The following is a 72,089-nucleotide window of genomic DNA, read 5'->3' as shown; positions in this document are numbered from 1 at the left end:
CGCTTCTGATTTTTCTCCTGTGTAATTCAAGGATAATAATGCAGTACAGACATTCCTTGTTTAACAATGGTAATTGAAATCGGCAATTCTGACACTAAGCAGCAGAAACGTAAAACAAAACTACGATGACCTGTCATAAGTCCTCCTTGTTCAGCAATATTGTAACTTCTAATGATTGCTGAATAAATGGTCATTCAATGAGGATTACCTATAGGTAGTCCTTGACTTACAACAGTTAGTGATTGTTCAAAATTACAATGGCACTGAAAAAAAGTGACCAATAACTGCTTTTCACACTTACAACTTTACAGTATCTCCTTGCATATTCAAGGGAATACTGAATATGCAAGGGAAACAAAATTCAGACACTTGGCAACTAACTCACATTAGTTAGCTCAGGCTGGTAAGGCCTGTTATTAAGAACACAAAGCCTGCAATTACTGCAGGTTCGAGCCCGGCCCAAGGTTGACTCAGCTTTCCATCCTTTATAAGGTAGGTAAAATGAGGACCCAGATTGTTGGGGGGGCAATAAGTTGACTTTGTAAAAATATACAAATAGAATGAGACTATTGCCTTATACACTGTAAGCCGCCCTGAGTCTTCGGAGAAGGGCGGGGTATAAATGTAAACAAAAAAAAAAATGATGGCTGCAGTGTCCTGGGGTCATGTGATCACCCAGAGTCACTTAATAACTATGTTATGAACTTAACAACTGTGGCAACTCATTTCTAAAGATCTAAGTGCCAGAGCCCACTGTAACATCATTGTCAAAAAAGCATTAAGAGTTGTTAACCTAATCTTGTGTAGCTTCTTTTCTGGTAATATTGTACTACTAACTAGAGCATACAAAACATTTGCTAGACCAATTCTTGAATACAGCTCATCTGTCTGGAACCTGCAATCCATATCAGACATAAATACAATTGAGAGAGTCCAGAGATATTTCACAAGAAAAGCCCTCCATTCTTCTGCTCTCAATAAAATACCTTATTCCACCAGACTCCAAATTTTGGGCTTAGACAATTTAGAACAATGCAGACTTCAATCTGACCTAAGCATAGTACTTAAAATTATCTACCACAATATCTACCTGTCAATGACTACTTCAGCTTCAACCACAACAATACACAAGCTAATAATAGATACAAACTCAAGGTAAACTGCTCCAAACTTGATTGCAGAAAATATGACTTCAGTAACAGAGTGGTCAATGGTTGGAATGCACTACCTGACTCTATTGTTTCTTCCCCAAACCTCCAAAACTTTAAGCTTAAACTGTCTACTGTTGACCTCACCCAGTGGTGGGATTCAAATAATTTAACAACCAGTTCTCTGCCCCAATGATTTCTTCCAACAATCAGTTCACCAAACTGCTCAGAAAGTTAACAAACGGTTCTCCTGAAGTGGTGCGAAGTGGCTGAATCCCACCACTGACCTCACCCCATTCCTAAGAGATCTGTAAGGGATGTGCATAAGTACACCTGCGTGCCTACCATCCCTGGCCTAATATTCCTTTTTACTTTCTCTTTTCATGTAGCCAAATTATGTTTATACTTTTACCTGTTATCTTATATATGATTGACAAAATAAATAAATGAATGAATGAATAAAAATATATAAAAAAGAAAGATTATAACATGGGACAAAACTCACTTAACAACTGTCTTACTTAGCAACAGAAATTTTGGGCTAAACTGTTGTTGTAAGTCAGGGGCTACCTGTCTAAGGTAGTTTGCTGAATGGAAAGATGAAAGCTAATTCTTGTTGCCAAGGCTGGGAAGAAGACGACAGATGACTTCAATGGTGAACATATTGCTGTTGTTCAAGCTGGGGTAGAACATGATCTGGACAGTGGTGAAATTCTCCATTCCCACCCGACTCTGGGGCCAGCCAGAGGTGGTATTTGCCAGTTCTCTGAACTACTCAAAATTGCCGCTACCAGTTCTTCAGAACCTATCAGAACCTGCTGGATTTCACCCCTGGTTCAATGTTATACAGCCTTGGTGGCACAGTGGTTAGAATGCAGGCTGCTGACTATCAGCATCCTGAAATTTGGCACTGCGAATCTCACCAGGCTCAAGGTTGACTCAGTCTTCCATCCTTCCGAGGTCATTAAAATGAGGACCCAGATTATTGGGAGCAATATGCTGATTCTGTAAACCACTTAGAGAGGGCTGCAAAGCACTGTGATGCATTATATAAATTTAAGTGCTATTGCTAGTGCTACACTGAAAAAAATGACATGATTATTTTTCATATCTACAACTGTTACAGCCTCCCCGTGTTAATGTGATCAAAAGGCAGATAATGGTTGCAGTGACCTGGGGTCATGTAATCATTTTTTTTTGGACCTTCTGACAGGCAAAGTTAATGGGGAAGCCAGATTTATTTAACAACTATGTTGTTAATTTAACAACTGCAGTGATTCACTTAACAGCTGCAAGAAAGATTGTAAAATGGGGCAAAATTCACTAAACAATTGTCTTGCTTAGCAGCAGAAATTTGGAGCCTGATTGTGGTCATAAATCAAGGGCTACTTGTACAATGGTTAAGGACTTGAGTTAGTGCTTAACCATTGTACCCAGGTTGATGATGAAACCCAGTTTCAAGCCTTGAAAAATCATTGTCAAACACTGGATTCATATGCTGGATCAGTCCTACACTGTCTCAATTTAGAACTGTTGTTGGAAAAATTGGATTAGGGAATTCCATGTACAGCACGCCACTGCCAGCATCTTTAGAATATGTGGGGTTGATATATAATGGACTGGAAGAAGAATGTACTTTCTTGTTTCTGGAAGGGGAGTTAAGGTTTTAGAGAGAGGAGTGACTATGGATTATGACTTATGTTGTATTTTAATTTATGATTGTTAACTTTATACCCTGTACTTTGTTCTGGGAAGTCTCATGGGGGGAGGGAGGGGAAGGGAGGGGGGTGGAAGATGAAGGATTATTAATGTACAGGAATGATTGAAGATATGTAATTTAAAAAAATAGAAATAATTTGAAATGAAATCAAGGCTGCTCAGCTGCGATTTCAGAAGGGAATGGAAAGGGATAGAGGAGTAGAGAGAGTGAAGGAAGAAAGTAGGTAGGAAAAGAGAGAGGTAGAAGAGGGGAAAAGGAGAAGAAAAAGAAAGGGGAAAGAGAGAGGGTTAGAAAGGGTGGAAGAAGAGAGGAGTGGGGAAGGAGGACAGGAAGTAGAAAAGTGAAGGAGAGGAAGGATGGAGAAAGTAGAAGAAGGTAGAGAAGGGAAGAGGAAAGGTTGTGTTAAGGAAGGAGGTGGTAGCTGAGCAGGCCCAAATAAGTAATAAATGAAAGTTAATGATTAATGTGGAATAAGAGACTGTACATTGAATATGTTGTTGAAAAATGGAAATAAAACTTAAAACAAACAAAGAAAGAAAGAAACAGAATATGTGGGTTACAAGCAGGGGTGAAATGCTCCCGGATCAGACTGGATCGCGTGATCCGGTAGCAATCATGGCCAGTGGTTCGGCGATCTGGTAGCAATATTATACTGATATTGATTGTTTCCTGATTGCTTATTTGTACCCTATGACTATCATTAAGTATTGCATCTTAGAATTCTTGATGAACACATCTTTTCTTTATGTACACTGAGAGCATATGTACCCAAATTCCTTGTGTGTCCAATCACACTTGGCCAATAAAAAAGTCTATTCTATTCTATTCTATTCTATTCTATTCTATTCTATTCTATTCTATTCTATTCTATTGTGGAGCATAGCTCCGCCCACCCTCCCGGGTGTCATTACTTCCTGGTTTTAACCAAAAAGTAATGTGTTTTTTACTTCTGAAGGTCTGTGCGCGCATATGATGCGCACACACGAGCAAAGCGAGCATACACAGGTGGGACGTGCACTACTGATCCGGTAAGGAAAGTAAGTAGATTTCACCCCTGGTTACAAGTCCAAGTAATTAAACCTGATAGGTGACTCATTTTGGATCTCCTGTTCAAGAAAGTTAAATGGTACCAATAAAGGAGAATATTTTTAGCTCTGGGTTCAAATGAGGAGTCCTTGATGCTTACTGAGCTTGGTTGTTTTCTTGCAGATGTTTCATTTCCCAAACGAGATAACATTTACCTAGTTTGGGTAATAAAATATCTGCAAGAAAACAACCAAGCTCAGAGAGCACTAAGTATCAAGTGTAAGAAATCAGGAGCCATGATAGAATTCAAAAAGCACTATGAGTTTATTAAGCGCTATGAGTTTATTCCATGGTAGCTATGCATACTAATTTGATCTATTAATGGTCAAGGCAAATTGGTGCCAGCTAAGAATCAATTGACTTCTAGAAGGGCTGAACTTACATCTCTTATGGAGGTATAAAGACTCCAAACTGATGTGTTTGACTCCACTTTTGGGATTGGCCTTTTCTTCTCCTATATCCTCAAAGTTAAATGGGCAGAGTTTATGTTGTTGTTATTTATAAACTGCCAAATAAGAGCTGGGGTGTTCTGGATGAGCTACAAAGTTATTTAAAATGTAGAAAGTTTCTAACGCATTTAAAATTTACTTAATAGTAATATTTATGAGTCACATTTAAACAATCCCAGAGCATGAATTCAATTCAATTAGGAGTAAAAACTTAATTAAAATACTTAATTTAAAAAAAACTGTTCCAATAGGGATCAAAATGAATGCATTAGGGAAAACTCTAAAATATATACTTAAACCTGTAAATCCCTTAAGGGTTTATGAGGACAAGACATTAATACTATTCAGGTGAAAATACTGAGCTGTAACCATTAATCAAATGGAAGAGATTCATATTAACCTGATGTCTAACATTTATATAAGCCTAATTTAACGGGGAAGTTCCTGAATGGAGAATTCCATCACTGTAGTTAAAAGGAATGTTTTCTTCAAGTCATGGTCCATTTCTGGGGACTTGATAGACACATGTATGTCATTTCACATACATGTATGTATGTAGTTTCAGGGGCTCCTACAAAGAAGAGGGGTCAAACTATTTCCCAAAGCACCTGAAGGCAGGGCAAGAAACAATGGATGGAAACTAACCATGGAGAGAAACAACTTAGAATTAAGGGAACACTTCCAGACAGTTAGAACAATTAATCAGTGGAATGACTTGCCTTCAGAAGTTGTGGATGCTTCATCACTGGAGGCTTTTAAAAAGAGACTGGACAGCCATTTGTTTGAAATTGTATAGGACCGTGATGGTGAATTTATAGCATGCCCACACCTTTGGCACGCAGCGCCCTCTCTGTGGGCACGTGAGCCGTCTCCCCAGCTCAGCTCCACCGTGCATGCTTGTGCACCTCCCCCCAGCCAGTTGGTCTTCGGATCTCTTCCGCACATGAACATGGGGTGGGATGCATGCGGGGGGGGGGGCACACATGCATGCACAGGGAGCGGGCTGCACATGCATGCGCAGAGTGTGGGGTTCATTCACAGGGTGCGGGCACATGCATGGGGCAGAGTGCATGCATGGGGCATGTACATGTGCAGAAGGTATGTTATATGTGTGGTGGCCATACGCACAATGCATTTTTGGGGTTCAGGCGCATGCGTGCATACATGTGCATGCTTTGGGCACTCAGTCTGGAAAAGGTTAGCTATCACTGGTATAGGGTCTCCTGCTTGTGCAGGGGTAGGACTAGGAGACCTCCAAGGTTCCTTCTAACTCTATAATTCTATGTTTCCTTGGTAGCAATTAAATCAATGTTTGTGGGATTAATTTTTCTTTTCCAGTTTCAGATTACAGGTAATCCTCGATTTATGATCACAATTGGGACCTAGTTTCTATTACTAAGTAAGGCAGTTGTTAAGTGAATCACACACGTTTTTATGATTTTGCCCACCCTTATTAAGTGAATCACTGCAATTATTAAGTAAATCACAAGGTCAGTAAGCAAAATCCCATTGACTTTGGTGTTGGAAGTCATCTGGAAAGGTAGCAAATGGTGATTATGTGACCCCAGTATGCTGTAGCTGTTGTAAATAAATGCCAGTTACCAAACACCTGCCTTTTTTATCCCATAATTGTCGGGATTCTGTGATGGTTATTAATGTGAGGATCATTATAAGTCACTTTTTTTTCCAGTGCTGTTGTAACTTCAGTCACTAAATGATTGTAAATCAAGGATAACCTGTATGGGGTTAACACATTCTGTCATAATATTGGGAAGAATATTTGTACTTGATGGTTTTATCAGAAATGGCCATGAAGACTCTTTAATGTTTGATTAAATAATAGCTAGTGTTCGAGAAGTACAGGAAAAACCATTTGCTAATAAGCCATTGATGTATGCTAAATACCTGTACAAAAATACTGTCCCATACATTGTTGGATGCAAAATGCCAGCACAACTGAATGAATAGAATTGTAACTATTACACTGATAGCATCTCAATTTCTAATTAAGTGCTAATTACCCTCTAAGCTTTTTGACTTTTGCTGTTCCATTCCAAGTATGAAGTTTTATGCTTTTAATGTTCTTTTATTATCTGTTTTCTTAATCTCCTTGAAGAAACCTGTATTGAGTCTCAGACACTGGTTACTGTTTTTATTTAAATACATTTTTGTGGGCTTTTTAAAATGCAGATTCTTTGCCTCAGAAAGGTGAAATGATTGGAAATTAGTCATTGCTAGTGGCTCTGGTTCATCCCATTGAGGAGAATTTATAATCATTTTAATCCTCTGGAAGAAAATAAAGATAATGAAAGGAAAAAATTAAATTTCCTTTAATAACAGAAAGACCTCAAAGCACAAAGAAAATGGACCAAGAAGAGGGGAAAGGCAGGTGAAATTTATTTCTTAATAAGTACAAAGTGATGCCTTGTGCATACTAATGATAATAGTTAAGCACAGTGGAGGGGAGAAAGAAAGAGAGTGAGAGAGAGTTATCTGAGATATTATTGATAAAAATAGTATAAAAAAGATTTATTCCTGCTCAGTCTGGCTCTGGACCTGAGATAGTTGTTGACTTCAATGTCATAAGTGACAGGTATAAGAAAACAATTTGCTGTATTGCTTAGCCTGGAGAAGAAAAGATTAAAAGGAGTCTTCATACTAGATTTCAGATTTCTGAAGGGCTGTCAGACTAAGACACAACAACCAGATATACTGGAGAAGAAGATGTCAGCTGCAAAATTATAGAGAATTGGTGGGACTGACTATTCTCTGAAAGAGTGCTTTCTCAAGTGGAAGAAAGGCTGGCTTGCAGCCTAAAAGTGTTGCTGTAATAATATTTTATTATTATTACATTATTTATTTATTTATTTATTTATTTATTTATTTATTTATTTATTTATTTATTATTTATATTTTTATACCGCCCTTCTCCCGAAGGACTCAGGGTGGTGTACAGCCAGATTAAAACAATACAATATACAATTTTAAAACAACAAATTAAAATAACATATTCTATAATGGCCGAAAAATTTAAAAACCATCAAATTTGACCCAATAAAACAGAATACCCCAATTTAAAATTATTAAAATTCAAAAAATTCAAAATTTAAAAATTAAGAATTAAGCCAGTCCTGCTTGGATGAACAAGTACGTTTTCAATTCACGGCGAAAGGTCTGTTGGTCAGGTAATTGACACAAAACAGGGGGAAGTTCGTTCCAGAGGGTAGGTGCTCCTACAGAGAAGGCCCTTCCCCTGGGGGCCGCCAGCCGGCATTGCTTGGCGGATGGCACCCTGAGAAGACCCTCTCTGTGTGAGCATACGGGTCGGTGGGAGGCATAGGGTAACAGCAGGTGGTCCCGTAAGTACCCGGGCCCTAAGCCATGGAGCGCTTTAAAGGTGGTAACCAACACCTTGAAGCGGCCCCGAAAGACCACAGGTAGCCAGTGCAAACTGCGCAGGAGCGGTGTTACCTGGGAGCAATGTGTGGCTCCCTCAATCACCCGCGCAGCTGTATTCTGGACTAACTGGAGCCTCCGAGTGCACTTCAGGGGTAGCCCCATGTAGAGAGCATTGCAATAATCCAGACGAGAAGTGACTAGAGCGTGAGTGACTGTGCATAAGGCATCCCGCAACTGGCGAACCAGGCGAACCTGGTAAAAAGCTCTCCTGGAGACGGCCGCCAGATGGTCTTCAAACGACAGCCATCCATCCAGGAGAACACCCAAGTGGCGCACCCTTTCTGTTGGGGCCAATGACTTGCCCCCAACAGTCAGCCGCTGTTGCAGCTGACTGTACCGGAGTGCCGGCATCCACAGCCACTCCGTCTTGGATGGATTGAGCCTGAGTCTGTTTCTCCCCATCCAGACCCGTAAGGCTTCCAGGCACCGGGACAGCACTTCGACAGCTTCATTGGGGTGGCCTGGGGTGGAAAAGTACAACTGAGTGTCATCAGCGTACAGCTGGTAACTCACCCCAAAGCCACTGATGATCTCACCCAACGGCTTCATATAGATGTTGTACAGGAGAGGCGAGAGAATCGACCCCTGAGGTACCCCACAAGTGAGGTGCCTCGTGGTCGATCTCTGCCCTCCTGTCAACACAGTCTGCGACCAGTCGGAGAGATAGGAGGAGAACCACCGATAAACGGTGCCCCCCACTCCCAAACTCTCCAACCGGTGCAGCAGGATACCATGGTCGATGGTATCAAAAGCCGCTGAGAGATCTAACAGGACCAGGGCAGAGGAACAACCCCTATCCCTGGCCCTCCAGAGGTCATCCACCAACGCGACCAAAGCTGTCTCCGTGCTATATCCGGACCGGAAGCCGAACTGGAACGGGTCTAGATAGACAGCTTCATCCAGGTACCGGGATGCCACCACACTCTCTACAACCTTCACCAAAAAGCGAAGGTTGGAGACTGGATGATAATTACCCAAAATAGCTGGGTCCAGGGAAGGCTTCTTGAGGAGGGGTCTCACCACCGCCTCTTTCAAGGCGGCGGGGAAAACCCCTTCCAACAATGAAGCATTTATAATTTCCTGGAGCCAGCCTCGTGTCACCTCCTGAGTGGCCAGCACCAGCCAGGAGGGACACGGGTCCAGTAAACATGTAGTGGCATGTAACCTCCCCAGTAACCTGTCCACGTCCTCGAGAGCCACAGACTCAAACTCATCCCAAACAACATCAACAAGACACGTTTCCGTCATCTCATCTGGATCATCGCAATTTTGGTCCAAACTATCCCGAAGCTGAGTGATTTTATCGTATAGATAACTACTAAACTACTCGGCACGTCCCTGCAAGAGATCATCCCGCCCCTCCTGATGTAGGAGAGAACGGGTCACCCGAAACAGGGTGGCCGGGCGGTTATCTGCCGACGCAATGAGGGTGGAAACGTAGAAACGCTTCGCCTCCCTCAGTGTCACTAGGTAGGTCTTTGAAAAAGACCTAACTAGTGTCCGATCAGCCTCGGAATGGCTGGACCTCCAGGTACTCTCTAGGCATCTTCTCTGGCGTTTCATCTCTCTCAGCTCCTCAGAGAACCAAGGAGCCAATTGAGATCTGCGCCGGGTCAGAGGCCGCAAAGGCACGACACGGTCCAAAGCCCCAGCCTGTTCCCAGGCCGCAACTAGTTCTTCGGTCATGCAGTGGGCAAGATCTTCAGGAAACGGCCCAAGCTCTGTCAGAAACCTCTCGGGGTCCATCCTACCTGTATTATTATTTTTTTATAAATAACTCAAAGCAGTGAAAATACCTAATACTTCTTCCGCCTCCTATTTTGCTAAAAACTGTGCTGTATGTTGGGCCAGGAAGAAGTGACTGTGAGAGGGATCTTGGAGTCTTAGCAGACAACCAGATAAATATGAGCCAGCAGTATGCAGTGGCAGCCAAAAGAGCCAGTGCAATCCTAAATTGCATTAACAGAGGGATACAATCAAGCTCAGATAACCTATAAGGTCCCTTCCAACTCTGTTAATCTGTGATTGACAAAGTCCAATCCTCTTTCATGAGTAAAGTGGTATTAAAACTCACAGTCGTCTGATGATTGGCCCAAAGTCACCCAACTGGCTTTCATGCCTAGAACTCAAAAACTCTTGGTTTCTAATATGGTACCTTAAATACTAGGCCAAACTGATGGTGGATATGCATGCTTATTTGGGGCTTAGAATTCTTATTCATTTCCCCTCTACCAACCCATAATAGAGACAGTTGATGAGATGAATTTCTGGTCAAATGGATAGTCAGCAAAGTAATCAGTTCAGACCATATATTCAGTAGCTACCACATGTCTTGCCCTGATTATGTTCTCGTGCATTGTTATATCAAAACATTTCTGTAAGTGGGCATCAGGCAATATTGATGCAGTGTGACAAATGACTACGGTAGAGTCATGGGTACTAGCTATCCTGCACCTTGCAAGTTAATAGATCAACTTTAAGGTGCTAACTTGGATGTTTATTCAATGCCAGAGCTGAAAAATGATCCATCAGTCAAGGTGATAAGTCTCAGTTTTGCAGGACTGGATGGGGTGAGGACATTTTCTTCAACTTCTCAAGTGACAGCATGTTTATTTATTTATTTATTTATTTGTCACAACATCATACAAAAAGATTATATAGTATATACACATATAAACATATATAGGAAGAAGAAAAGAAAAACAATAGGACAGGAACGGTAGGCACGTTTGTGCGCTTATGCACGCCTTATGGTCCTCTTAGGAATGGGGTGAGGACATTTTCTTCAACTTCTCAAGTGACAGCATGTCATATAGACTGTCCCCAAGAGAATCCCTCAACCTATCATTTCTGTTTAGATTTTCCCTTTTGAAAAATCCAAGACATAATTTTACCCAGATAAATGCAAGGCAACAGTGAGCCCAGCACAAAACTTGATTCAAATTAACCAAATAATCAAACACAAAGGGAAATGTATTATTCCTCGGAGGCCAAATCCTGCGTAGTACTGAATAACCCAAGTTCAAACCAACGTCAGCAATATTTCATGGTCCCTGGCAATGCGGAGTGGCCCTAGAGGGCTTCAGCATATTGCTAAATATACTATCTCATATCTTTCCCTACCCAATTTAATTAAATCTCTTATTTCATTTCCAACATAGCAAAGCCAGAAAAACCTGAATCTTTCCTGAATATTAAACAAATGCTCAAACAAGTACTGGATGCAAAATAGACCCATTAAAGGCATGCAGTCATCCAGCACACTGCAGTACATAATGGTTTCCTTGACTTAACCTGGTTACCAAATTAACTCACAATATATTAAATACATGTTTTAAAAACAAAACAAAACAAAATGAGCTGCCTTCACACAACATATTATAACCACCCAAAAGCAAACTAAAGTTAAAAGTAATGAAGTTTAGTATGCTGCATGACTAAGGTGACTAAGAATTTCTAGGCACTTAAAAGAAGGATGTTGTTTTAGTACAGATATTTAGAAGATAATATTTTAGCTCGGGGTTGACCTATGGGGCTCTTGGAGCTCTCTGGGCTTAGTTGTTTTCTTTGCAGATGCTCTATTATCCTACTAAGTAACATCATTAGCGCATAGTTGATGTTATCCAGTTGGGTAATGAAATGTCTACAGGGAAGCTCAGAGAGAACACAGGAGCTCTCTGGGCTTAGTTGTTTTCTTTGCAGATGCTCTATTATCCTACTAAGTAACATCATTAGCGCATAGTTGATGTTATCCAGTTGGGTAATGAAATGTCTACAGGAAGGACATTACAATAGATGATTCTGTGAGTTAAACTTAGGTCTTGTCAAGGCGACGGAGTTCCAAGTTTTCTAAGCCTAGGATTTCAAGTCTGGTGGGATAAGGTATTTTGTTGTTTTCAGAGGAATGGAGAACTCTTCTTGTAAAATATTTCTGGACACGTTCAATTGTATTGATGTCAGAGATGTGGTGAGGGTTCCAAACAGGTGAGCTGTATTCTAGAATTGGTCTAGCAAATGTTTTATATGCTCTGGTTAGTAGTGTGGTGTTTTGGAAAAGAAGCTGCATAAAATTAGGTTTACAACTCTTAGAGCTTTTTGCTATGTAGTTGCAGTGGGCTTTGGCACTTAGATCATTTGACATGAAAACTCCAAGGTCTTTAACGGATGGGGTCGTCTGTAAGGTAATGTCCATCTAGTATGTACTTAGTTTTAGAGTTCTTTTTCCTATATGTAAGACTGAGCATTTGCTGGTTGAAATTTGGAGCTGCCAATTTTTAGACCAAGCGGTTAGATGGTCAAGGTCGTTTTGAATGATAGAAGTGTTGTCTGTGGTGTTAAATAGTTTGACATCGTCAGCAAAGAGAACACAATTACTTGAGATATGGTCACAAAGATCATTAATGTATAGAATAAAGAGTGTTGGTCCAAGGACGCTGCCTTGAGGAACGCCACTTTTGACAGGAACAGGATTTGATAAAGCATTGCCAATTTTGACCACTTGTTGTCTGTTAGACAGAAAAGCAGATATCCATTTGTGGAGGGGTCCTGAGATGCCATAGGATGTTAGTTTAAGGAGAAGTTTATCGTGTACTACTGAGTCAAAAGCTTTGCAGAAGTCATATTTTCTGCAATCTAGATTAAAGCGGTTTACATTAAGTTTAAATCTATTGGTTGCCCTTGTATTATTGCAATTAAAGCTGAAGTAGTCTTTGACAGGAAGGACATTACAATAGATGATTCTGTTGCAGAAGTCATATTTTCTGCAATCTAGATTAAAGCGGTTTACATTAAGTTTAAATCTATTGGTTGCCCTTGTATTATTGCAATTAAAGCTGAAGTAGTCTTTGACAGGAAGGACATTACAATAGATGATTCTGTTGCAGAAGTCATATTGTTTGTTGGAGAGTAGGTTGTTAGTTTCTAAGTGTGAGGTAATGGATTGATTGATGATAGATTCCATGACTTTGCAGGTGGCCGCAAAGGGAGATCGGTCTGTAGTTTTCGACTAAGCTGGGGTCTCCTTTTTGAAGATGGGGATGACTGTGGCTAGTGACCAAAGTTTGGGAAGAGAACTGGTAGTGAAAGCTTTATCAAAGATAATACTTAGGGGTTCAGCTATATTAATGGAAAGTTTTTTTAAGAAATATGCACATAGACCATCAGGTCCAATAGAAAGCGATGGTTTTAAGTTGTGAAGAGCTTTACCAACGTTGTCTTCTGTGAAATCTATATGAGTTAAATCATCATAGTCATTGCTGGTTCGTTTGTGGAATGTTGGATATGTGTTATCGGAGTTAACAAAAACTGAGCCAAAGAAAATGTTGAAGAGGTTTGCTTTGACTGTTTCGTCATTGCATTCTTTGTTGTTAGAATCTTTTAGTGGTGGGATGGATCTTGAATCTTTAAGTTTACTGTTGACAAAATTATAAAAGGCACGATTGGAATTTGTGCGTAGAAGGTTTTCTTCTTGCTTGGTGTGGTAATTTGTGCATTCAGTTTTAATTTGGTTGCATATGTTTCTGTAACGGTTTCTGAAGTTTGTAACATAGCCTTTTTTGTTTCTTTTCAGAGGATTTTTTTGATTGAAGCTTTTTATTGATATGGGTAGTTTGTTTTTTTTTTTGGTAAGTCAGTGAAATGGCAGAATTGGAATACTCAGAACTATAGGGCAAGCTTCAGATATGCCTGCTTAAATGTCACTCTTGGAATGTACAGTGGTAAACTTGAGGATACAGTATGTTGTAAATAACCAACAACAGTGGAAGAATGCTGTTTATGAATTTTAGGAAAAAATCACTTCTGAGGAAAAGAAGAAAGGTGGAGTTTATCATGTGGTGGGCAAACAATAGCAACAATGACAAGAAGATAATATTTTAGCTCGGGGTTGACCTATGGGGCTCTTGGAGCTCTCTGGGCTTAGTTGTTTTCTTTGCAGATGCTCTATTATCCTACTAAGTAACATCATTAGCGCATAGTTGATGTTATCCAGTTGGGTAATGAAATGTCTACAGGGAAGCTCAGAGAGAACACAGGAGCTCTCTGAGCTTTTTGGTCAATAGGCACACTGGAAAATTTGAGACTGGGTCATGAGTGCTTGCAGAAAAAAAAAACTCCCATGGAGTCTTTCCTATTCAAGATGTCCCCATGGTTACCATGGCAGCAGTCACAAAACATAAACCTACCAGAAGCTGAACTGATAACATTGCTCCCTGCCATTTCTTCTCGAGTCCTCCGCCTTCATATCTTACTTATTTCTTCTGCTTACATACTTTGCTAGGCCCATGAATTACTTTCAAGCCCTTGAGCTGAAGACAAGCATCATGTCTGTTTTCCAGTTCCTATGGAGTTTGTGTTTGATATAAGGATAACAAAGACATGACTTCCATAAATAATGATTAAGTTGAATGATGGGTCCTGTCCTCTTCGCAATAAATCTTATTTAACCTCTATTATGGCTGTTAATGATTATTACTTTTTTTTTGGTAAGTCAGTGAAATGGCAGAATTGGAATACTCAGAACTATAGGGCAAGCTTCAGATATGCCTGCTTAAATGTCACTCTTGGAATACAGATACAGTATGTTGAGGATACAGTATGTTGTAAATAACCAACAACAGTGGAAGAATGCTATTTATGAATTTTAGGAAAAAATCACTTCTGAGGAAAAGAAGAAAGGTGGAGTTTATCATGTGGTGTGCAAACAATAGCAACAATGACAAGAAGATAATATTGATGGCTCTCATTAAGTAAATGCTTGGGAGTCATCATAATTAGGCATACCCTACCATTAAATCCACCCATCCATCAATTTTTCCTTACTCCACCCACTTAGAAATTCCACCTCTGTAATTTGCTCCATTGATCTCTACCACATGCCTAAGAGACAGAGGAATGCATTATTTCATCTGTTTGGGCTCGTATATCTGATTAGGTAGAGGTTGCTGAATGCACAATGTAGCCTGGTTGATGCAGGAAAAGGCTTGGACTTGTGCATACTTTCCATCTTTCCATCTTTGCAAGTCCTTGTTTCACCATCCTGCTCAATGACCATTTGGTAGCAGCTGTTTGGACACTTTCTTAGAAGCAGCCAAGATTAATCTCATACATCTCAAGTGCTAGTTCAGTGGGATGAAAGATTTTGATGTCAAAGGGTCACAGCAGTTAACGTCATCAATTGAATAAGGAACTGTGGGTCCTGAAAGATTTTTTTAAAATTATTTCTATTTTGTTAATGGGGGCTAGAGATTTTTCATTTCAAGCCTCATAGGATTATATTTATTTACACTGTATTTATTTTCCACAAAATGAAATTGGCCATCGATGAAAATAAGATGGGATTGAAGACTGGAAATTTGGAAAAGGCATAATCTGGATCTGTGATTCAAGAACTGAAGGCAAACTGAATTGATGTGGGCGGCTATGAAATTTGAATTCTAATTCTGAGCCATTCAACGGTAGAACATAATAAGGAAATTCACTGAGATCATAGACAGGTGATGGCTAATCTTTTCTGGACCAAGTGCCCAAAGCGTGTCCGCCTGTGCCTGCATATGTACATGCACACCCAAACATCCAAAATGCAATGCGCGTGTGGCCCCTGTGCATGCATCCTGCCCCCCTGTACATGCCCCATCCGCCATGCATGAACAGCAGAGACCCGAAGACCAGCTGCTGATGGAAGGCACGTGTGCATGCACAGCAGAGCTGAACTGGGGCGACAGCTCGGTGGCATCAGAGAGGGCGCTGGGTTCCACTTCTGATATGCGTTCCATAGGTTTGCCTTCATGGTCATAAACTATCAAATCACTTGCAACAGCTGCTCCTGGTCTGTTGTGACTCGTCCTCCCTCCTCTCCTCAGCCGGGTCCCTACCATCTCCAACCGGGCCTATTATCAGACTCCGAGTCTGATAATGAAGGTGAACGGCCTGTCATGCCTCCAGCCCCCGGCCCTGGCCCCGTGCCCGGAGAGGATGCCAGGAGTGAACAAACAAGCCCGATAAATCTCACTCATATAGTGTGTGTTCCTTTGGCTCAGCCATCAGAGCAGGAAAACAGCCAGGTATTGGAATTGCTCAGGCCTACTCCTTCTGACCCCTCCCTTTCCCAGAAGCTGCCAGCAGATCCAGCTGAAGACAATTCAGAGTAGGAGGACCCTCGCTTCTGGAGATCTGAGAGGCGACGCCAGCAGAAGGAAGGGAGGGGCAGGCTTGGATAAATGCTGAGTCATGGAGCCACACCCCACAGTCTATATAAAGGACCTGCTTTTGGCATTCCAATCTTGAATCAAGCAAAGTCTTATCGAGTTTGCTGATACCGGACCCTATCACTGAAGTCACAACTTGGACTCCTGCCTGCCCTGAGAAACCTCGGAGGAACTTGGCAAGCTGCAGAGGCTTCGTTGCCGAATTGGTTACGGACTTCCTTGACTGGTTCGTCGGAGTGGGGGGTGGGACATGACATGGTCTCTTTTTTTGCTACATGTTTTGCCTCCTTCTCCCCCTTATTCAGAATAGAATAAAAAGAACAGGAATGGTTGATCTTGAGACAGCCTAGACAAGTTGTCATTGCAATGATATCTTTAGGGTTCCTGCAGTAATTTTACAAAAGCTTCTTGTATTTCTTTTAAGGCAGAGATAGCAGGCATGAGGAACAACAAGACCAGCAGCTCCCACATTTTTCTACAAACAACCTACATAGGAGTTGTGTTAAACCAATAGAGGAAGAATCCCCTCTTAATTTAAACCATTGGGGAAAAAACATTTAAACTTAGAATGCTTTTTTTTATGCTTATTTTTCTCAACTGTCAGATTTTAGCATGGGATTAAAAATGGCTAGTATCTTGGCTTTTTTTTTTAATGTGATGCCCGGTTACATTTGTTCACTGGGTTTCCTGGAATGTCAAAACAATTGGCACAGCTGGTCATCCCAAGATGGTGGCTTGCTGCTAATTAGTAGAAGTAGCAGAAATTTACTGGCACACTGATACACAGATGTTGGCAAGACATATAAAAAAAGACTGGCAAAGAACAAATGGCATTCATAACTTCCTCACTCCATTCTTCTTCCTTGAAAATGTATTAACTATTAGATACAGCACCTTTTATCTGCACTAGTAACTTACAGCATCTCCTAGAGTCATCCATGCATTGTTGTATCAAAATGACTTTAATGAGGATAAGCTTTATAGCACATTAATGATGATTGAATGATGGCTATGAAGATACTATCAGTTGCTTGTAGGAAATGGCCTAAGTGTTAGCTTACTTCTTTTCATTCATTGCCAAGAGAGTTTAACATGTTTCAATCATGCACAATTTAAAAGTATTGATTTGACACAAGAGGACATGCCAGACTTGCTGGCCTTGTGTTCACATTCAGAATGATAAGAGCTTTGAGCTCCCACTTGTGTTGGCAGGTTCAGCTTGGAAGTATAACAATCCATGAGTGCAAAGCAAAGCAGATTTAAGAATCTCACACTATAAGGAAGTTGAAATCTGAAAACAGAACCCAGAGCCCAAAACATGTGTCCCAGAATTGTAACAAAACACATGTCTGGCCTAGGGGATGAAACCAGTTTTAGTCTTTAGACACTTTAGACATGAAAACTGACTGGGTGACTTGGTTAATCATCAGGAGACTGGGAATTCTAGTCTTACCTTAGGCATAAAATCCAGCTGAGTGATTCTCTAAAAGTTTACCTTGGTTGCTTTATAACTTTAATCAATTGGATTCATAATTGCCAAATATTATTTTCTGTGATCTCATGACTATCTTCCCCAGCTTCTGTGTTATCTCAGGAAAGGGTGTAGCTGTTTGAAGTTGATCCAGTTACTTGCACCCTCAAAACATTTTCTTAAAATTAAGTCTGAAGCATTCATACCACTACTATTTATGATAAGCCATCTACCTTTATTGGAAAGTCTGTACTGGATTTCCACATAAAATACTCTTGAAGAGGTATTTCTTCAAAGTAGTCACTTTGAATTTTACATGTATTTGCTTTAGAAATAATCCTACATAGACCCCCCCTAATAATAAGTTCTAGTGAGTTTAATTTCTTCTCTGCTAAGTGGATATAACATCACCTTCCTGTCTATTTACATAAGTGGATTTAACTTCACATAATGAATCTGTGAGAAATTACTTCAACAAAATATTTGCTCCATCACATCCAAAGTACAGCTTTAAAACCATAAATCTGTTGAGATTCATTAATTTAAGAAAAAATGCTCAGTACTTTGCTTCTTTTAATGAATTTTTAAATTTAAATTCAGATGAATCTGAATGCTAGCATAAAATGTAATCTATTTTAACTCATGTAGTTCACTGAAGCTGGAAATCTTTGATTAATTTGCTTCAACTTCCCTTAATTCATTTAGTTTTCTTGTTTGTTAAATGAAAGTGAATGGAACCCCCTTGAATGGTTCTGTGAAAGAGGCAAATTAAATGAAACCCAGCAAAACATACTTACCAGATTGCTAAATACCGATCAGCAAATTATAAATGTACCAAGAAGGAGAGAAGTGAAAAACAAGTTGTAAAGTACATTGCAAGATTTTTATCACAATTTGCCATGGAGAGAGAATGGAGAAATCCATTTTCAAAACAGTAATATTGCAAAAGCTGAAATTCTTTTTCTTTTTTCTTTTTTTTTTCAATGTAACGAATAAAAAGCCTCATAAAGCACCTGCAAACTTTTATCAAAAACTCTGAAAAATGATGCTTGAGAGATATGGAACTCTCATCATGTACTTGATTGACTTGGAGCATTCATTCCTTCATTGTCCAAAGCAACAGCATAACTTGAACATTTTCTTTTAAAATTCAAGTTGTAAATTGTGCTCCCTTTAAATGACATCTGCTCATTAGCAACACAATCACACTACTTTCAGGCAAGAGTTTGGATGACTCAGGGATCTAATCATGCTGTGCTATCAATACATTTGTCTAGCTTCTCCAAAGTATCCTCCTTTCTCTCAACAGATGAGGTCTATCTTATATGTATTAAGAGTACTTCACAAGAAACAAAACCAGCTCCACATAATAATAGAAATGTTGTTCAGATTCAGTTGGAGAAATGAGACTCAGGAACTTCTTGATTTCTTGAATAAATAAAAGAGAGAGAGAGAGAGAGAAATCCTTTTTCTGTTTTCTCATTTTGTTCCCCAGACCTTCATATCTCCTTGGATCAAAAATGGTAGAGGGACAGTTTATTTGTAATTGTAATTTTTTTTTTGGTTCCCAGACCACTCATATGACCTTCTTTCCTCAACACAAGATACTATTTATTTCCCCAAAGTAGCTTTGTTTAGTTTTTCCCAGTATAGCTTTGGAAACCTATCACTTTGGATTTCCTTCACCCATTTGAACCCCTTTTGTTATTAACCCCAGGGAAAAATACCTTGCTACTGTGATGCTGGACTATACTTTTTTTCCCAAGCATTCTCTGATTGAATGACCTCCCCCACTTCCCAAGTTTAAAAAATTCAAGTGAATGCAAAGAAATCCGATGCAACCTGCGGTCTCAATTTCTGAAGCAGTTTTCTTGAGATGCTGAGGATAAAAATGATAAAAATGAAATGAAACCTCAGAAATCTATGATATGATCTTATGATATCCATTACCTTATTTATAGGCATGAAATGGAAGAATATGTTCACTTTCCTAATGAAGGAAAATTTCTATTAATTGTAGAGATGATGCGTAACACCATTGTTATTTGAGTAGTTTAGTGACATATTTCTCTTTCATATTAAGAAGTTAGATGTTTAGAAGTCATTCTGAGTTAGTTCTGTTTGTTTTCTACTTTTGCTTGCTAGGCAGAGGAGAAAGTGAATGAGGGTAAATCTTAACATAGCATCAAAGGGTCTTACAATCTCCTGACCATACCAGCACAATGAAATCATGATGTGATGGCCACATTGGCTGCCAGTTCAGATGAAGATGACAAGCTGGAACTGAAACACTCAGATCAGGGTGTTATGGACCCCCAGGAGCCCCTGGCTGAGAAGGATGCAGTCGAGTAGTGGGTTGCTCCTGATTCTTCTCTCTATAGAACCGGTAGTAAAACCGTCGGGAGGCTACGCCTACCCACCCTGAAATCATCAAGCAGCTTCTGCACAAATACAGAAGCGTGAGCACGCATGCGCGCTCCCATTGAGAACTGATAGTAAAGTTAAGTAGAACCCACCCCGATGCAGTCTTTGGCCTGTTTGGCATGGGAGGAGGAATAGTTGCTCAGATGGACATCTACCTGCAGAAGCAGAAGAAAGGGAAGCTTGTCAGCCACTGGGTAGCACACTGGAGCAGCAACAGCAACCCCAATAATGAACAGTTGCTGGATATGCAGAGTGGAGTGAAGAGGAGATGTTGAAGCTCCTCACAAGGAAGCAGTCCCCTCCTAATGAGAAACAGCAGGCTCGGGATGATTTAACCAGGTGCAAGGGTTTGTCAGAGGCAACTATTGGCTTCTCTACCACAGTACCTTCGGCTTTGTAGACTTTGGACCTGACTTTGTGGACTTCAGACTTTGCTTTTGCTCCATGGGTGTCAGACTTGCTCTTGTGGACTTCAGACCTTGCTCTTGGGAACTGTGCTTTCGCACTTTGCTGTCTTGCAATGTGGTTGGGGAGTTTTGGAAAACTGCTTTATATACATATAGTTTTGCAAAAAAATACACTACGCTCACAACTTTCCCCATTTGCATGACTCAGAACATATGGTGCCAAAAAAACTGTAGGGTTGTTATTATTAGGGGGCAATTTCTTCATAGAACCTAGTTTTGGGTATTGCAGAAATTGGCATTAGGTTATCTCTGCTGTCATTATTAAGGAGCTCCTGGCAGCTTGTAAGAGATTTGGGTATTATCTTGCTTGATGTGGGTGCTTTTAATGTTTTGCTTTCAACTCTGTTTGCTTGAACTAACAATAAAACTTAATATCTCTTTATTCACCAGTGTCCTTATTGTCTCTGGATCCAAAAAGATTCAATTGCCTGGGTACCTGATCAGTGCCCTGACACTTGGCAAAACAAGTGAAGGTGAAAAGTACTATTTTGTACTTTTTTAAAAGAAACAGCAGCTGGGAGATAAAAGTATGGATTGATAAGCTGCTTATAGAAAAGGTAGCAAAGACATTTCTATAAAAAGTTCATATAATAATGTTTTTCCTGTCTTAAAATTGTTCACTATGGATTGAGTCTAAACTCACATCAATTGACTGACGGCCAGTTCTCTGATATTTTAGACTTTTGATAATATACAATACACAGTAATTCACCGTTAAATTTCTCCAAACTAGTTCTGAGTCAAAAAGGACTCATGGATTTTCCTCCCCCTCTGCTCACTCTCATTCATTTTGAGAAAAAAGAATATTTGAGAATTTCTTTGTAACTCCTACAAGTAAGAAGAAGAAAAAAGTTCAGACTACTTTTCATAGGTAGAGCGTGGTGATCTTGTGATTATTCATCACAAGGTGACCAAGAAACATTCGAAAATGTTCCATTTTTCCAATGATTTGCAGCCTCTTTGGTGCCCACATTTCCGTTAAATGTGCAAGATTTGAAGTGCAGCACCATACCTTATCTTGCTTCAGATGCTGCTGGAAAGAATATTTACAGTTTTTTTCCCTCCTTTATTTTCACAGTTCTTTAGAATTGTGCAGCAAATGTCCAAATGAACTCAGAGACTCTAACACAAACTTGTAGTTTTAAATAAATGAATAGATTTAACATTTATATTTATAGCAGACAAGGTAGTCAGGAACACAGGAACATCATAAGGTAAAAATCTCCAGGGCATACAGAAGAAAGAAAGAAAAAAAGCAGGAAAAAGGGAAACTCCCCCTTTACATCCACAGCAACCAATCACAGCATAGATCAGGGATGTCAAACTGGTAGCCTCTGATGTGTCTCATACAGGCCACGCCCACTCCAACTCCGCAAAGGGAAAAACATCACAATACATCACGTGACAGCAACATGACACGGCGAGTTTGACACCCGTGGTTAGATTGCCTCATGCAGGAGCCAGCACTCTACAACCAACCAATTACAACTGTGTATTCTGTCCCATTACACACTTTACTATTCTAGCTACTAAATTTAACATCCTAACAACTATACAACACTTCCTAAATTAATTTTTTGAGATTTTTGAACTGAATGGATTGTATGGATTTTAATATGCAGGTGGTCCTTGACTTAGCCACAATTAGGATAAGAATTTCAATTGCTAATCATAGAATAGAATAGAATAGAATAGAATAGAATAGAATAGAATAGAATAGAATAGAATAGAATAGAATAGAATAGAATAGAATAGAATAGAATAGAATAGAATTTTATTGGCCAAGTGTGATTGGACACACAAGGAATTTGTCTTGGTGCATATGCTCTCAGTAAAAGAAAAGATACCTTCATCAAGGTACAACATTTACAACACAATTGATGGTCAATATATCAATATAAATCATAAGGATTGCCAGCAACAAGTTATAGTCATACAGGGCCGGGCTACTTGTGGGACCGTCTGCTGCCACCGACTGCCTCCCACCGACCCGTATGCTCTCACAGGGAGGGTCTCCTTAGGGTGCCGTCTGCCAGGCAGTGCCGACTGGCGACGCCCAGGGGAATGGCCTTCTCTGTGGGGGCTCCCACCCTCTGGAATGAGCTTCCCCCAGGACTTCGTCAACTTCCGGACTTTCGAACCTTCCGTCGCGAGCTTAAAACACATCTATTTATTTGTGCAGGACTGGATTAGAATTTTAATTTTAAATTTAATTTTAATGAGGTTTTACTGTTTTAATTGTAATTTTAAATTTTTGGCCTATTTAAATAAGTTTCTTAATTAGTTTTTATCTTGTATTATATTTGTATTTTTATCGGGATGTAAACCGCCCTAAGTCCTTCGGGAGGTAGGGCGGTATAAAAATTTGATTAAATAAATAAATAAATAAATAAATAAATAAATAAATAAATAAGTGGAAAGAGATTGGTGATGGGAACTATGAGACGATTAATAGTAGTGCAGATTCAGTAAATAGTCTGACAGTGTTGAGGGAATTATTTGTTTAGCAGAGTGATGGCCTTCGGGAAAAAACTGTTCTTGTGTCTAGTTGTTCTGGTGTGCAGTGCTCTATAGCGTCGTTTTGAGGGTAGGAGTTGAAACAGTTTATGTCCAGGATGCGAGGGATCTGCAAATATTTTCACGGCCCTCTTCTTGATTCGTGCAGTATACAGGTCCTCAATGGAAGGCAGGTTGGTAGCAATTTTTTTTCTGCAGTTCTAATTATCCTCTGAAGTCTGTGTTTTTCTTGTTGGGTTGCAGAACCGAACCAGACAGTTATAGAGGTGCAAATGACAGACTCAATAATTCCTCTGTAGAACTGGATCAGCAGCTCCTTGGGCAGTTTGAGCTTACTGAGTTGGCGCAGAAAGAACATTCTTTGTTGTCCTTTTTTAATGATGTTTTGATGTTAGCTGTCCATTTGAGATCTTGCGATATGATAGAACCTAGAAATTTGAAGGTTTCTACTGTTGATACTGTGTTGTCAAGTATTGTGAGAGGTGGAAGTATGGAAGGGTTTCTCCTAAAGTCTACCACCATTTCTACGGTTTTGAGTGTGTTCAGTTCCAGATTGTTTTGGTTGCACCACAAGGCTAGTTGTTCGACCTCTCGTCTATATGCGGATTCGTCATTGTCTCGAATGAGACCAATCACTGTTGTGTCATCTGCGAACTTCAGTAGCTTAACAGATGGATCATTGGAGATGCAGTCATTGGTATACAGAGAGAAGAGAAGTGGGGAGAGCACACAGCCTTGGGGGGGCCCTGTGCTAATTGTACAGGTATTTGATGTGATCTTGCTTAGCTTCACCTGCTGCTTCCTGTTTGTTAGGAAGCTTGTGATCCACTTACAAGTCTGTTCCGGTACCTGTAGCTGGTTTAGCTTAGTTAGAAGAATGTCTGGAATGATGGTATTGAATGCTGAACTAAAGTCTACAAAAAGGACCCTTGCATAGGTCTTTGGAGACTCAAGATGTTGTAGGATGTAGTGCAGAGCCATATTAACAGCATCATCTGTTGATCTATTTGCTCGGTATGCAAATTGCAAGGGGTCTAACAGCAGATCCGTGATGGTTTTCAGGTAGGAAAGCACTAGCCTTTCAAAGGTTTTCATGACTACAGATGTTAAAGCAACTGGTCTGTAGTCATTCAGTTCCTTGATGGTGGGCTTCTTCGGCACTGGGATGATGGTAGAGCGTTTGAAGCAAGAAGGAACATAACACATCTCTAGTGATTTATTGAAAATATGGTGAAGATGGGGGCCAATTGGTCAGCACAGACTTTTAAGCCTGTCTGGGCCTGGAGCTTTTTCTGGCTTTTGTCTGTGAAATAGGTCCTGCACTTCTTTTTCTGTGATCACTAGGGGTTGTGAACCCAATGAAATGGGGTCAGTTGTAGGAGGCTTGGCTGTTGTTGGTGTGTCTGAGATGGGGGTTGTGGAGATAGGTGGCTGTAGTTTCCTTTCAAACCTGCAGTAAAACTCATTCAGGTCATCTGCCAGTTGTTGATTGCCTTCAGCCTGGAAAGGAGGTTTGCCATAGCCGGTGATATTTTTAAGAGTTTTCCACATGTTTGCTGGTTCATTTGCTGAAAACTGATTCTTTAGCTTTTCAGAGTATCTGAAGCATGACCGAAGCATGACAAAGTAGATGACCGTTATTAAGTCAGTTGGGCCTGATTTCACTACTTTTTTTTCAGCAGTTGTTAAGTGAATTATTACAGTTGTTAAGTGAATTGTGTGGTCACTAAGTGAATGTGACTTCCCTCATTGGCACTGTCAGAAGTCAGCTGGAAAGATGACAAATGGCAATCATATGGCACTGGGCCACTGCAACTGTCACAAATACTAAATCACATAACTGCCATAAATGTGAGGACTGGTCATAAATCACTTTCTTCTATACTGTTGTAACTTTGAACAGTCACTAAAGGAATGGTTGTAAATCAAGGATCACCTGTATTGCAAGCTTGTATGTGATCTTTACCAGCAATGTATTAGATATAAACATTCTCCTTAAAGGTTTTACTCAGAAGCAAGTCACACATTAGTTTTAAGGAAACTAATTTGCTGTAAATCAAACATGGGGAAATGATAATTTCACAATACATAATTATCCAGGTCATCAAGAATTAATGATGGGAGGATGGGAAAAAGTGGTTCAGCAGTATTAGAAATTTTCAGATTCCCTATCTTGCTACTGGTAATGCAGCTTTGGGGGTTTGGAAATGTTTGGAGTGATTGTTATTGCATCTTGTTGTGTACAATATAGCAAAATGGGAGCTATTCTGCGCAATTTTAATTCTACATCATGACTATTTTTGGTTGTGGGTAATATAGATGCCTTCATGCAGATATACATTAGAAGAAAGGGGGAGTGATTGGTAGCTGCTTGAGTAACCTGCTATATTTGAGGTTATTATAGAACACTGATTATACACGCTGAACCATGTATTTTGAAGAGTTGAATGGAAAGATTACAGTTTTATGGGTTTATTGATTTTGGAGCTGGCAATATGTAATAGTTCAATGCATTAAATGAGGATCAAAAAGTGAGCCCTAAGATTTTCTCCTCCATCATCTACAAAAGCTATAATCCCAGCTGTGTTGTAGTTCCTTACAAATGAAAATTGTTCTTATATAGGACAACATGCACCAAGATTATTATATGCTCAAAAGTGGAAACACTAACCACAACAGGAGAACAGTTGAGTGAAGAAAAAGGAAATGGCTAAATTGACTTTCTTGATTATAGCAAAAGATAGTATCTAAATTTAAGTCTGAGATTGGAAACTTCTTATAGACTTTTTGCATGAAACAGAAAAAAAATATGACTTGTGGTATGTAGTTTTGATAATTAGACAAAATTAGGTAATACAAAAAAAGTGAGAATTTTGGAATCAGTAGAGTAAGTGATAACTTTTATATCATACTTGTATTTGCTGACAAGGAAATTAGAAGATCCTTTTTTGCTTTTACCTTTTCTTTCTACACTTCTATTTTTTTCTGTCTTTTTCTTTAGTCTCTATTGGTATTGGTTAGTTTTTATATGCAGCTTATAACATTTAATAAAATTTGTACAAAAACAATTCAATCAACAACAATAAAGATAGTTTCTGGGAAGCATTTAAAGAACTCTAGAGGATACATTTAGAGAACTTTAGCTTTCATTCTCAGATTTCAACTTCCTTAAAGAGAGAGAGATTTTTAATTATGCTTTTGCTTGGACTCAGGAACGGTTATATTTCTATGCTGATTCTGACAACACAAATGGCAGAAGGTTCATAGCTAGTATTCATAGCTAATGTGGCCTAGAAAATAAGTCACTCTCTCTTCTTTGTGACATCCCTTCAAGTATTAAAAGACAGTTTAATACTGTCTTTTAATGCCTTAATAGATCTCCCCCCCCCAACCCTTTTAGAATAGAATTTTAGAATAAAATTTTTATTGGCCAAGTGTGATTGGACACACAAGGAATTTGTTTTGGTGCATATGCTCTCAGTGTACATAAAAGAAAAGAAAAAGCAAAAAAAAAATACCTTCATCAAAGGTACAACATTTACAACACAAATGATGGTCACAGGTTGCAATTTAACCCTTAATGATAGCAACAAAAAGTTACAGTCATACAGTCATAAGTGGAAAGAGATTGGTGATGAAAATGATGAGAAGATTAACAGTAGTGCAGATTTAGTAAATAGTTTGACAGTGTTGAGGGAATTATTTGTTTAGCAAAGTGATGGCCTTCGGGGAAAAACTGTTCTTGTGTCTAGTTGTTCTGATGTGCAATGCTCTATAGCGTCCATAGTTAGACCAGGAGTGTCAAACTTTATTTCACTGAGGGCCGCATCAGGGTTGTGTTTGACCTTGGGGGGCTGGGATGGGCATGGCCAGGGTGGGCATGGGCAGCTCGATGTCACTCATGTCAGGGGCACCTGTGGTGGCCTGAATGCTCTGCCAGAAAAAAACAGGACCCCAAGCTTTGTTTTCGGCTGAGGCAGCCTCCTGCAATCCTCTGCCAGCAAAAATGGAGCTCTGGAAGGCTGCATTTTCACTGGCAGAGGCACCACAGTGGTCCTTCACTGTTTCCAGGGTGGCTCTGTGAGCCAGATCTAAGCACCCCATGGGCTGGATACAGCCCCCAGGCCTTGAGTTTGACACCCCTGGGTTAGACATACCTAGCTTCCTCAACTGTTGGTCCTACGATTTAGTGTGCAGAGAAGAGCAACGAAGATGATTAGAAGTTCAACATTTATTTATCATGGTAACCAGAACTGAATGTGGTATTACAAGTGGGGTCTCACCAATGCAGAGTAAAGTAGTACTATCTCTTATTATATCAGGGACACGATGGCTCAGGGGCTAGGATGTTGAGCTTGTTGATCGAAAGGTCCGCAGCTCGGCGGTTCAAATCCCTAGTGCTGCCGTGTAACGGGGTGAGCTCCCATTACTTGTCCCAGCTTCTGCCAACCTAGCAGTTTCGAAAGCATGTAAAAATGCAAGTAGAAAAAATAGGAACCACCTTTGGTGGGAAGGTAACAGCGTTCCATGCACCTTTGGTGTTGAGTCATGCTGGCCACATGACCATGGAGACCTCTTCGGACAGCGCTGGCTCTTTGGCTTTGAAACGGAGATGAGCACCGCCCCCTAGAGTCGGCAACGACTAGCACATATGTGCGAGGAAAACCTTTACCTTTATCTCTTATTATTGCCTTGATGCTATCCCTTGGTTTATTTTAGACTCCTGATTTAATAATATGATGAGATTGGCTCCATACAGATGTTACGTAAGTGCAGAGGAGCCTTCCCTTCTGCTAGGCAGACACACATGCATAGATACAGGTAGCCCTCAACTTATGATCATAATTGTGTCTAGCAATTATGGTTGTAAATTGTGATGGTCATATAGCGGGTTATCACATGACTGACCCAATTTTATTATTATCTCTTTTTTTTTTTGGCAGTGGTCGTTAAGTGAACATGACAGTTATTAAGCAAACTCATTGTTTGCTATTGGCCCGTTTTTCTTACAAACTGACCCATAGCAGTTGGGAATTAAATGGTGTTTTTCAGCAAAAACATAAATCACAGACACATGACTGAGGGATGCTGCAATTGGCCATAAATGTGGGCTGGTAGTCAAGTGTCCAAAATGTGTTCACACGACTATGGAGTAGGATAAGGTAGAACTTCAAAACCAGGTCATAACTTTTTTGGGGGTGGGTGAGATCTATCATAACTTCAAGTGCTTGCTAAGCAACCAATCATAAGTCAAGCACTGCCTATAGATGGCATCCTATGATGCCATTGATTTTAGAGTCCAATCTTGTTTGCAATTCTGTGATGAACAGATATATTCAAAATACTTATCTGAGAATATATTCAGCCCAAAGATATCTGGTTGTCTCCAGAAGGCAAGACAAGAGATAATGGATGGAAATTAATCAAGGAGAGAAACAACCTAGAACTAAGGAGAAACCTCCTAACAGTAAAAATAATTAACCAGTGGAACAACTTGAATTCAGAAGTTGTGGGTGCTCTACCACTGGGGGCTTTTAGGAAGAGACTGAACAGCAAATTGTTTGGAATGGTATAAGGGCTCCTGCTTGAGAAAGGGGTTGGACTAGAAGATCTCCAAGATCCCTTCTAATTCTATTATTCTATACATTCTGTAATTCTATATTACCTAGCCTCAGGACAGCTGAATTGTCCTATCTTTCTTATGTATCTGAACATTCGCTTACTTCTATGTTTATTTTCAGATTTTCAAGGCTGATACATTGATGATGCACTGAGATTTCCCACTCTGCCAAAACTTGTGTTCATTACATGTAGCTAAAGCATCAAATTACTCTAGGTGATAATGTACAGTGTTGAAATACAAGAGGTTTATAATGTTCTGCTAATAAGATTAAGTGAAAGAAATCAAAGTCAATTTATGTTCATTGGTTTGGGGAATAACAACATTTGTGTCAAGATGCACAGTAATCATCTAAACATGAGAATAATTCCCCTTAATTAAACAACAAGAAACAATAGCCAATAGTGCACAATTGTAGAAAATCAACATTAATGTAAATAAAAATTAAACCTAGTTCTCAAAAATCTAGAAGCCAGGAAACTTATTTTGCACTCACTGAACCAATTAACAAGCATAATACATCTGTTTTACAGGAAGCTAAACAAACATAGTAAATGGGAATGTTTTCCAAATCTTCATTCTTTGCCGCTACAGAAATATATTAGATAGTTTGAAATCAGATGGATCATCTCCTCTGATTTTTGTCCCAGTTTCAAGCACATGAATTAGTTGGGCATTCCTTTTTTATGTCTGGGCCGTCAATTACTTAAGCAACCTGTGGCTGAAAGGCTACATTACACATACACACAGACACGTATAGACAGACACAGGCAGAATATTGAATTTACAGGTAGTCCTTGATTTGCAATCATTCATTTAGTGACCATCCGAAGTTATAATGGAAATAGTCTTATGGTCATTTTTCACACTTATGGTCATTTTTCACACTTATGACCATTGCAGCATCCCCATGGTCATGTGATCAAAATTCAGAGTGTTGGCAACCGATTCATATTATTGACAGTTGCAGCATCTCACGGTCATGTACATCTGCAGCCTTCTGACAAGCAGAATCAATGGAGAAACCAGATTCATTCAAACAATCATGTTATTAATTTAACATTCAGGGATTCACTTAACAACTGTTGCAAAAAAGGTTATAAGATGGTGCAAAACACACAACAATTATCTTATTTAGCAACATAAATTTTGGACTTAATTGTGGTTGTAAGTCAAGGACTACCTGTACAATGCCAGATCATAATTTATAATAACATCCTGAATTTCAGAACTCTGTTTCTAGGGCATGAGGGGAAGAAAGTTGAAAACTGAAAGATGATGAATAAAACAACAGAACAGAATAGAACAGAATAACAGAGTTGGAAGGGACCTTGGAGGCCTTCTAGTCCAACCCCCTGCTTAGGCAGGAAAATCTACACCACTTCAGACAAATGGTTATTCAACATCATCTTACAAACTTCTAGTATTGGAGCATTCACAACTTCTGGAGGCAAGTTGTTCCACTCATTAATTGTTCTAATTATCAGGAAAGTTCTCTTTAGTTCTAGGTTGCTTCTCTCCTTGATTCATTTCCATCCAATGCTTCTTGTCCTGCCCTTGGGTGCTTTGGAGAATAGCTTGACACCCTCTTCTTCGTGGCAGCCCCACAGATATTGGAAAACTGCTATCATGTCTCCCCTAGTCCTTCTTTTCATTCAGCTAGATGTACCCAGTTCCTGCAACCATTCTTCATATGTTTCAGTCTCCAGTCCCCTAATCATCTTTGTTGCTCTTCTCTGCACTCTTTCTAGAAGAAGAAAAACTAAGTTATTCAAAGAGCTTCCACTTGCTAAATTCATTCCAAAATGAAGAAGATGGGGTGGGTAGGATGAGAAAGGGCTACATAATTACAATAAATGGGCATAAGTTTAAAAATGAGCAGATCAGAACAGGCTCAATGTTCATCTGTCTACTTGGGGGCTTCAGGGAGGATTTATTGCCCAGCAAATTAAGAAAAAAAAATGCTAGATTAGGCCATCTGCTGCTAAGCTTCTTCAAAATTAAGAAAATAAAGACCCAATCTCTGTTACCTTTTACAGTTTAGGGCAGTGTTTCTCAACCTCAGGAATTTTAAGATGTGTGGACTTCAACTGAAGTTTGAAATCCTCATATCTTACAGTTCTTAAGTTTGAGAAAAACTGACTTTAGTACGTCAGTAATGTTGCCTTAAATTGCTGCTTCTGTGAGCTTTTTCTGACACAAATGTCAGTTGGACTTTATTCCAATTAGCACTAGTCATCTTGCTGCAGACCCGATAGGGGTGAAAGACCCAATTCTCTAGAAGCAGACTTCATGGTGAAATTCTATTAAATCCTCATATTAAAGTTGTCATTGCTGCTAGATTGCACTTATTATCAAGCAGTAATCTCTCCCAGAGATCTCCAATACTGCCTTGTCATGCCTATTCTTTCAATGGGGCAAAATATAAAATATATCAGGCACTGCCATTACTCATCTCATTTAGGTCCAATCTAGCACAAAAGGAATGCTGTATATATTACTTGGAGCAGTATCTTTAAAATGGGAAAAGACAAACTTTAAGGTGTGTGGCCTTCAACTTCCAGAAGTCTCCAACCATCATGGGACTTGAAGGCTAGACAATTTAGTTGCCAAATTTGAAAAAACATCGGCTTAATGGAAGAGTTTTCAAACTTTTTCAGACCATAGAACCTGTAACCCATCTATCCTTTACTGTTTCCATGCAAACAAGCAACAAAAACAACAATCAACAATATCAAGTTCCTGGCACTCCTAATCAATTAGCAAAAGTCTAATGATAAAAAAATTGGGGTGTCCCTAAGTAATCTCTTCCTCCCAATATAATTTCTTTTTAAACACCATTTTAAACACTCTGGTTTTTAGCTCCTGACAGGAAGATGAGTATAGTTCTAAATTATTATCACTATAACAGATTAGTCCCATCTAGCCCATTAAGTGTTTGGGTGGCTTGAAATCAAGAGGGTACTTGGGTTTTCCCAGGTGCCCATGTAACTTGGTTAGTTTTGCATGATAGACATCATAACTTGAAGAAGCACATTTTCTTGATCCAATCAAAGCAATTAAAAAAAGAATGGGTTTTATTTTCTTCCATTTTTATTTTTATCTTTTGCTGAAGAGGTTGTTAATACCTTGGAACAGAGTAAGATTTCCCAAAGTAATCAATACCTACCTTTAGGCTGATGGGACTATCCAAGGAGCTAATAAATGGCTGGGAGTGAAAAAGAAGTCAATAAATCTGTGGTGGTTGATAAATTATAAGGCCGGGTGGTGTCAATTAATCTTTTGCGGGCTCTATAGAGTTCTATGCCAGTCCCTAGTCTTGAAGCAAAGGTGAGACAGTTAATTGGATAGTCAGATGCCATCATTAGCAGCCTTGAGATGTTATTATGATTATGATTCTATGTGTTATAATTCCAATAGACATTGGAACTATTGGAAACTTAATTCAAGTCCTAATCAAAGACCATGGGATGCAGTGGCTCAGTGGCTAAGATGCTGAGCTTGTCGATTGAAAGGTTGGCAGTTTAGTGATTTGAATCCCTAGTGCCACATAATGGAGTGAGCTCCCATTACTTGTCCCAGCTTCTGCCAATCTAGCAGTTCAAAAGAAGGTAAAATGCAAGTTAAAAAATAGGGACCAACTTTGGGGGGAAGGTAACAGCGTTCCATGTGCCTTTGGCATTTAGTCATGCTGGCCACATGACCACAGAGACATCTTCAGACAGTGCTGGCTTTGAAACAGAGATGAGTACCGCCCCCTAGAGTTGGGAACAACTAGGACATATGTGCAAGGTGGACCTTTACCTTAATCAAAGACCTAAAAATTATAGAATAACATTTAAGAAGTTCAGCAGTTCTAAGCATGATAAATTGTGTTTTTTTGTAAAATTAGGAGGTTTGGATTTAAAAACGTCAATATTTTTGGCTATCAAGGCAGTCCTTTAGATATTGGCCAGAGTCCAATCACCATTGGATTTATTTTGGTGTTCCTCTTCAGTCTGTAAGTCCCAATATTTTGTATTTTATTCCAATTATGGTTCAGCTAGTCAGATATTTAGATTGGGATTTTTATCCACCTATCAAGTCTTTCCCAAGGACCTGGGGTAAGGAGATGTTATTGTTTGATGGTATTAAAGATTGTCCCAGGATGCAAATTCTTCATTTTGCTGTTGTTATTGTATAATATAATCATTTTCATATAATAACCATTTGGAGTCAGGGAACATTATAAAACTTTGTGAAGAGGTCAATAAACTGAAAAGTTTGAAGACCTTTAGAATAGAGGAAGTTACCTCCTGTATCAAGTCAATGGTCCATCTTGCTCAATAATATGGTCTGGGAATGTATCTCAGAGTTTCCAGGCAGAAACTCCCCCAGTCTTGTTCTAGAAATGTAAGAGTGAGCCTATGATTAGTAAGGTCATTAGCAAAGCTGATTGGCAGCCCAGAAAAAAAAATTCTCAGGTTTATGCAATATTTTTAGACAGATTGTCATGTTCTTCTTGGAAATTGTAATGGGTTTTGCTCTGCATCTTATCCCTGTTGCTTCACTGAAATTGATGGTTTGACTCTTTAAAAGGTAGATTGAAAAGCATTAAATTATGCCTTGTTTTACAATGCCCATATTTTGCTACTATATAGTAGAAAAATGACCAATTTTGGACATTTTGATCTTTTGTGAATATTGATATTATTGTTTGTTTAGCTTATATAGGTTTGCTTGTCCTCAGCAAGCCCTAAATATCCCTAAAATTCCTAAACTATGCTGCTGCTGCTGCTGTTGTTGTTGTTGTTGTTGTTGTTGTTGTTATTATTATTATTATTATTATTATTATTATTATTTCACAAAATGACAGTATACACAGCAAATGAGATAACTGCTGGATTTCGTATCACAGATCACTAGTAGAACATTATTATTATTATTATTATTATTATTATTATTATTATTATTATTATCATCATCATCATCATCATCATCATCATCATCATCATCATCATCATCATCATCATCAAAGTCATCATCATGATCATCATGTTTAGAAACCAAGAGGTATAACTCTATTGCTTGATAAGGTGACTTAATAAATTTATACTAATGTTCCAAATATTTCCTAAATATTGTCTTTTTACAGTCACAAGCTGTGTAAGCATTGCCATTTTAGAAATAAAAATAAAAATCTAGTAATACAATGCATAATGATAATTCCCAGGAATGAATTTTAGTCCTTCCTTCCTTCCTTCCTTCCTTCCTTCCTTCCTTCCTTCCTTCCTTCCTTCCTTCCTTCCTTCTTTCCTTCCCAGTTCAGGATAACATTAGTATCTTCTTCTTTTTTTCCTTTTCAGGCATGTAAAAAATAATAAAGCTAATGTGTTAATTGAGGAAATGTAATCCTACTATTTTGAGAGTAATTAAAATATATTGCCAAGGAGACAACAGATGTGATAACATGCGACAAGGTTAGGGACTCCACGAGTGTGATTCACAAGCATTTAGATTAGCCTTAATCCACTAATGAATTTTGTATTATTAGTTGTAAAGGAGATAAAATTTCATTGTTGCTCATTATCTCCTTTGAGAAGGCATGCAGAAGGCATTTTGTCCAGGAAATAAAACATATTGCTTGTTTTTTTGTTCATTTTTGTTTTGTATTTATTGCTGTCTAAAATGGTATAGTGGGGAACCATGATAAAGAGTGCAGTTCTGGGGCATTGGCTATTGGAGCACTAAAGAAAGTGCATTGGAGGTGCGTGAGGTGAAAAACAAGACTTTCAAATTTTACTAATTAGAGGAAGTCTGAAAATGTGGGAGATAATCAAACATAGGTGAGGTGTGTCTTTTCTTGGGTGGATCTTCTACTTTATGCTTCAAGCAAATTAAGAGATAACACCTATTAAAAATATTGCACGCAAGTCCTTTGGAGCATGATCTAACATTATTTTCTGTTGGTATTCAGAAAGTAGTTGGAATTCTTATAAGTAGACCTCTCTTATATCAGATCTTCCTGGATTTGGTTAACTCCTCCAAGGATACAGTGTATTGGTTGAATCAAAGCTCCCCCTGAAGGAAGAGATGGTTTTCCAATTCACAAAGAGGGTTTATCCTCTCAAGAAATCATACCCAAACAATTGTCAAAGAGCAAGGTAGAGCAAGTACCAAACAGATGACCTAGTCCTGCTTTCTGTGTTTCCTCAAGGCTCACTATGCTATTGACTCTTATCTAACAACCATCAGAAGGGGTCAGTTGTCCATTATGCATTTTTATCATGAGCAGAGCAAAGAATACCATCAAGATTCTTTCCAAGCATATGGAGCTAGATGTGCAAACAAGACCATATTGCACCACTACTTTATGAACTGCACTGATTTCATATAAGCTACTCGGTGCATTCCATAAGTTCCAGCAAGAGGGGAATGCTTCAGATCCTTCATCATCCTATGGGATCTAAGAAGTTGGCCATCTCAGTCCCTGGCCTTTACAACAGCATATATCCCTGTGATCTTCTATATGATCTATATGATCTTCTATAAACCCTTAAAGACCTCATGGTTCTGTTTAACAGAGTATTGGTTGACTTGGTCTAATAACAATTTTGCGAGATGTGTTTGGATCTAGTAGGTAGATGAACTTTGTTACTATTGATTGTAAGTGGCATCATTATTTTTCCTTGGACACTTGGTGTGTGCGTCTATTGTAATTGGTGTGTTTATATGTTTTTAATCTTGTAATCCTCCCAGGCAGGATATAAATCAAACAAAATGAATAAATGAACAAGAGAGCAAGCAGCTAGGTCTGGTTGTGCTCTATGGAGTTGTATTCCAGCATATTTTGTTATTTTTCTGTTTTTTTCAGCTATAGACCAGTGGCTGAAAGTCAACTGCTTTTTTTTAGTTGGGCAACTATATAAGTTGTTCAAATAATTAAATAAATAAATTCATATGAAATGACTGGAAAAAATAAGGCTGTTTCACCCGGGAACATGAATTTAGGCAATGAGACCTATGTACCATTGAAATCAATGTGGGTTACTAAATGATAAATGTACATAAGGTTGTCATTGTATTTCAACAAGTACATTTCTCCTCTCTGTCTTCTTCCCTCCCTCCCTCCCTTCTCTCATTCAATGCCTATTAAAATTAGATGTAATATATATTTAAAATCTATTTCTGCAACTCTGAAATGTGACTTTATGCAAATACAAGAAAAGCCCCAAAGAACAACTGCCATGATTAAATGTAAGCAAGTTTATGAATCATATTTACAGCTTATTCATATTGTGCTTGCAATTAGCCACATTTTAGGTCTAAGTAGTTTCTGTGAGTTATCAATGTTTCATTTCATTTTTTTGTTTGTTTGTTTGTTTTCTTTTTAGTATGATCCAACATAAAGAGCAAGTGGAATAGCACAGGAGTTTTTGGATGGATTCGTTAGATCTTCGGTGCTAATTAATTTAATGAAATAGCTTGTAATATCTGCTTTGCCAAATGCTTATAATATGGGCTAGGAAGATCAGAGAGATTTAGCACCCAGATTAATGCCATGTTGCGCAAAATCATTTGAATGTAATGAGGAGGACAATGTTATGCAAGGAACACCTCCATTGCCGTCAATGAAGTTGTAATGTGTAATTCAAAGGAATGTTGTTGGAAAGCTGTTTCCTTATGCTGTGAGTAAACAGAAGCAAATCTGTTTCTGAGAGGTTTCCTTGTGCAGAAATTAGCCTTGCCAAGCTAGAAATAAACCTGAAAATTCCCAAGGCTGACTCTGAGTGGCAGTCATAATGCATTCAGGGAAACCTGAAGGGAGGATCAAGTCCAAAACCTGCAACAAGATTCTGATTCAGATTTCTGCAACAAGATCAGATTTCTAAATCACAGTGTAAACTTATGAAAGTAGAGTAGTCATACCAGGAGCCCTGGTGATGCAGTGGTTAAAAGGACAGTATTACTGGCAGACTCTGCCCACAGCCTGTAATTTGATTCTGATTTGACGCAAGATTGGCTGGGCCTTCCATTCTTCCAAGATTGGTAAAATGAGGATCTAGATTGTTGAGGGCAATATGCAAATAATTATTCTGCACTATCAAGTGGTATAGGTGGCTTAATGGATAAGACACTGAGCTTGTCGATCGAAACGTCGGCAGTTCAGCAGTTCAAATCCCTAGTGCCACATAACGGGGTGAGCTCCCATTACTTGTCCCAGCTTCTGCCAACCTAGCAGTTCGAAAGCACGTAAAAAATGCAAGTAGAAAAATAGGGACCACCTTCGGTGGGAAGGGAACAGCATTCCGTGCCCCTTTGGTATTGAGTCATGCCAGCCACATGACCATGGAGACATCTTCTGACAGTGCTGGCTCTTTGGCTTTGAAATGGAGAAGAGCACTGCCCACTAGAGTCAGGAACGACTAGCACTTTTGTGCGAGGGGAACCTTTATCGTTACCTTTATCAAGTTGTATACAAACTAAATGCTGTTGCTGTTGCTATGCCCTCAATGGTTCACTGCAGGAAGCTCTTGTGGGCTGCTTTACATGGTTAATGACTTGATGAATAGTGCAGGTATTCCTCATCTAGCAATCACAATTGGGACTGAGAACTTGGATGTGCAACTGAGACTGTGCTCAAAATTTGAATTTAGCTTTCCTTTGGCTTACTACTTTATGGAGGTCATAAATGAAAGGATTGGCTGCAAAATTATTTTTTCATTGTATTTGTAACTGCAAATGGTTGCTGCATGAGGCAGTTGCTAAACAGGGCTATTGGTATGTCAGACAAGCTGCTTGAAAAAGAAATTAATTCTTGCTTTCTCACATTTGTCTTTTGGTAATGTTTGCTAAACTATCCGTTTCTGGTGTTCTGACAGATGTTGCTGTATGATGCAGTCGCTAAACAAGAACTGCCTGTATATCAGACAAGCCTAATAGAAAAGGAATTAATTCTGGCTTTCTCACGCTTTTCTTTTGGTAATCTTTGATGAACTATCCTGTTTCCTGTATTCTGCTAGATGTTCCTATGTTCCTAGCATTAATCCGAAGATTCCCCATACACAAAATAACCACCAGTTTTAAGATTTCAGCATTATAGCATTCTAGATTTAGCAAGCTTTTAACAGCAAGAAAGCAAGGTGAAAAGTCAGTATCTCAAGAATTGCTCCAACTTTTTTTTTCTCCTTCAAACACAAACTCCCAATGAATAAGAATTAACTCTCCATGCAGATTCCATAATATTACATGTTAGCCTCTGAATCACCAGAAAGTTCCCATGTCACAATGTTTACAGTAAAGCGCACCTGATTTTGAAAGACTTATGTCCTCTGGCAATCTGTGTACTAGTGGTGCGGGGGGGGGGGGGGTATTTTGATTTTGGTTTTTCACCCTGGGGAGAAAAAGGGAACTTGCTGCATTCCTTGCTTGCATGTACATGCACCTTGGCTCAGAGCTGCTTTCTCACCAAGATTCAGGGAAGAGCATGACAGAACAAGCTTGTGGGAGGATGGCAAAGAAGCATTTGCATGAAAGCCAAACGAGAAAAAAAATTTCTATATATGGAGACATAACTCAAGTTAGAATTGAGCAAGAAATTGAGAGTGTTAAATCGAGTTTTAAGAGTTTGCTGGGATATTTGCCTGCATAGCCAGATGAAGGAAAAAATGTACACCCAACCAAGTATATTAAATAAAGTAAGTTGCCTCCTTTTAATTTCTGGAATTAAAAATGAACTATTTTCATCTGGTAAGGCAACTGCCATACCATGACGGAGCTACATTTAGAATAGAATAGAATAGAATAGAATAGAATAGAATAGAATAGAATAGAATAGAATAGAATAGAATTCTTTATTGGCCAAGTGTGATTGGACACACAAGGATTTGTCTTTGGTGCACATGCTCTCAATGTACATAAAAAGCAAGATACATTCGTCAAGAATCATAAGGTACAACACTTAATGATAGTCATAAGAACAAATAAGCAATCAAATCATTCTATGAAACAATATAAATCATAAGGATACAAGCAACAAAGTTAGTCATGCAGTCATAAGTGAGAGGAGATGGGTGATAGGAACAATGAGAAGATTAATAGTAATAGTAATGCAGATTTAGTGAATAGTTTGAGAGTGTTGAGGGGATTATTTGCTTAGCAGAGTGATGGCATTCAAGGAAAAACTGTTTTTGTGTCTAATTGTTTATATATTTTTTAATTTATAAACAATTTTATAATGGTTAGGGTAATTTTATGGTTAGAATGCAGTTATTGCAGGTTAACTCACTGCTCACTTCCAGGAGTTCAATCCTGATTAGCTCAAGGTTGATTAAGCTTTTCATCCTTCCAACATTGGTAAAATGAGGGCCCAGATTGTTGGGGGAAATATGCTGATTTTGTAAACTGCTCAGTGAGTTCTGTAAAGTACTATGGATCAGTTTATAAATCTAATGTGCTATTACTATGGCTGGCTTACCACATTAACTGTCTGGCTTTTCCTCATAGCTATCCAGCATTTCTTTAAGCAATTAGTTCCTCTGTTGATTTATTCTTCCATTTAGGAAGATTTCCTAACTAAAGCATGGCTGATCGAAGAATTCTGGAAGTTAAAGTTCACACATTTTAAAGTTTTCAGAGTTGAGAAATACTGATCTATGTTGGGAGTTAATAAAGAACCTTCGAGACCGCCTTCTGCCACCGATTGCCTCCCAACGACCTGTGCGCTCCCACAGAGTGGCCCTCCTCAGGGTGCCGTCGACCAAACAATGCAGGTTGGCGACCCCCAGGGGAGGGCCTTCTCTGTGGCGGCACCAGCCCTGTGGAATGAGCTTCCTCCTGGATTACGACAACTCCCTGACCTCCGGACCTTCAGACGTGAACTGAAGACTCTATTATTTCAGCGCGCGGGACTAGCCTAAGAATAAAAATGTTTTAAACAAATTTTAATGGGGGTTTTATTGGTTCTTATTGTTTTAGTGATCAGGCCTTGATAATATTTAGTTTTAATTTGGGTTTTAAAAGTCTATTTATTATATTGTTTTATATTGTTTTAATATGCCTGTGAACCGCCCTGAGTCCTATGGGAGATGGTGCGGTATATAAGTTTAATAAATAAATAAATAAATAAATAAAATAAGAACATATCTTGACTTCTTTAATTATTTTCTTCTGATAATTGAGAATATCTGCTATACTATCCTTGCTTTCTCAAAGTTAAGAACATCCATTTTCTTCAATCTCTCCTAAGAGAAATTAATTTCTAAACTTCTCATTTTCTCATTTGCTCTTCTGTGATGTTTTGAACTTGTCTGAATCCTTGTTAAAAATGGATTGCTGAAATGAGACACAGTACTTGAAGTAGGTGTGACCAGCATAGTCTAAAGTGGAGCCTATTATTTCCCCTTATTTAGAAAACTTAATGAAAATCCAGCCATCTATGCCACCTATGGATAAGAGAAATAAGTTAATAGTGAGATCTTGGGGTAATTGGAACTATGCTAGCAATTTAATTATCCTTTATTTTTCAGAACAGGGATTGAAAATTGATGGTATCAGCGGAGATATTGTTTCTGGTCCTGCCCTCAGGTGCTTTGGAAAATAAATTGACCCCCTCCTCTTTGTGGCAGATGCTCAAAGGCCAGGCTTGGGGGATGGCCCCCACCTCACAAGATCTGCTCCCACCATTCTCTCCCAGCCGTCTTTGCTGGTGGCAACAACAAATGTATGACGGAAGTGGAATTCTGTTGCTGGCAAAGGCAAATACAGAGGTTCTTCGGCTCCCCATCGCCACTGCTGTGACAGGACAACAGGGAGCTGCATCAGAGGGGTAAAAGAGCTGCATGCAGCTCTGAAGCCTCGTGTTGCTGACGCCTGATCTAAGTCATTTATGAAGATATTGAAGAGTACTGGGACTAAGATAGAGTCTTGTAGTACCTCATTGCTTACTTCCCTCCAGGTAGATATAGTACTACTAAGGACTACTCATTGAGTATGGTTTGTCAGCCAATTACAAATCCATCTGGTGATGATGTTGTCATCCCATATTTTTCTAACTTACCAAGAAATAGGTTGCAGTCTACTTTGTCAAATGCCAAAAGTCTAAATATACTATGTCCACAGCATTTCACTAGTCTACTAATTTAATCACTTTGTCAAAGAATGAAATAAGATTGGTTGGCATGATCTGTTTTTAACAAACTCATGCTGGCTACTAGTTATAACTTTATTGGTTTCTAGATGTTCGCAGAACAGTTGTTTATTATTTTTTCCAGTATCTTCCCAGGTATTGATGTTAGGTAGATTGGTCTGTAGTTTCCTGGATCTCCCCCCCCCAACCTTTTTTTTTTTTTTTTGAAGGTGGGAATTGTCTGGTAGTTCCCCAGTGTTCCAAGATTTTTTAAAGATAAATTAAAATGGTTCTGAGTTAACAGCTCCTTTAGAACTCTGGGATGTCAGGTCCCATGATTTAATTTCATCAAACAGGTGTTCTCTTACCATTTTCTTGTTTATTTAAAATTTTATTTCTAGTCTGTCTTATACAGTTATGCTTTTGGTAGGTTGGGCTATAGGCTTTTTTTTCTGTTTGTGAAGACTGATGCAAAGAATGAGTTAAGCAGCTCTGCTTTTTCTCTACTGCCTGTTATTTCCTTGTCATCTTCTCTCTTTAGTGAACCAACTGCTTCCTTGACTTTTTTTTTTGTTTTTTATATGTTGAAACTTTTTTTTAAAAAAAATTTATCTTTGACTTCTGTTGCAAGTTTATTCTGAGCATTTGCTTTTCTGACCTCATTTTTGCAGATTTGGGCTATCTGCTGATATTCTGCTTTAGTTATGTGTCTCTCTTTCCAAAAGGCTTCTTGGCCTTTTGGCTAAGATCAAATATAGTATCTCTTCCAAATTTTATCCTTTTTGTCTTTTAGTTTATCAGAGAGATCTTTATAGATGTAGATAGATAGATAAATAGATAGATAGATAGATAGATAGATAGATAGATAGATAGATAGATAGATGATAGATAGATGATAGATGATTGATGATAGATAGATAGAGATAGATGATAGATATAGATAGATAGATGATAGATAGATCGATAGAGATAGATGATAGATAGATGATAAATGATAGATAGATAGATAGATAGATAGATAGATAGATAGATAGATAGATAGATAGATAGATGATATAGATGTAGATATATCTTAAACATAGATAAAGATTGAGATAGCAATAGAGATAGATGATAGACAGATATAGATAGCCACACTAAACAACTAGTGCTCTGTTGGGTCATCATTTCAGAGATATTCCCTTACTTAAACAGAGAAACAAAATATTCATGGATGGACAAAAAAAGCAGTGGGAACAGGAGTGACTTCTGACTTCCTGCTGACTTCCCCATTGAATTTCCTTGAAGGAAGCTGGTAACAATTATCAGAAACCTCCCTCCTTCCTTCCCTCCTCCCTCCTTCCCTCACAGTTGTTAAGTAATTTTGGGATAACCATTATCCGGGTGATTGAGAATCTCCATAGATACTTAACGGTAATAATCTGGCTTTGAATGTTATTTAAGAGAATGAAAGAATACCATGTTTTCCCAAAAATAAGACCCTGTCTTATATTATTTTGAACCCTAAAATAAGTGTTTGGTCTTATTGCCATGTGCTCAAAAGCCTGCTTGGGCTTATTATCAGGGGATGTCTTATTTTGGGGGAAACAGGGTACCAATTTTAGAGTGCTGAAGTTTTTAAATTTTGACTGTATCCTTGCATCATGTTGAACCACAGTGTGGCTTGTTTGATTTTGCACTAGTATAATAAGAAAACCTTGACATCAGAGCTTATAAGTTATGACCTACTTTTTAATTTTTTTATAGAAATCCAGCCTCTGACATTGATATAAATGATTAAAGCAAACCATGGTCTAACATATAAACCCAAATGAATATGAGATAAGATCATGGAATCCAGCATGGTCCATTGTGCATTAAAGAGCTTAATCAATTTATAGTGTAGTTTTATGTAATTTTCAGGTACATGTTTTCTCAGGTGCCTATCCTTTCTGATATGTCTTAATTTGTTCCTGCTAGTTGGTAGAACCATCTGCTTCAAATAAAAATAAATATGAACACCTGGAATTCTAGACCGCTGTCCATCCTGATGTATGAGATTCAGCATGAACTGCAGGCAGCAACAAGGACATTAACAAAAGCATGAATGTTATGTATGGCTGATGACACTTAGTAACCTCACAACCATGAATGTTTCCTTTTTATATAACTCTGGCTTTCTTCCATTTGTACTGTATTTTTAGAATGCCCAGGAAAGATGCCTGATGGTTATTTAACAGGGGATACTCTGGGTCAAAAATATAAAAGCTTCTGAACTTTGAACACACATTGGATTGTGGAATAACATAGCCTTAGTACTTGCTGAGCTTTCATAAAACTCTGATCTGCTGCTGCATAGACTGAACCAAGAGACATTGTGAAATGAATAGTCATATAAGAGACAGTATAGCCCACAGTTGGGTATTGGGAAGGAGAAGAGGCTCAGAAGAGACCCTTCCTAATTTACAGGACTATAAAGGAGATTGGGGGCGCAAGGGCTCAGAGGTTAAAGATGCTGAGCTCGTCAGTTGGAAAGCTGACAGCCCAGGTTCGAGACCCGAGCACTACACAACAAAGTGACCTCCTGTTTCTACGCCTGCTCCTGCCCACTTAGCAGTCTGAAATCATGCAAATGTAAGTAGACAAATAGCAACAGCACTTAGACTGATCTACCACTTTACAGTGCTTTACAGCCCTCTGTAAGCGGTTTCCAGAATCAACATATTGACCCCAACAATCTGGGTCCTCATTTTACTCACCTAGGAAGGATGGAAGGCTGAGTCAACCTTCAGTTTGGTGAGATTTGAACTGCCAAATTGCAGGTAGCTGGCAGACAGCAGCAGTAACCTGTAGTATTTCACTCTAACTGCTGTGCCACCATGGCTCATGGTAGGTACTAATACTATGTGCCTTTAGCATATAGTTATACTGGCCACATTACCATGGAAATTGTCTTCAGAAAACACTAGCTCCCTTGGCCAAAAAAAACAGAGATGAGCACCAAACCAGACACAATTAGAATAGAATAGAATAGAATAGAATAGAATAGAATAGAATAGAATAGAATAGAATAGAATAGAATAGAATAGAATTTTATTGGCCAAGTGTGATTGGACACACAAGGAAATTGTCTTGATGCATATGCTCTCAGTGTACATAAAAGAAAAGATACGTTCATCAAGGTACAACATTTACAACACAATTGATGATCAATATATCAATAAAAATCATAAGGATTGCCAGCAACAAGTTATAGTCATACAGTCATAAGTGGAAAGAGATTGGTGATGGGAACTATGAAACGATTAATAGTAGTGCAGAGTCAGTAAATAGTCTGACAGTGTTGAGGGAATTATTTGTTTAGCAGAGTGATGGCCTTCGGGAAAAAACTGTTCTTGTGTCTAGTTGTTCTGGTGTGCAGTGCTCTATAGCGTCGTTTTGAGGGTAGGAGTTGAAACAGTTTATGTCCAGGATGCGAGGGATCTGCGAATATTTTCACAGCCCTCTTCTTGATTCGTGCAGTATACAGGTCCTCAATGGAAGGCAGGTTGGTAGCAATTATTTTTTCTGCAGTTCTAATTATCCTCTGAAGTTTGTGTTTTTCTTGTTGGGTTGCAGAACCGAACCAGACAGTTATAGAGGTGCAAATGACAGACTCAATAATTCCTCTGTAGAATTGGATCAGCAGCTGATATATAGACAGAGATATATACCTTTTGAAGAAGATGGGAGGGAGAAGTGAACTGTCAGACTTGCAAGATTGACACTACATTTACTTTCTATTATTGAAACCTCTTAATTTTGGTTATCTGTTCCTGTAACTTCTCTAGCCCCATATTTGTTTTAAAGTATGGTAAACAGAATTGTTGAGGCAAGTGTAGTCACACAAAAAATTGAAGATGGCTATCAGCCGTTGTGGTCTAAATAAAGGCAATGCATTCAGAGACTTGGGAGACATGGGATTGATATGAGGACAAACAGGACTCTGGCACAGCTAGACAGTGGATGGGACAAGAGGGTCAGAAAAGGCCTTCCTTAGTTTATTGGACTGTAAAGTAGGTGCTGGGAGGGATGTTCTTTCAGACTTGCAAGATTGTGTCAGTGAAGCTTTACAATAAAAGTAGAAATAGCTCATCTGGTTGTGATCCTTGGGTAAACCATTTAAGAATCTGTCAGAGTTTATTGCAGCATACACCATCAGATACACAATTAAATAGTTCTGCAGGATTCATCTACATAAGAAAATGTCTTTATATACAAAATATTGTAGGTTTTTCATGTCGTAGAGATGAGAAATAGCAAGTACAAACACAGCACAAAATGGAAGCGCAAAATAGAGGAGGGAGAAGATAGTGCCTTCAAGCTTATATTCGAAACTGTTAAGCCATGCCCAGGCTCCAGACTGTCTCTTATGGCCCCATACAATAAATACTATGTTTCAGTTACCAAACAGTCCCCATTGGCTGATCTGTTACCATGTCTATTCCAGTCTATAAACATACTCTGACAGAATCACAACCAGATGAACAGTTGTGCCCTATTTGTACAAGAGTCCAGCTTCTGCTTATATCAGCTTCATGTCTTCCAAGTCTCTGAATCACTTTCCAAAGAGTGATAGAAACATTAGCTGAACCATTCTTGATTTGTGTTTGGGGGTGGAGGAAAGACACACCATTGACTAATTTATCCACTAATATCATTCCATATCAGTAACACCTTTGCTCAAAGCTGGAAGAAGTGAATTCCCCAAGAATTGAATTCCAGCTGGATGGATGTCCTTTTGGCTTGAGAAATTAATAATGCAACCAGGGAACACGCAAGGAATAAAAGAATATGGAGATAAATAGAGTTTGCTAAAATAGTATGTATTTCTCATCCTTTGTGTCTTCCAGATGTGTTGATTTCAAGTCCTAAAATTCTCAGTAACAACCTTGCTAGCTGGACAGTATTGGGAGTTGAAGCCTATACATTTTGAAGATGTGAAAGTTGAAAAACAACATTATAAAGGATCACCAAGATACTACTATTTGGTCAGAAAGACAATTCACGTGCCAACTCAACAAACCAAAGTGTGTCATTGTAGGAATACTGAGAATAAGATAAAAGGGACTTGTCATAGCCTGATGGCAACTGATTGTTAATGGAATCGGGCTGCAAAGAACAACATAATTCATGACTCCATGGAAGATAAGTCAGTTTAGCTTAAAACTTCTCAGAAAACCATAAAAGAGATTCAACCTATTGTATATTGGCTTAGTCTCTAATTCTTTGGTGAAATAGAAATGCTAGGGAAGGAATAGGACAAGTTATGCATCTTATTCACTCAACGTAAAAAAAACCACTCACCCAACTTCAAACATCAGCATCTCCCTGGAATTTCTTTTGCCATCAATTCAAAGATATACAATATACTCAGAATCTCTTTTATGTAGGTTGTCAGGTCACTATTACTGAAAATTCAGTTGTTGCAGCATGTTGGTGACAATGAGAGAGGGAGGGGAGGGAGAGAGAGAGAATGAATTTGTAGCAACAAAGCATCTCTATAGCACAGAATATGAAGGAGAAGGAAACAAAACATTAAAAAATAATAACTTCTACTAAAACGTAATGAAATTGAGCCTAGGAAATGCTCGTCTTATCTTTCATCTCGGGTTAGCTTTATCATTCATTTAAGGCAGATCCAGTGAGGTTGCAGATAGTTTATGACCTTTAACAAATGGTCTTCTAGGCCAGTCTGATTTAATTAGAAGACAAGACTTATTATTTGACCTTAATGGACTTAAGAATAACCCTATTCTATCCATTCATCAAGACAAATAATTAGCCACTTCTTTTCAAGGCCAAATTTTGAAAGGCTATTGAACAGAATTGAACTACAGAGTAAGGCAAACAAGAAAGAGACAAAGTTAGGTACATCACTGAAGATAGAAATATAAGCAACACATACGCTGGATGAAATTAACGACTAGTCTAACTCTTCTGTTCTTAATTTTGGTTATCAATTCTATTAATAACACACTAGTAGGATGAGATTTGAATACTGGCATCAATATGTTAGCTCTGATACGGGAATTAATACTAAGATTAAACCACTGAAATTTTTCTGTTATTGTCACATCCATTTCTAAAGCTATTGAATGTGATAGCCATCATAATAGCCATCATTATATCTCCATAGTAATAAGGACAATCACAGTAGAGAAAAATATCATAGTTTGGTTATGAAAAGCAGGCGCTTTTGTCTCTCTGAATCCTGAAATCCACATTTCTTACTTCAAATTCAGAATGGGGGGGGGAATGATACATGGATTGATTATTAATGTACAGTAATTTTTGAAGATATAAAATTAAATTTTTTTAAATGATATTGGGGATGCTCGACTGCCATTTCAGGAAGAAAAGGAGAGAGGAGTAGAAGGAGGGAAGAAAGTAGGTAGGAAAGAGTTGAGAAGGAGGAGGGGAATAAGAAGGTTAGATAGAGTGGAAGAAGGGAGGAGTGGAGAAGGAGGAAGAAAGTAGGTAGGAAAGAGTAGAGAAGGAGGAGGGGAATAAGAAGGTTAGATAGAGTGGAAGAAGGGAGGAGTGGAGAAGGAGGAGAGGAAGTAGTAAAGTGAAGGAGATGAAGGATGGGAAAGTAGTAGAGGGTAGAGAGGGAGGTTGTGAAGAAAGGAAGTGGCAATCGGGCAGGCCTGAATCAGTAATAAATAAAAATTAATGATTAATGATGGATAATAGTTTGTACATAAATATGATGTTGGAAAATGGAAATAAAAATTATTTATAAAAAAAAAATTCAGAATAGTGTAAACTTTGTTCATAAGAATTGATCAAGTTTGATATACTTGATGCTCTCTGAACTAGGTTATGTTCATGAATGATGATGTTATGTAGTCTGGTAATGAAATGCAAGAAATCAATCAAGCTCAGAAAATACCAAAGGTGCTTTTTTTCAAAAGGCAATTTGTAGTGTTCTAAGTTCTTTCCCCCCTGGGGTCTGTTCCCCTAGTGGAGAACGAGGATAGTACTTCTCTGTGTTGATTGGCTAAGCCAGTTGACAGCCGGTATAAAAGGGCTGTCAACAGAGAGGGAGAGAGTTTTTTGTTCGTTTGTATTTTGTCACTGCTGTTAGATATGTTAAGGTTAATAAAGTAAATTGCCTGCTATCCAGAGTCCTGCCTACACCTTGCCAGCACCTGAACCCACAAGATAACACAATTGACATTAATATTGAGTCAGAAATAAAGAAGCTTCTGGAATGAGAAGCAAAACATCTTCAAGGAAAAACAAAGAAAGTCCAACTGCCGTTTGGAAAAAAAATAAAAAAACACTTTTTGGACAACCATTACCTGGATGAGTGAGAATCTCCATCAACACAACAATTCAGCCCTCAGTTACATACATTTTATATTATTGAAACCTCTTGATTTTGATTGTCTTTCTCTGTATGTTCTCTAGGCCTATGTTTGTTTTAAAGTGTGGCAATCAGAATTGTAGAGACCAAGTGTGGTCAGACAAAAAATTTGAAACCACTATCAAGCCACTTTGATCTTAGTAAAGACAACGGATTATGTTTCTTCTTTTTTGCAGCAAAGAGGTAGGGGGAACAAAACATAAACAGCACCTCATTTTTCCCCCATCTCAAAACTAACCCCCAAAGCAAATAGGCAGATAAATAACAGGATATAGATTTAATGATAAATAGCCAAAAGAATGTTTTGATTGTCAAATGATTTTCACAGAGTATCCTTCTCTGTTCCAGAGTGTCCCATCCTATAAAATATATGGATATTTGAAAATATGCAGATGCATATTTAAGGAGCAAGGTAATACTTATACTCAGATTTGGGAAATATAACTGAAGCAAAATAAGTACAAATTCACCAGCTTAATTCTTAGATGTGAAAGGTGGAAGCTGAGAACCAAATGGATTTCTATAACTTTTTCTTTTTCCTTCCTTCCTTTCTTTTGGCAGGAGGTATTTAAAAGCCTTTCTTATAGGCTCCTGCCAGGCTAGTTGCAGCTGAGATCTATGGAACTCAAAATAAGAAAGCATGGATCGTTTCAATACTAATTTTTATTAGAAAAGAAAAAATGTGTCTGATGCAATTATTCTCACAACTGTATCTTTTAAGTGGTTTCAAGTTCAGCATTATCTAATAAATAAACATAAATTATGGGTATTTTGCTTGGCTATGACACTTCGTGCAGTGATGAGATTACGCCTGAGTTATCCAGTATAATGAATATTCAAATGACTTCTTATCCTTAATGATATTAGCAACATTTACTGTCATATATTGAACATAGATATATAGAATTATTTTTACTATTACAATAATGCTGGTATCTCTAGAATAATAAACATGTCATTTTCTTTGTATTGGGGCACTATTTTGTTTTCTTTGCTCGAATAATACAGTTTCCCCCCCACCCCGTCAGAACAAAGAAAGTCATGGTAATTTTGGTACATGTAGTTATCTTTTACTGTGAGTAGGAGAAAGGGACGCAGTGGCTCAGGGGCTAGGACGTTGAGTTTGTCGATCAAAAGGTCGGCAGTTCAGTGGTTCGAATCCCTAATGCTGTGTGTAACGTGGTGAACTCCCGTTACTTGTCCCAGCTTCTGCCAACCTAACAGTTTCGAAAGCACGTAAAAAATGCAAGTAGAAAAAATAGGGGCCACCTTTGGTGGGAAGATAACAGCGTTCCGTGCGCCTTTGGTGTTGAGTCATGCCGGCCACATGACCACAGAGACGTCTTCGGACAGCGCTGGCTCTTCGGCTTTGAAACGGAGATGAGCACTGCCCCCTAGAATCAGCAACGACTAGCACGTATGTGCGAGGGTAACCTTTACCTTTACCTTTAGGAGAAATATCTCTTTTGGTGGTGGATTGGCTGATAAGTAGAAAATAGACACTAGATAATATATTAACAATTCTCTCCTACAAATTCAGTACGTGTGTGTTTGTGTGTGTTTATCACATTTTTGAACTACCTATTTCTCTCAAAGAGAATTGTATACTCTGGACAGTATACAATAAAATATTACAAGATAAAAAATATAGATAAAAGTTAAAATTTAAAAGAAGCAAGGAGCACTGGTTAGCTTGAAGGACAGAAGATTTATTCAAGATTTATACACAAGAATCTACCATCGGGAAGGAGATATAGAAGTATAGCCAGCTGCAGAAATAGGCTGAAGAATAGTTTTTATCCGTGGGCTGTCAGACTCCTGAATGAGAAATAACATCATAACTATGTAGTATGATGGACTGCAGGGATGGCACAATGTGTGACATGTTCACACTGGTGCAATAGGACTGGGTATTTTCTTAATATAATTTATTGGGTTAGGGATATTTTGTCTTCACTGTGAGTTGTATTGTGTTGGGAAGGTACATTGAGGGAGCTCAACCAATCTCATTGTACATATGTGGTGCACTGACAATAAAGATTTGAATGAAAGAATTATGCAGAAGAATCTAGTCAACTAAAGTTTACCACTAAACTGGTGCTAGATAAAGGTCATTGGAGAGGTTGGACCTGGACCATTGGTGGGAATGCAACAACTCTAAACTGATAGTGCATTTCATCCCTCCCCTCTCTCAGCTCTCCTACTTTTTCTCTACAGTTAAAAAATTAATCAAAAAATGAAGGGGGACTTCAGGCTGCTAGTAAGCCCCATGGCTGTGTGTTCCTCTAAGTTCCCCAAAGAGCCATGCTTCTAAATCTTTCTGGAAGGCTAGGAGAGTAGGGGATGCCTCAGTTCTGGAGGAAAGACCATTCCATCAGGTGAAAACAATAGCAGAGTGTCTCTTTTCCAAGGATTACACCACTAGGAATGCTTTAGGGGTGTGCAGCATATCTTTCTTGTCTGACAGGACAGGATGGGCTGATATATTGAGAAAAGAAGGTTCCATCTTTGGCCTTCTTTTTATAAAAATTCTATCTGTCTATCTATCTATCTATCATCTATCTATCATCTATCGTTACCTAACAAAAGATCTCTGAATTTCTAGTAAAGTTATCTGTTATATTAAATAAATAATGAGCTATCTTTTTTCTCTTACTGACTTCATATTAACTGGCAAGCTCCGTCAAACTCTTCCACATTCCATCAAACTCTACTCATTCCATTTTAGCAAAATTGCATGCCTATTAAATGTCCCGAGATGCTCTTTTAACTAGCTGTTATTCAGTGGTGCAAGGCTCAGCTTGCTTTAAGAGATTGGCTTTTCTTCCTCTCTAGGCTTCCTCAAAAACCTCAGAATGTGGCCCTGATTATCTATCTAATCTCATCTGAACAGTTTATGACATTTTTCTAATGCCTGTCACAGAAGTATTCAAACACAAGGAGGGGAAATAAAAACCCTTCATTTAAGCACAGTAATTCTTTGTAACATTCTCTCTGAGTTTCGCAATTTCTCTTCTTTCCTCGCCACTTAGGTGTGATTTGTTGACTCTGCTTTCTGTCTTTTTGACAGGTTTAAACAGTCATTATAGAAGATCTTTGGCTCCAATTTCAGGAACTTGCATCGTCCAGCAGATCACTACCAGCATAAAGTCTCCAGCTAGTCACAGTTGTGGCTCTACATCTTTCTATAAATCATTTAGGCCTTTGTGAAGAAGTCTTTGAAATGACAACTATTCATATCGGGTATCACAGAGAGGCTACTCCACTCTTTGGGCCTAGATAACACATATGGTTTCTCCTGGAATATTAAAACTAAACCATATGAAGAACGGCTGCAGGTTTTGGGTTTGGCTAGTCTAAAGAAAAGAAGAACTAAGGGTGACAAGAAACAATGGTTGGAAACTAATCAAAGAGAGAAGCAACCTGGAATTAAGGAGAAACTTCCTAACAGTAAGGACAATTAACCAGTGAAACAGTTTGCCTTTAGAAATCATGGGAGGTTTTCAAGAAGAGACTAAACCAGCGGTTCTCAACCTGTGGGTCGCGACCCCATTGGGGATCGAATGACAATTTGCCAGGGGTTGCCTAAAACCATCGAAAATATGAGAAATATACTTGCAAGTCGAAGAATCGCACTCCAGTGGTTGACTCCAAAAGCCAGCTGCAGGCTCTTCAAATCGCTAGCTGAATTCGGCTTCAGGCACGATGAATTAAAAAAGAGAGAAATCTTTGCTCTGATGTCTCCCTCTCAAGCCAGCTGCAATCACTCCCAATCGCTAGCCTAATCTGGCTTCAGGCGCGATAAACTTAATAAGGGAGGAGTCTCTGCTTTAATGCCTCCGTCCTCAAGCAGTTCAGATTGCTAGCCAATATGGCTTCAGGCGCGATAAATTCAAAAGAACAACAACAGTTTGCCGCTTTCCCCCCCCTTCTGCAGCTGCTGAGGTGCGCTGAGATCGCTGCCTATCACCGCGATGAAATCAATCAGCGGTCTTCCTGAAGCACATCAGGGCAAGCCCTTACATTAGCAAAAGTACAGTTACTTAGGCCTATGAACAAAAATAATTTTACGGTTGGATCGCCACATCGTGGGGAATTGTATTAAAGGGGTCGCAGCACTATAAAAGTTGAGAACCACTGGACTAAACAGTCATTTGTTTGAAATGGTATAGGTTCTCCTGCTTGAGGAGGGGGCTGGACTAGAAGACCTCCAAGGTCTCTTCCAGCTTATTCTATTCTAAATTCTAAAATGCTATGGAACTTTAAGGGCTGAATCCTTTTACTACTTAATAAGCACCGGATGAGTTTCAAAGTAACAACAATAAATGGTGAAAGCGATGCAGGATTGCCATTTACTGCTGAGTGTATCTTTCTTTTTTTTCCATGGAGAAATATGTTTATTTTTTTATATGTCTGCAAGACTTCTGATTTTGTCTCCTTTAGAAACTTCTGCTTTAAGCTTCCCTACTTTATAATTGCAGGTTTTGGTTTGCTCACCAGCTGGTCACATGTCCAACCAAAACAAACCAGAAATCTTCGCAATCTCTTATACTTTCAGGTATCCTATATTTCAGCTTCCCCTTTTCTCCAAGGGCAGATTATTGTAGTAATCTGAGGATACAGATTTAAAAAGTTGGAAATCAAGATTCAGGTTCCATTCAGAATGGTAAAAAATTGATCTGTTGCTGTTTTTTTTGTTGTTGTTTTTTTTTTTAATATTTCAGGTTACAAGTAAGTTCTTTAAATTTGTTATTTGCTTTATTCATTTACCAAATCTCATACTAAAACTAGGATCATCAAAGGGAAAAAAATACTGCAGGTTTTTATTTTTTAGTTTATTCCTGCACTGAGTCATTTATTAAATAGTGAGAAACAGTATGATATACAACCATCTCTGCAGAAATATGTAGTCTTCCCTTCTTCCTTATAGGTAGTCCTCACTTAATGAGCATTTGCTTAGTGACCATTAGAAGTTATATCAGACATCCCCCCCAAAAAAGTACTTAAACCTGATTTTTGAATTTCCAATGAACTGGCAATTAGATAATTACATTTTGGGCATTTGAGAAGCAGTTTACCTTTATGGTCGCTTGCAGTGCCCTGCAAAGACGATTGTGATCTCTGACCTTTTCATTATTTACTTCTATTTTCCTGCTCCCCCCCCAAAAAAAAATGCCCATTGGATGAAATGGATCTATTTAATGACAACTATATTTGCTTAACAACCATCATAGAAAAAAGGTTATAAAATGAAGCATTCTCATATAGTTAGTAACTTGCTTAATGATGCAATGACTTGTGACTGTAATTCCAGGCTCTGTTATGATTTTAAATTGAGGACTACCTGTATTAATTAAATATCAAAGGAAAAGGTTGGGATGAGTCATGATGGTGCAGTGGTTAGAATGAAAGTATTTCAGGCTAACTCATTGCTCATTCCAGGAGTTCGATTCTGACTAGCTCAGGGTTCACTTAGCCTTCTATCCTTCCAAGGTTGATAAAATGAGGACCAAGATGTAAAAAAGATGTTGAGACTCTAAGGTCCCTTCCAACTCTCTTATTATTAAGATTGTTGGGGGCAATATGCTAACTCTGTAAATGGCTTAGAGAGGGCTATAAAGAACTTTGAAGTGGTATATAAGTCTAAGCCCTATTGGTATTGCTATGGAGATCCTATCTGAGCTGTATTCAGATTGGGTCACACAAGGATGCATCTAAATAACAGAAAGACCTAACAGATGTGACACCCCGAGATCAGGCATCCACTAAGATCTGCCTGACTATCAGGAAGTTGGAAAAGAAGGATTTTCTTTTGTAAGTGAGAAGAAATGGTAGAAGAGCAGCCCCAAATAGACCATATTTCCCTGAAAATAAGACCCTGTGTTATATTTTTTTGAACCCCAAAATAAGTGCTTGGCCGTATTTTTGGGGAGGTCTTAATATTTTGGGGTATGTGGAGCAAGATGGGGCTCCTCTTTCCTTCTAACCTGATTTCCAGCTCTGTGTTTAAATATTTTCGGGGAGAGGCTTATTTTAGCACATGTGCTCAAACGATTGGGCTTAGTATCAGGGGATGTCTTATTTTTGGGGAAACAGGGTATATATAATTATATTTTTTTTTAAAAAAAATTGTTAGGATGATGAATGAATCAATATGAAAGTATAAAGAGTATATATATAAGATTAACAATGAATAAGAGACTGTACATTTATAATATGTCTGTGAAATAAAATAAAAAACTTTTTTTCAAAAAAAATTGTTATAAGATAAAATCAATTAGAAACAAAAGTCAGGAAAGGTAAAGAATAAAAAAAAGAGCTGCAAAGGAGAAGAAAGAAAAAAAAGTAGCGACTTCCAACTTTTTTCAGTGCATTAGAAAATTTTTTTTACAGCTTTTTGCTTTACATTCCTAACTACAAGGAGTCTTATTTACTTACGACCACAATTGAGCCAAAATTTTCTGATTCTAAGCAAGATAGTTGTTAAGTGATTTTTGCCCCATTTTATGGCCTTTCTTGCCACCGTTGTTAAGTGAATTGTGGCAGTTGTTAAGTTAGTAGCATGGTTGTTAATTGAATCTGTCTTCCCCTTTGACTTTGCTTGCCAGAAAGTTGGAAAAGATGGTCACATGACCCAGGCCACTGCAACCATCATAAATCCGGTTCATCATAAATCTGAATCAGGCTGAATCATAACCAATGAGGCTGCTGCAAATGGTTGTAAGTGTGAAAAACGGTCATAAACCACTTTTTTCAATCACTAAACGAATGGTTATAAGTTGAGGGCTACCTGTATTCTATAACTACGAAGTCAATTTAGTTATCAAAACCTAAATTCAAAGTTTCATTGTTTCCAGTTTCGAGCACAAAGTCCAAAAGAAGTTTCTAAGTAGAAACTAAAAAGGATACATTCTTCTTTTAATTAAAACAATCAATTTTGCCATCTACACCAGCTCTATCACCTTTACCATCTATTCTTCCATTGGGGGAATTATTTGAATCTGTCCATCATTTTGCATATAAGATTCTTGATCCCATCAACATATATAGTAACAAAGTTCCACATTTTCTTTCAAACTCTTTATCCAGTGGTGGGTTGCTTCCGGTTCAGTCTGGATTTTACGATCCTGCAGTAACGGTGGCGGGAGACTCCACCCACCTGCCCGGATGTCATCATGGACGCTTTGCGCAGAAGCTTCCTGTTGCAAACCGGTAGCAAAGGTAAAAGTGGAACCCACCCCTGTCTTTATCCACTGAGGCAACTAATTTAAGATTACAACTGTAGAAATGTCTTCATCATTCCTCAGGAAGACAGCTGAAATGTTCTTCCTTAGAAACAAATAATGCTATTGTTCCAGTAGAAGTTGAAAACATCTTTATTCACTCCACTATTTGAGCAGACATAGAGGTGCCATGGGCCTATTCTGCCCATTATTATATTATTTTATATCTTTGTATTTTGATACAATTGTATGTTTTTGCACTTCAATGCGTACATTAACAAAAAAAAAAAAGGCTACTGCTGAGCAAGTATGTTAACTTTTAAACTTCTTTACCCTGTTCAAACTAGTCATACTTTCTGAAATTTATTTTATTTTTAGATCTATTTCTAAAAGCAGATGGACATCATTACAAAAAAGAAACACACACCAAAACAGCACTGCCAATATTTTCAGAAATGGAAAACCAATGGTTAGTTAATTCGGTCCCATCATAGTTTTTCTTGTGTTTTGGAATGTATAAGTCAAAGTACTTTGTATTGTAATATGGAAATACCATACTTTTCAGACATCTGAAATTTGCATGTGGGCATCTTAATGTATACAATCAATTTATTTTATTTTATTTGTCACAACATTATATATAAGCATAAGCATGAAATTACCGTACGATATATAAACTTATATATAATCATAAGTATGTAATAACTATATGAAATTGGATACAATCAAAGGGTAGGCACATTGGTGCTCTTATACATGCCCTTTACAGATCTCTTAGGAATGGGGTGAGGTCAATAGTAGATATTTTTGGTTAAAGCTTTGGGGATTTTGGGAAGAGACCATAGAGTCTAGTAGTGCATTCCATTAACAACTCTGTTTCTGAAGTCATATTTTCTGCAATCAAGATTGGAGCGGTTCACATTAAGCTTAAATCTATTGTGTGCTCGTGTATTGTTGTGATTGAAGCTGAAGTAGTCTTCAACAGGAAGGACGTTGTAACAGATGATTCTATGAGTTAAGCTCAGGTCTTGTCTAAGGCGGCGGAGTTCTAAATTTTCTAAACCCAGGATTTCAAGTCTGGTGGCATAAGGTATTTTGTTGTAATTAGAGGAGTGGAGAACTCTTCTTGTAAAATATTTCTGTACACGCTCAATTGTATTAATGTCCGAAATGAGGTATGGGTTCCAGACAGGCAAGCTGTATTCAAGAATTGGTCTAGCAAATGTTTTATATGCTCTGGTTAGTAGTGTAGTGTTTCTGGAGAAGAAGCTACGCAAGATTAAGTTTACAACTCTTAAAGCCTTTTTTGTGATGTAGTTGCAGTGGGCTTTGGCACTTCTCTCCCCCAACCCCCAATTGGGACATAAAATGTTCCTATTCCCACAGGGATCCTGCTCACTGCTATTGTAATTAGTTATTATTTGCTGAGTGTCCATTTGATCCTCTTAGATAATAGTTCTTGATAGTCTTTCATTGAGAAGCATGTTCCTAAGAAATGTCAGTGATTGAGATTGGACATGAATCTTAACCTCTGTGTCCACTAAAAATGAAGAGGCGAGGAACTGATAAAGCTCTAGATCAGGTGTATCAAACTCAAGGCCCAGGGGCTGGATCTGCCTCATGGGGTGCTTACATCTGGCCCACAGGGTGATCCTGGAAGCAGCATAGGACTGCCCTGTGGTGCCTTTGCCAGTGAAAACTGAGCTTGGGAGGGTCATATGTTTTCTGTTTTCACTGGCAGAAGGTTGCAGGAGACTGTCGGAGCTGAAAATAGAGCTCGGGAGCCCATTTTAATAGCTCCTCTGAGACCTATTGTCAAATGACATCTTTTGCTTAAATATCCCTCGCTACCAGGATAAACAGGTATCCCCAATTAAACGAGGTCCTGAGGATCCCTACGATATATTTCAAGAGTGATAATTTTAGCTTACCGCTCCTCCAAAACCACCGGCAACTACCACTCAACTGCCGTTACCACTTCCATCTTGTAACGGCTGCTCTCAGAAATCTAACCTAAATCTGAGTGATCAAATAACCGCTTAAATAATTGACCGAGTGGATTCAGGAGACCTGATCTGTGCGGCTGCCACTGCCGCCGCCCCCCTCACCGCTACCAGGACTCAGACGACCTTAGTGGATTCAGTAGATCCTGATTTGAGCGTCTGCCGCCCCATCCCTCACTGCTGCCGGGATACGGACGACCGTTGGTCAACCGCCGGCCCGCTGTTTCACCTCTGGTGGCCCGGTGAACTCAGAAGATCCGGTTTGAGGGCTGCTGCTGCAGCCGCCCCTCCGCTGCCGGTGGGCACTCGACCGCCAAACAGCTGATTCAAACAACCGCCGCCGCCACCGCTGACCCACGCCGCATCCGCATTCTGACAGCCGTCGGACCCCCGCCTGCCCCCGCTTTTTCTTCTGTGGTGGCCGGGTGACCACAGAAGATTTGGATTTGAGGGGCTGCTGCTGCACCCGCCCCCTCCGCTGCCGGTGGGCACACGACCGCCAAACAGCTGATTCAAACAGCCGCTGCCGCCGCCCGCCGCTGACCCACGCCGCATCCGCATTCTGACAGCCGTCAGACCACCCCCTGGCCCTGCTAATTCTTCTCTGGTGGCCCAGTGGACTCAGGAGATCCGGATTAGTGAGGCTGCTGCCGCCGCCCCTCAGCTGCCGGTGTACACACGACCGGCAAACAGCTATTCAAGCAGCGATTCTAACAGCCGCCACCGCCCACTCTACTTCCTCCTCCATACCCAAAGGTCTTTTAAATCTCCCACCAATCTCCACCATAAACATAGTGGATCACAGCATCCACAATTGCTATCCTGCTTACTCCATTTTCACATCACTTCCTTCTCTGCACCTCCAGTATCCCTACTCCAAATTTATTCCAGTGTAAGTGAAAGAGAGTGAAATAGTAATTGAGAAAGATTGTTTTAGAAAAGATACTTCCTCAATTATCGAATAATTATAAAATTATTCAATAATTAAAATAATTATAAAATTATTCAATAATTAAAATAGAAATAATAAGAAAGATACTTCTTCATTACTTATCACATAATTTATTTAAAATAATAATATTAAATATATCTATCTATCTATCACTATGCCAGCCAAAAAATCCAACTCTGATAAAAACTTAGAAGCAAGAATAATAGCTACAATTGAACTAAACTTGGAAAAAAGAATACTTGCTATTGAACAAAACCTAGAAAAAAGAATACTAGCCATTGAACAAAACTTAGAAAAAAAAATCCTATCAGTTATAGAACAAAGCTTCACCAATCTGATAAAACAAATTACAACACAAAAAAATGATTTCTCGACTGATCTAAATCTCTTCCCAACTCATCTACCTTTACATAATACTGATCCTTCAACCCTACCTAAACAACAATTTACTACTGACCAACTAATTAGAGATGCCTTAGAGAGAGGCCAAAAAATAAATAATGCAATATTATTTGGTCTAGATAACACAAATGAATCCGATATCACCAAAATTCAAAACTTAATTGGAAATTATAATTCATCATCCATCTCCCCAAATGAAATTATTTCAGTCTCCAGAGATGGTCCTGAATATAAAAACAGTGACGGATCAATAGCACCAAGATTCTGCAGAGTCATCTGCATAAACGAGAACAGCAAACGTAAGTTCATATATACCATCAACTCTATTGCTAAATCTAATCCTGCCTACAGTAAACTTAGATCACGCCCTGATCTATCTTTCCTGCAACGGATACGTTCGTGAACTCCGCACTGAGCTTAAACGAAGACAAGATAATGGTGAATCAAACCTATATATTGATTACCGTGCCAATTGCATTAAAATTAAATCCTTCAATCAAAAATTCACCACCAAACCCCCCATCACCCATAACATCCAACCAGCCATCCAACAACCAATCAAGTACCCATCAGCCAACCATCCATCGAAACTGTCATCCAATCAGCCATCGAACAAACCATTCAACCAGCCATCCGTACAGCTATCCAACAAACTATTCAACCAGCAATCCGTTCATCCATCCAACCAACCTTCCAACCAGCCTTTCAACCATCCATCCAACAAACCTTATCAACAAACAGTCTAGTACCCAACATCCAAGCACTCACTACCCAAAACTTCCATCCACCCATCCAACCTCCAATACAACCACCAGTTATACATATCCTCAACCAACTAACATTCAAAACTAGGTATGCACGCCTCTTACCTCTTTAACACCTCTTTCTGCAGATTTTAAATGTAAATTGATGAATGCAAGAAGTATTCTTAACAAATTACCTGAATTTATCCTCCTGCTAAACAGTGGTACATTTGACATTATATTTATTTGAAACATGGCTAATCTCTTCCATCCCTGATTCCATCATTTTAAACAAAGAATATCAAGTTCACCGTTCAGATCGTGAAAACCGAAGAGGTGGTGGAGTGGCTATTTTCTATAAAAGTCACTTAATCTAAAAACATACAAGTTGCCCACAAACTTTCTCTTCCTGAAACTATTGTATGTGATCTATCATCTAATACCGCACTTGATTCATTCTATGCTACAGAGCCCCGACTACGATATTACTCATGCTAATATTTTAACCTCATTACTAACTTGGGCTGCCTCTTGCCCATATCCACTCATCTTCCTGGGTGACCTAAATTTACCTCTCATCAACTGGATAACTAACGAAAGTACAACTGATCCAATCCACACAACAATATACAACGCTGTTACTAACCTAGGTCTTGAACAACTTGTAACCAATAATACAAGACTAAACAACTGCCTTGACCTCATCTTCTGCAACAATAACAATACCATTTATGGACTACAAATAAGAGAACCCTTTTCCAACAGTGATCATTGCATGATTGACTTCCATCTTAATATACGTTGTGACTTAACCATCATATCAATAGCATTCCCATTTACAACTTCAAAAAAGCCAATTATGACTCTATAAACAATGATCTTTCATTTCTAGACTGGCAAAATCTGTTCTCAACCTGTATAACTGCTGAAGACCACTATAGAGTTTTTCTACTCGAAATCAACAGAGTCATCGAACTATATGTACCACTAACTACCATCAAGATTAGGAAAAGCAAACTACCCATATCAATAAAAAAGCTTCAATCTAAAAGATCCTCTGGAAAAGAAACAAAAGGGCTATGTAGCTAATTTTAAAAACGCTACAGAACTATATGCAACCAAATAAAACTGAATGCACAAATTACCACACCAAGCAAGAAGAGGATCTTCTGCACAAATTCAGTCGTGCCTTCTATAATTTTGTCAACAACAAGCTTAAAAACTCTAGACGCATGCCACCTCTAAAAGATCCTGATGGCAATGAATACAATGCTGAAGAATCTAGAGCAAACCTCTTTAATAAATTCTTTGCATCAGTTTTTGTCAACAGTGATGGCACTCATCCAACATTCCAAATTTGTACAATCAATGAGCATGACAACTTAACAATTGTTGATTTTACAGAAGAAAATGTTGGTAAAGCTCTAAGTAAATTGAAGCCATCTCTATCCATTGGACCTGATGGTCTTTGTGCTTACTTTTTAAAAAAACTCTCTAGTAATCTAGCAGAACCCTAAGTATAATCTTTAATATAGCCTTTAGAACCAGTTCCTTCCCAGTCTCTGGTCGCTAGCCACAGTCATTCCAATTTTCAAAAAGGCGACCCCAGCTTAGTTGATAATTATAGACCTATCTCCCTATGTTGCGCCTGCAAGGTTATGGAATCCATCATCAACCAATCCATTACCTTACACTTAGAAATGCACAACCTTCTCTCAAATAAACAATTTGGCTTCAGGAAAAATTATCATGCAATCTACAACTTCTACTGTAAAACCTATGGACTACTAATCTTGATCTAGGTAAATCAATAGATGCAATATACATAGACTTCTGCAAAGCTTTTGACTCAGTAGTACATGATAAACTTCTCCTAAAATTAAAATCCTATGGCATTTCAGGACCCTTACACCACTGGATATCTGCTTTTTTGTCAAACAGACAACAAATAGTTAAAATTGGTAATGCTCTTTCAAATCCTGTTCCTGTCAAGAGTGGTGTTCCTCAAGGCAGCGTTCTTGGACCTACTCTCTTTATAATATATATAAATGATCTTTGTATTGATATTTCAAGTAACTGTGTTCTCTTTGCTGATGATGTCAAACTTTTCAACACCACTGACAATGCATCCACAATTCAAAAGGACCTTGATCATCTATCTGCCTGGTCTAAAATTTGGCAACTACAAATTTCAACCAGTAAATGCTCAGTCTTGCACATTGGAAGAAAGAACCCAATCACAAAGTACATGCTTGATGGACATTGCCTCGCAGATGACCCCACCCTGTCAAAGACCTTGGAGTTTTTACATCTAACGATTTAAGTTCCAAAGCCCACTGCAACTACATAGCTAAGAAGGCTCTAAGAGTTGTCAACTTAATTTTACGTAGCTTCTTTTCAAAAAACACCATGCTACTGACCAGAGCATATAAAACATTTGTTAGGCCAATTCTTGATTACTGCTCTCCTGTCTGGAACCCTTACCATATATCTGACATCAACACAGTTGAGCGTGTCCAAAGGTATTTTACGAGAAGAATTCTCCATTCCTCTGAAACTAATAAAATACCTTATTCCACCAGACTTGATATCTTGGGTCTAGAAAACTTGGAACTCATTAGCCTTGACTGGATCTGGGTTTAGCATATAAAATCATCCGTTGTAATGTCCTTCCTGTCAATGACTTTTTAGTTTCAATAACAATATCACAAGAGCTACAAACAGATTCAAACTCAATGTCAACCGTTCCAGTTTAGATTGCAGAAAACACGATTTCTGTAACAGAATTGTATATACTTGGAATGCATTACCTGACTCTGTGGTTTCTTCTCATAACCCCAAAGGTTTCACTCAAAAACTGTCCACGGTTGACCTCACCACTTTCCTAAGAGGACTCTAAAGGGGCGTGCATAAGAGCACAAACGTGCCTACCGTTCCTGTCCTACTGTTTCTTTCCCTATGTATATACACGTTTTTAGTACCTCATTTCTCCTCATATATACGTTCATATATTTATAACCTTTTATGTAACGCTTGTATATATTGTTATGACAAATAAATAAATAAATAAAATAAATAAATAAATTTTCACTGGCAGAGCACTCGGGCCACCACAGGCACCCCAACATAAGTGATGTCTAGCTGGCCATGCCCCCAGCCACCCACCCCTACCCCACCAATGTGAAACACAAAGCTGATGCTGCCCTCAATGAAACTGAGTTTTAAACCCTGCTCTAGATCAACTGAAAAAGGGATCCAAGGAAGACAGCAATACAGAAAGAGGCTGAGATGTCCAAACAATGAATGCAGGGGATAAATTAATCATGGGAAATAGCCAAAGATGATAAGAATTTCTGCAAAATATTTTAATAATGTAAAGGTTCCCCTCGCACATACGTGCTAGTCATTGCTGACTCTAGAGGGTGGTGCTCATTTCTATTTCAAAGCCAACGAGCCAGCGCTGTCCGAAGACGTCTCCGTGGTCATGTGGGCAGCATGACTAAATGCCAAAGGTGCACGGAATGCTGTTACCTTCCCACTGAAGGTGGTCCCTATTTTTTCTACTTGCATTTTTACATGCTTTTGAAACTGCTAGGTTGGCAGAAACTGGGACAAGTAACAGGAGCTCACCCCGTTACACGGCAGCACTAGGGATTTGAACCACTGAGCTTCCGACCTTCGATCAACACGCTCAACATCCTAGCCTCTGAGCCACCTTCATGTTTTAATACAATCAGCCAAATTATTCATTTCATAAACCAAGTTTCCTAGTGAATCAAATATTTAAGTTGAATGATACTTCTCAAAATTTGGGGGCTTTCTTTCCCTCAACCTCCCTTCCAAGGAGGGGGGAAATGAGATTTTGCAGTTATCTTCTCGATATATTTCAATATATTGAGTAAGTTATTTTGCAAATTGCCTTTCATACTAATTTGGCTGACGCCAGCTAATACCAATCTAGAGAGACTGACTCAGTTGAGGTCTGCTTAGATTTGCTTATGATGACAAGATCACACCCAATGTGTACAAATCTGCTAGGATATCATTGATCAAGGGGACATTCATTGACTCCTACTACTGCTTGTGGTTTTCTATTGTTTCCGTTTTTATAAGAAAATTATTATAATTTTATGTGACCCTGAGAAAGTATTTAGTAGAAAAACAGATTCAAAGAGTTACTTTGTTTATGAAAGAACAATGATATTGGTTAGGAAATTACAGGAAAGATGAATGACGGCAGGTATAGATAATTTCTGGGTGTGTTCTGTGCAATTCATTCATTCTTTGTTCTTTCCTCTGACATCATCATGACTCAAGTCATTAAAAAAAGAACAAGGATGAAAGAATATTGAACGTATTGATCAATTGACATTACAAATGCAATGTAATGACAGGCTATGATTTGAAGATTTTCACTAACTCCACAGATTAAAGAAGTTTTATGTTTATGTGTGGGAAGAGGAGATGTGCGTGCATGCACACACACACACACTCACTGGAAAAAAAATACACTAAGCAAGAAAACAAGAATCACTTTGGTTTGGTATGATTTAAGAGCAAATAGCCTAATTGGAGAACAAGGTTTCCTTAGAACATTGAGACAATGTTTGCTGTTGTTCTGCAACATGTGCTATCTGGTCATCAAATGATAAAGCATACTGATAAGGGAAAGAGAGTGTTACAGACACCCTTGAATCAGCTGTTCTTATTTAATTATGGCAAGTTGCAGGGGGTGGGGGAGGCTGCAATGTGTCGGTGTGATGTGAATGCCATTATTCATTTGCTTTATGATCTGTCCTCGATCAGAAGAATGTATTACTCTTTCTTTATTTAATGTTAGTAAGCCTGATTACTGTTGTAGCATGACACATTATGTGTTTATGCGACACAGCATTCCTGACATCAGGAATCTGATCTGAGTGTGGCTTAGTGAAAGGGGTTTTTATTTATAACTATAACAAAAAGGAGATTTAGAGATGTACAGAAAATACAGGAGAAAGCATAGCACTTATCTAATTGCATCATACCAGATATATACTGTATCTTTTACTATATATATATAGTAAAAGGAATGCTTAGTGGGTAAGTCACTGAGATTGTTGATTGAAAAGTTGGCAGTTCAGCGGTTCGAATCCCTAGTGCCGCGTAATGGGGTGAGCTCCCGTTACTTGTCCAAGCTTCTGCCAACAGTTCGAAAGCACATCAAAAATGCAAGTAGAAAAATAGGGACCACCTTTGGTGGGAAGGTAACAGAGTTCCGTGCATCTTTGGCATTGAGTCATGCCAGCCACATGACCACGGAAACGTCTTCGGACAGCACTGGCTCTTCAGCTTTGAAACTGAGATGAGCACCACCCCCTAGAGTCAGGAATGACTAGCACATATGTGCTAGGGGTACCTTTACCTTTATATATCTGGTACAATGCAATTAGATAGGTGCTATGCTTTGTACTATATATATATATATGATCAGACCATGCTGGCACTACCAATCCCCACACAAAGCAAGCTGACACACGCCAGGAACACATGACAAGACCTCGGACTCGGAGCCAAACCAAAACCCGGGATGCTGCATCACAGCCATCTGCTCAAGACATCAGATCACAAAACTCCAGAGGCCACAACACCAAAGCTCAGGAACAAAAGACTAGGACCACACCCACATAGGATGCTACGAAAAAGCTGACCAATCTGCAGACACCCACTCCATCTATCAATCAAGATGCAACCACACAGCCAACCAACCTGCTCACAGCAACACTCCCCACCTCCCCAACAGTATTTATAGAGAGACAGCAGCTCCGATCACGCTTTGCTCGCACAAGCATGAAGCCGAAAGCACCAGCCTGAAGATGATGAGTGAGACCTCATCGAAACGTCGCCAAGTAGGTCTTTGGTTATTCGGGTTTTCTCCCACGTAAAATTGAAAGCGTCCTGGCGACGTTTCGACGAAGTCTCATTTGTCATCTTCAGGCTTCAGCTTCGTGCTTCTGGGAGCAATATGTTGCTCCTAGAAGCACGAAGAAGCACATTGCTCCTAGAAGCACATTGCTCCTAGAAGCACGAAGCTGTAAACACCAGCCTGAAGATGATGAATGAGACTTCGTTGAAATGTCGACAAGACACTTCCAATTTTACGCGGGAGAAAACCCGAATAACCAAAGACCTACATTTAAAAACCCGCAAAAATCACAGAATATATATATATATATATATATATATATACACTCCAAGACCCTGCATACAAGCCCCTAAAAACAGACCCCACCACCTACCTAGAAAAAACCACTAGATCCAAAATAAAAGCCTCCCCCATCAGCGAAGAAATCCAACAAAGAATCATTCCCAGAGAGAAATCATCCAGATGCCCTAAGCTCTATGGCCTCCCCAAGATACACAAAGAAGGAACCCCACTCAGACCCATAGTCAGCTCCATAGGCTCACCTCTACAAAACCTAGCCAAATTTCTCGCCAAACAACTACAGCCCTATGCAGAATCCATCGCCTCACACGTAAAAAACTCATTCCAGTTCATAGATATCATAAAGAAACAAAACTTACAGCCCAGCGACCTACTCGTGAGCTTTGATGTCATATCCCTCTTCACCCAAGTGCCAATCAAAGAAGCCTTGACAGCTATCCAAAACAAATATAACCCCCCCAAGCACATCCTAGATCTGACCAACCACTGCCTATCCAACACATACTTCATCTATAATGGACAAAAATACAAACAAATAGAAGGCGCACCCATGGGATCACCCCTCTCACCTGTCATTGCCAACCTCTACATGGAACAGTTTGAAACCCAAGCTCTAGAAAAATCTGATCAAAAACCCAAACTCTGGCTCAGATACGTAGACGACACCTTCATAATCTGGCCACACGGGAAAGAAAAACTTGACAACTTCCTCACACACCTCAATAGCCTACACCCCAAAATACAGTTCACCATGGAAACAGAAGTTAACAACCAACTTCCCTTCCTAGATGTCTTAGTCTACAAGAAACCCAATGGCTCCCTAGGACACACCATCTACCAGAAGAAAACACACACAAACCAACATCTGCACGCACTCTCACACCACCACCCAGCACAGATCAGATCCGTAGCCAAGACACTCATCTCTAGAACAAAACGCTTAGCTGATGAACAACACCTAAAAACCGAACTACACACTCTCACAAACGTACTAACATCCAATGGATTCCAGAGAAATAAGATTACCAAACTAATCCAAAAAGAACCCCCCACTAAAATCCAAGACAGAGAACAAGAAAATGGCTCCCTCCTCCCATATATAAAAGGCACCACAGACAGAATCAGCAAGATCCTCCACAAACATAACATCAAAACAGCATTCTGCACAAACCAAAAAATATCCACCATCCTAAGAAACCCCAAAGACAAAATTGAGTTAGAAAATCAAGGAGTATATGAAATCCCATGCACCGCCTGCCCCACCACATACATTGGACAAACCAACAGAAGAATAAGTGCACGCATTGAAGAACACAAGAACTCAGTCAAAAAAGAGGAACCAACTTCTTCCCTGGTCCAACACCTTAAAGCCACAGGACATGATATTGACTTTAAAAAGACCAGAACTATCGCCAAAACTGAACACTTTAACAACAGAATAATCAGAGAAGCCATCGAGATAGAAAAACGCCCACACAGCATGAACAAACGAGATGATACCTCCCGCCTACCAGCCATTTGGAAACCCGCCCTTATTGACAAACGAGTCCTTAACCCAAGAAATGACACCAGACCCACACTCACGAGGTCCACACAGGATGTCACCACCACACATCCACCCAGAAAGCAGACCCAAACCCACACTGATCAGGAAGCATGACCAAGGACCAGAAGCCAGACCGCAGCTGCAACATTAGCCATTTCAAACCCCTCCAATCCATACATGCAGCAGACCAACACCCACTACGAAGATGTAGCACGACCACGAACACGAAGCCAAACAGCAGCAGTGCAGCTCATCAGCTCAAATCCCCCTACAACTCAGACTAATCTGAGCACAACCAAGCCCCCACCCAAACAGGACACACCTCCAGCCAATCAGAACACAAAAAGACCCCCATCCAATCACGTGTTTTGTTCAGCTTCGGTTTTCTACTAACCACATATACATATGTATATATATATATTTGTTTTCTGAGGTTTTCACGGGTGTTTGTATGTAGGTCTTTGGTTATTCAGGTTTTCTCCCGCATAAAATTGGAAGTGTCTTGGCAACGTTTCGACGAAGTCTCATTCGTCATCTTCAGGCTTCAGCTTCGTGCTTCTGGGATTAATGTGTGATTGCAGCTGGTTCTTCCTTTTTAACTGCTAGTGGGGGTTTGAACTGATTGGGTGGGAGCTTGGCTGTGCTCTGATTGGATGGGGTTTTTTTGTGCTCTGATTGGCTGGGGTTGTGTCCTGTTTGGGTGGGGGCTTGGTTGTGCTCAGATTAGTCTGAGTTGCAGGGGGATTTGAGCTGGTGAGCTGCATTGCAATAGACTGCGTTCGGGGTCTATTGCCAAAACTGAACACTTTAACAACAGAATAATCAGAGAAGCCATCGAGATAGAAAAATGCCCCCACAGCATCAATAAATGAGATGATACCTCCCACCTACCAGCCATTTGGAAACCCGCCCTTATCGACAAATGAGTCCCTAACATGAAGAATGACGCAAGACCCACACTCACAAGTGCCACACAGCATGTCACCACCACACATCCACACGGAAAGTGAACTCAAACCCACACCGATGATGAAGCATGACCACGGACTAGAAGCCGGACCGCAGCTGCAACATTAGCCATTTCAAACCCTTCCAATCCATACATGCAGCAGACTGACACCCACCATGAAGATATAGCATGACCACGAACACAAAGCCAAACAACAGCAATGCAGCTCACCAACTCAAATCCTCCTGCATCTCAGACCAACCTGAGCACAACCAAGCCCCCCGGAACAGAACACACCCCCATCCAGTCAGAGCACAGCCAACCCCACCATCCAATCAGAGCACAGCCAAACCCCCAACCAATCAGAACACACCTCCACCCAATCAGAACACAGCCAAGCTTCCAACCAATCAGTTCAAACCCCCACTAGCAGTTAAAAGGAAGAAACAGCTGCGATCACACATTTCCCCTAGAAGCATGAAGCTGTAAACACCCAGCCTGAAGATGACGAATGAGACTTCATCGAAACATCGCCAAGACACTTCCAATTTTACGTGGAACAAAACCCGAATAACCAAAGACCTACATACAAACACCCACGAAAACCTCAGAAAATATATATATATGTCTTTGGTTATTCGGGTTTTCTCCCGCATAAAATTGGAAGTGTCTTGGCAACGTTTCGACAAAGTCTCAGTCGTGATCTTCAGGCTTCAGCTTCGTGCTTCTGGGAGCAATGTGTGATCGCAGCTCCCAGAAGCACGAAGCTGAAGCCTGAAGATGACGAATGAGACATCGTCGAAACGTCGCCAAGACACTTCCAATTTTACACGGGAGAAAACCTGAATAACCAAAGACCTTCATACAAACACCCGCAAAAATCTCAGAAAACACACACACACACACACACACACACACACACACACACACATATATATATATGTATGTATGTATATATATTGCTATAAAGTTAAATGACCAAGCTGGAATCTGAACAAGAAATGACTCAAGTTCTATTTTGGATGGAATCATTTCTAGATCCTCTGATTACTCTATGCAAAAGTTGGTAAAACTTTTGGGTACCAAGTCCCAAAATGGGAGTGTGCATGCACACATGTGCCAGAAACTGGAAGATCACCTTCTCAGCATGCGCATGTGTACTGGGCAGCTGCTCTTCCAGTTTCTGTTGCTTCTGTTTGCTTGGAGACCAGTTGGCTGGCAGGCCAGAACCCAGAAGAGGAACGGGCGGATGGCTCATGTGCCGGGAGAGATCGCTTGGGTGCCACTTCCGGTACACATGCCGTAGGTTCCCCATCATAGCTCTATGCAGTACCTGAATTTGCTATATTATATTAGGCTATAGCATAAGGCCTATAAGAAGCTATATTATTTATTGACAATTCTCACTAATATCTTTGCATTGCCCCTCAAGGAAATATAATTATTTTAGGATTTTTAGGTAAATGGTTCAGGTGACCAGAATGTGTTCTCTTTTCTATTCTGATTTCTATTCTGACGGGCTCTCTACTCCTTCGCAGATTAATTTGGCCACATGCCAAAATTGCCTTTTTAGCATGTTATAATAAACTATGGTTAATTATTAATGGGAAGCAGATGTCTTTGAACCCTTACAAGTAAATCAATATGCAATACATAACATAACATAACATCAGAGTTGGAAGGGACCTTGGACGCCTTCTAGTCCAACTCCCTGACCAGGCAGGAAACCCTACACCATCTCAGTCAGATGGTTATCCAACATTTTCTTAAAATTTTCCAGTGTTGGAGCATTCACAACTTCTGAAGGCAAGTCGTTCCACTTATTAATTGTTCTAACTGTCAGGAAATTTCTCCTTAGTTCTAAATTGCTTCTTTCTTTGATCAGTTTCCACCCATTGCTTCTTGTTCTACCCTCAGGTGCTTTGGAGAACAGCCCGACTCCCTCTTCTTTGTGGCATTTCATGCTTTCATGCCTATTTTATTCAGAGTATGTTTCTGTCATACAGGTCCTGTGTCATTATAGGATCTTCTCTGAATCTGCTTTATGTCATTTATGCATCAGCCTGGTTGTTGGATGCAGTCATATCCTTGAACCCATGTCTCAATTTCTCAGGTGGTTCGTACAAAGCAGCCTCCAGTCCTAAACCCATCATGATGGCAAAGAAGCTACTGAATGAGCAACAGCTCCACAAAAAACAAGCTTCAGATTTTTATCAGTTCACATTTCATAGACGTCTTCAGATGGGTATCACCTTGTCTTCGCCGGAAATGTAAATATTGCAACAATTTCTAAACCGGTATTCATTTAAAATGATTTATGTTCATGGCAGGTTAAGCTGGGAGAAAAGGAAGAAAAATGAGATTGATTAACCTGTCAGGTGTCATATTCTACAATGCTAGCTAGTTCAGGAATGGTTCGGTGGTTTTGTTGGAAACAGCCTCCGGGATGCAATGAAATTTTCTTGACAGCTTTGCAATGCTGGGTCATTGCAACAGTTTTTTTTCTGGGTCTCAAATGGCTAAGGGAGCCTCCAGAGATCAACTGAACAATGCTTGGCATAATAATCAGAGATCCATTATAAGGGGTAGGTGAGTAGCAAATGAGATAGCCCCAGGTTTCAGCCCTGAGCAAAATAGCTGCAGTGGTTAAAAAGGTATCTTTATATTATAAAGTGCATAAGTGTGTTTTACTTACAGCTATTAAAACACAGTTAGATAGAAACCCCTATCCAACCTTGGAGAGCTTAAAAAGTTAAGCAGGAGTGGACCAGTTTCCATAAGATGGGAGACCATTGGAAATCCAGTGCTCTTGGAAAAACCGAAAAGAAAAAACAAAAACAAGCAGAAAGAAGGTAAAGCAACCCATTTTCTTTTTCTTCTCCCAATGCTTCGCTTCCATGAAGTTGCTAAGAACTGAAAAAGCCTTTTTGTGTGTGTGTGAATAGCTAAACTTATTATATCTTATTTGACAATAATTACTAACACAGCCCTTTTTTTCCAAATTGTTCTTTTAAAAAAAAACTGAAGGCAGATATTATTCAAATCATAAAAACTGAAACTTTTTAACAAACCAACAAGAAAGAGAATTTTGTCATGCTTGGGGGATGTGGAAAAAAAAAGCTAGATTTTTGGTTAAATGTATATATACACTGATTCAAGGGATTTTAAAGAGTAACAATTGAAACTAGAACTTTCCCTCTTGGGACTGATGGATAAACAGTTAAGGAAAAGTCATAGAACTTTGTTTTTATACATGATAACCAGAGTGAGATTATTGTACACACAAATATAGAAAGATTTGGCATTACTCATAATGGAGGTGTCAGGGTTCCAAGTAATATACCCCTAGCAAACAAAACTCAAAGGCAGGTAAATTCCTCAAAGAATAAGTTTATTGGATATGTCATATTGGCACAGGCTGGTGAAAACCCACTCTGAGTATTCTCATGGTTTTCACCTAATTAAAAGTAAAAGTTTTTCACTTTCTGAAAACAATCAGTCACATGGCCCAATCAGGATACTTTCCACTTGATAGGTGACTCCAGTCCCCTCCTTCAGAGCACCTGTAGGAATATCCTTGATTCCCAAGAGAAAGAATTTTGTTTTGACTACAAATCCCAGCTATCTCTGTTCCCTTCTCCCTGTCCCTCTTCTCCAGTATGTCAGCACTGAAGTCTCAATGACCTCAATCAGGCCAACTTCAGGACTGACAGGAGGAATGATTAATGGTGATGATGGAGCTCACTAAATCAAAGAAAAGACAATATCTATGCTTATTGCTGACTAGCAACCCTTTATGGGCTTTTTGCATAAAAACAGAAAAAATGAATTTATGGTCTATGATTTTGACAATTAGAACAGATTATAGAAAGAAAAGAGTCATGGTAGAACTTTTGAGAAAGAGGAAAAATTACAGTATTACATATGAATGCTACAAACATCAAAATCTACTTCTATTTTGTTGTTCTTTAATTTTTGACTAGCTTTTGCTTTTATTTTATTCTA

Source organism: Ahaetulla prasina, chromosome 4, assembly GCF_028640845.1.
Source record: "Ahaetulla prasina isolate Xishuangbanna chromosome 4, ASM2864084v1, whole genome shotgun sequence".
Classification (NCBI taxonomy): Eukaryota; Metazoa; Chordata; class Lepidosauria; order Squamata; family Colubridae; genus Ahaetulla; species Ahaetulla prasina.
The sequence above is the reverse complement of the archived record's forward strand: the minus strand, read 5'-3'. Positions refer to the sequence as shown.